This window comes from Camelus bactrianus, chromosome 15, assembly GCF_048773025.1.
Source record: "Camelus bactrianus isolate YW-2024 breed Bactrian camel chromosome 15, ASM4877302v1, whole genome shotgun sequence".
NCBI lineage: Eukaryota > Metazoa > Chordata > Mammalia > Artiodactyla > Camelidae > Camelus > Camelus bactrianus.
The window spans coordinates 60,385,840-60,457,928 of NC_133553.1; the positions used below are offsets into that span (position 1 = coordinate 60,385,840).

At 38.5% G+C, this 72,089-nt stretch overlaps 1 protein-coding gene across 1 annotated transcript; it reads left to right on the top strand.

Moving 5' to 3' along the window:
• The first annotated feature begins 26,070 nt into the window (after positions 1 to 26,070).
• ACTR2 (actin related protein 2) lies at positions 26,071 to 59,209 on the top strand. The gene is made up of 9 exons (XM_074341239.1): positions 26,071 to 26,244; positions 32,907 to 33,017; positions 38,370 to 38,585; positions 41,829 to 41,901; positions 45,320 to 45,456; positions 46,877 to 47,026; positions 49,505 to 49,650; positions 53,075 to 53,207; positions 56,524 to 59,209. Exons 1-9 carry the CDS (start codon positions 26,197 to 26,199, stop codon positions 56,692 to 56,694), a joined length of 1,185 nt encoding a protein of 394 aa, XP_074197340.1. The 5' UTR covers positions 26,071 to 26,196; the 3' UTR covers positions 56,695 to 59,209.
• The last annotated feature ends 12,880 nt before the right edge of the window (positions 59,210 to 72,089 follow it).

A 72,089-nucleotide genomic window follows, 5' to 3' on the forward strand; every position in this document is an offset into this window, starting at 1 on the left:
AGCAATGGACACTGTAGGGGGAGGGCATAGCTCAGAGGTAGTGTGTGCCTAGCATGAACGAGGTTGTGGGTTCAATCCCCGGTACCTCCAACCAAAGTAATAAATAAATAGATAACCCTACTTACCTCCCCTTCCCCCAAAAAAGAGCAATGGTCTTTTTAACATTGAAAGGAAGTGAGGCCGCCGACCAAAACTGTCACTGCGATATATACTGTAGTCAGACTTTCTCAGTAAGGACCAAATGCACCATCCCCTTTCACCGAAACAATCACCTTGAACTACCTTGGAACAATACCGAGTTTGCGCTTACTTTGTTCAGCGTTGGAGAGCTGCTCAAAGTTTCTGAGGCAGTTTCATCGTAGCTCACATCACGTAGTTTAGTCTGGCAGCCACAATGGGGAATAAACACGAGCTCTCTGATTTCGTTGAAATCCTCGGAAACGTTCCTTCGCGCCCCCTGCTGGCTGAGTAAGCGCACGTCCCCGCATGATCCGTACTATTGATTGCACCTGCCACCAACGCAAACCTTGCAGAAATTGCTGCCGCCAAGGGAGGGGGAATTTCGTTTTGGAAAAAGGTAAGACATTTAAACTTTCTTTAGATCACTTTTCAGCCTTTGTTGGTAGATAATCGACAACCCATTCAACTCCCCCAGAAAGTTTCCCTTGATTTAATTGAGGGGACAAGGATATTTTGGTTGGGCTTTTCTTTACAGCCATTTAAAAACCTTTCTTGAAGGTGTTTTTTTCCCTCACGGATTAGAGAGAAGCATGTTTAGTAAGAGAGCTAACAGCTGGACTGGGACACGAGGTGCCTGGAACTCCTCACCAAACTATTTTTCTTTCCTGATTCCTTCAGAGAGGAAGGTGACCACTGTCTCTTTACTTTTGCACCCTGACTTGGTTTACAAGGCTGGTCAAATACCCTGTACCGCAGAGCGCCTGGGTTAATGATTTATCTGAGGTAGAAACCATATGCCACTGCAACGCTGCATTTTATTCTGTTTTCCTAAATTAGTCAGCGATTGTACACTTACGGCATAGTCTAATGCTGTGTCACTGGACTGTTCTAGAACACATGTATTACATTCATAGTCTACAAGGAACGACAGAGAACTTCCCTTTTTGATAGCACTGCGATGTCTCTGATAATACTTAAAGGAAAAAAGAAAAAAATGACCCCAAAAGACAAGACAAGATAATATGGGTAAGTTTAGATGAAATTGAATCTCAGATCTGAGGGTCTTTTTAAAGTAAATTTTTACTGGAGTGTAATATGCATACAGAAAAGTACACCGCACAGACCATTAATGGTCAACCTGAATTTCCACAAACTTCACAGTCCTGTGTAATGTTCATGGATCATAAATCAGAATGTTATCACAACCCCAAGAGCTTTATACCTCTGGTACCAGTCACAGGGCCCCCTAAGTTAATCATACCATCCCTCTGACATTACAGTTTTCCCTGTCATATGTTTTGATATCTGGCTTCTCAGCTTTAAGTTTGTGAAGTTCCCCTGTGCTGTTGCATGCGGCCGGAGTTTGTTCTCATTGATATGAAGCATTCAGTGGTGTGTGCACACCACAGTTTATTTACCCCTTCTATCATTGATGAGTATTGGGGCGGTTTCTAGCTTTGGATTACTATGGAAACTGCTGCTGTGAACAATTCTTAAGCCATATATATACACATTTCTATTGGGCATGTATACCTAGGAATGGAATTACTGGGCAATATACATGCAATTCCACATACACATACGTATACATATTTTTAGCATTGGTGGAGACTGCCAAACAGTTTTCCAAAGGGAAATTGAAAACTGGGACCTGGGTTCTTGGTCTCTTTAATCAATAGAGATTAAAAGGCCAGACAAGGAATTCAGGGAAGGCTTTATTGGGACTTGTACTACAGCACGAGGGAGAGAAAACAAGTAACAGGTTCTCTTGCTCACTCCCCGAGGCAGAATCAAGCTGATTCTTTTGTTTTGTAATTGGAAGCACAGTCAATTATAATGTGTCAATTTCTGGTGTACAGCACAACGTTCCAGTCATGCATACACATACATATATTCATTTTCATAAAAGATTATTACAAGATATTGAAATTCCCTGTGCTCTACAAAAGAAACTTTTAAAAATCTATTTTTTTTGTATATAGTGGCCAACATTTGTAAATCTCAAACTCCCAAATTTATCCCTTCTCACCCCCTTTACCTGGTAACCATAAGATTGTTTACTATGTCTGCAAGTCTGTTTCTGTTTTGTAGACGAGTTCATGGTGTCCTTTTTTTTTTTTTTTTTTTTGATTCCACATATGAGTGATATCATATAGTATTTTTCTTTCTCTTTCTGGCTTACTTCACTTAGAGTGATGATCTCTAGTTTAAATGAGGTGAGGGTGGGGGCGGATCAGTGGGTCAGGCCAGAGGGGTGGCCCTTGGTGGTGCTGTGTGCTGTAATTAAGAATCCCATTTAAGCTCATTCAGCTCTGACCTTTCAATGCATATTTGCCCATGAAACCATGAAATCATGTGGTAGTGCATGTGGTGGTGTTTCCCACAGCCCTGGACCCCACTCCCCCCACCTTCAGCCCCATGGAGCACTGGGAAAATCCCAAGGATCCTACTGCGGAAGAGCACACCCTGTAGTCCACCTTCTGAATTGCTAGTAGGGATTTAGAACAAAGAAGCAGAAAAAAAAGGCAACTGCTCTACTAGCCCCAGGAGCTAAAATAGCATCATCAAGCTTTCCTGCTTTGTTTTGAACCTGTATCTCTTAAACACTTCTTTCTAGATATAACCACAATATCTTTATCATATCTTAATACCATCTCCAAAACCAGGCACCCCTTGGTGACACCCATCACAGTCCCACTCTGGCTGTACATGTGCTCAATCCAAGAGCAGGTAAAGTCCGCCGCTGCTCAGGAGGCTCATTGGCAAGTCACAGCTTGTGGCCAGAAGTACTTGTCCCTGCTTCTTCTTTCCAAAAAAAAGTATGTTCGTTTTCAGATAACTTTCAGCTAAGCACCCTTGTTCAGTCTCAGCTTTGGTCTGTCATCACATCATCAGCAGGGAAGACTGATGCGCAGGAAGAGAGAGAACATTCATCCAAATCTTGCATAACACAGGATCCAGATAGTGTGGTCCACCCCTCGGCTCAGACAAATGTCTGCCTTTTGCCAAATGTCTCAGCCTACCCCATCTCTCACCCCCTTGCTTTTAGCTGTATGTTTTAAAGTGATTCAACAAACTGTGATTCGAGCACCTTTATTTGGTATGTGAGCCTTTCTGCATGAAGATGTAGCCTAGAATAGCTCGCCTGGTAGGATGCTTGGAAACCACCATTGCATCAAGTTAATTTCCCACATTATGGATTAAAATCCAAGCAATTTGACTCCAGTACCTGCCCCCTTAAGAATTATGACATATAGCCTCTTTGAAGAAATTATATGTGCTCAAAATATTACAGCATTACATATATTAAAAAGGACCAACCAAATTAAATGTCATGACCGTTACTTCTCTCTTGTAGGTTTATTTTAAATGATCCCTTTATCGTGCATTAAGCAGTTTTTCAAATGGCATGTGACTTTTCTGTTCTAATAAACTTGTTTAGAAAACCATCATGAAGAGAAGTGCCCTACCTACTTTGCATCCTACTCCCTGATTTTCTGTCCTATCCTATGGGAGTGGAGATTAGCCCATTAGCTCAATGCATTATTGGGTCAATTCACAGTAACTGCCATGGCTATGGTATATAACCCATTCCAGAATAAAGGGGGTTTGAAGATGCAAGTTATATCAATTACACTCTTTCAAAGGACGGGAAAATGCACTTTAAAATGAGTGAGCTAAGATAGAACAGGCGTCTAGAAGTCTGCTCCTAATTATCAGATCTTAAAGGGTATACACATGGGAATGGTCAAAACCAGGGCACATGCAACACTTTTTTTTTTTTTCATTCCTTTTGAGGCAACAGTATTCACAGATAAATTCAAGAAAACAGAAATCCCAATGTTGCCAGGAGGTCATGTCAAACATTTGTATTAAACATCACTTTGAAAGGCAATGTGCTACTTCTTAGAGTTACTGAGGAGTGTGAAATGCAATCATTATTCTCCAAAGACTTTCAGGAATAATAACTAACTTTGACTGAATGCTTCCCATGTACCAAGGTCAGCGTTGTGTGTGTGTGTGTGTGTGTGTGTGTGTGTGTGTGTGTGTGTGTGTCTTATACATATATCAAAACCTCACCGCAACCTCCTCAGATGGGTCTTGCTGTTTCCATTTTAGAGCTGGAGAAACTGAAACTCAGGGAAGTTAGGTAAATTGCCCACAGTCATACAGCAAATTCAGTGTTGGGTCTGGGTTTGGAACCTTAACAGTCTATCCTTAGAGCCTGGGCATGTAACTGTCAGGCAATCTTCTCCACTGCACGTTTGATCAAGAATCAGAACATTCATATATACTAGTGAAGATGCACAGATGGGTAGGTTAGAGATTTTGGTTTTAGAACTTACTCTGACATGTTAGTCGATTCTCTTTGTGCCTCATTTTCTTCGTCTATCAAATGAGAATTATAATACATCTATCTTATGTAACCTATCTTATGCAATTGCTATGATAATTGATGTGACTGCTTTAAAGGACACATATACAAATAATAGCGTGCTATTTTTTTTTTTCTAAAGCAACAGAGGGCCCCTATCGTTCCCTGTCTTTGTGGAGTCAAGGTCTGGATTGATATTCTAATTCAGCAGATACTTACTGAGTATCTACTATGGACCCAACAAGTGCTCACTACTACTTGTGTAAAAAGATGTGTAAACCGGATTCGGTTGTTGCACGCACAGTCTCAAGTCAAAGATCAATATTAAGCAAGCAAGTACACAAATATGGGTGTAATTTTAAATTGTGTCTTAAAGGAATAAACACCTTGTCAGGAAAGGAAAATAAGAGAATGGACTTGAAGGAAATGGCTTTCATACTGGCGGAGGGAAGAAATGAAAGTGTGGTGGAGGGGGTGTGGTGTATGAGGCAAGGGGAGAGGGGAAAGCATGGAGAGTGAGGGGTATCGCGTATGGGTCAAGTGGGAAGACGCACCAGCCCAGGGCTGGGACATGCGAGCCTTGTAGTGAGTTTGTATTTTAACCCAAGTGCAATGGGAAATCATTAATGGGTTACAAGCTGGTGTCTGGCATGGTCAAAGAGTTGACGTTGTCTGCAAAAGTGATTACACTGATAACCTGTGATATCAGGGCTGGATTAGGAGCCAAAGAGAGGATTAGACTGCAGGATGGAAGGGAAAGGGCAGGTCTCTGGCCTGAAGGGCTTGATAAGTTGAAAGGAGTGTTGCTGGAGTTACTTGAGGAAGAGGAAGGATAGGACGTGAGTGTCTGCATGAGCACAGGACACAGTGACGTTTCTGGTCCATGTTATGATCATGAGAGTGGGTGGTGGGGACAGAGTAGAGGAAGATGTGTCTGAAGATGTCAAGTGAGAGAACTGAAACGCCAGGACCAATTGTCTGAATCAGGAGGAAAAGTTTCAATGCACAGAAGGCAGGAGCTGGAGGGGTTTTGTACCGGGCTGACCCCTGCTGGTCAGTTCTGGTAGAAGCCCTGGATGTTCTCAAATGATGAAAACGCAATGCATGGATAGTTGGGAGAACACAAGTTTCTCTATTTTTTTTACTTATTGAAGAAAAACATACATGTTATAAAATGCACAAATCTTAACTGTAAAGCTAGATGAAATTTTAGAAATGTATAAACCCATCACATTACAAACATAATTAAATTATAGACCATTCCAGCAACCGAGAAACCTCCCTCTTGCCCACCGCGAGTCACTACATACTCTACTATCCTGACTTCTAACCACTATCCTGACTTTTAACAGCATAGACCAGCTCTATCTATTCTTGACCATCATATAAATGGAATCAAACAGTATGTACTGTCTTGTATTTTGCTGCTTTGACTGAACGTATGTCTGTGAAATTTACCCACATTGCATGTAGCAGAAATTCATTCTTTTTTTAAAAAATTCTGATGAAAAAATATACCACCATTATTAATCCATTCTCTTGCTGATGATGGGCATTTAGGCTGTTTCCAGTTTATGGCTTTTGTACAGCTATGACTATGCCTCTATATGTCTTCTGTGGTTTGTATGTATGTATGTATGTATGTATGTATGTATGTATGTATGTATGTATGTATGTATGTATGTATGTATATGGTAGGTATGTAAGTGGATATGGAATTGCCAGGTCATTTTGAGTGGATATTATCAAAGGTTTTTCCGAAGGGGCACTCCTACCAGCAGGATATGATAATTCCAGTTGTTTCACTTTTTTGCTGACACTTGGTGTTGTTAGGTGTTTTGTTTTGTTTTGTTTTGTGAATTCAAATATTTTGCTGCTCTGGTCACATCTACAAATGACTGCTGAAGTGCTGTGAGTATTGATGGGGGGATTACAAATAAACTTTAGTGAACAGAAAAATTCACAAACATGTAATCCATGATTAATGAGAATAAACTGTACTAGGAATTAATTTAACAACAGAAGTACAAAATTATACTCTGAAAATTATGAAACATTGTTGAAAGAACATTTAATAAATGGAAAGACATCTTATAGCCATGGATCAGAAGACTTAATTTTTTTTAACTGAATGAAAGATTCTTTAAATTCTATAATGCTTTACACTTTTCAAAAGTTTCATACACATGATTTCATATAGTCCCATAATAACCCTTTCCTCCTACCCCTATATTGCCCCTCTCCCCATTGGTAACCACTAGTTTGTTCTCTATATCTGTGCAGAAGTGTTAGTATTGCTAAGAGATCAATCCTTCTCAAAATGATCTACAGATTTATTACAATCCGTATCAAAATCCCAGCTTGATCTTCGCAGAAATTAGCAAACTGATCCTAAACTTCATATGGAAATTCAGGGGACCCAGAATAACCAAAACAACCTTGAAGAAGAATAACAAAGTTGGAGGACCCACAGTTTCCAACTGCAAAACCTACTGCGAAGCCACGATAATCAAGATAGTGTGGTACTGGCATAAAGACAGATTTGTAGATCAATGGAATATAATTGAGAATCCAGAAAGAAACCTTCACACTGATGGTCAATTGATTTTCAGCATGGGTACTAAGACAATTAAATGGGGAAAGAACAGTCTTTTTGGCAAATGGTGCTGGGACAACTGGATATGCACACACACAAGAATGAAATTCATTCTCTACTACAGACCACGTACAAACATTAATACAAAACTGGTCAAAGATCTAAGCTACAACTATAAAAGTTCTTAGAAGAAAACATAGGCTTAACTTTTTCTGACCTTGTATTAGGCAATGGTTTCTTAGATATGACCTCTAAAGCACAAGAAACAAGAGAGAAAATATATAAAGAGGCTTGTATCTAGAATACATTGAAAAGTATTACAACATAATGATAAAAGACAAGTAACCCAATTAAAAATGAGCAAAGGATCTGAATGGACAGCTCTCCAAAGAAAATACACAAATGGCCAATAAACACCTGAAAAGATGCTCAACATCATTAGCTATCAGGTAAATGAAAATGAAAACCACAAATAGGTACCACTTCACCCTCATTAGATTGCTGTAATCAAGAAGACAGTAACAGACATTGGCAAGGATGCAGAGAAATGGGAACTTTCATGAGTTGCTGGTGGGAATGTGAAATGGTGCAGTCACTTTAAAAAATAGTCTGGCAATTTCTCAAAGGTTATACATAGAATTACTATGTGATCCAGCAGTTCCACTCCTAGGTATTTACCTAAGAGAAATGAGAAATAAAAATAAATGTTTGCACAACTTGTACTTATATACAAAAACTTACACCCGAATGTTTACAGCAACATTATTCACAATAGTAAAAAAGTTGAGATGACTCAAATGCCAATCCACTGATGAATGGATAAACTAAATAAGGTATGCCCATACCATAGAATTATTCAGCAATAAAAAGAAAGTTATGGTACATTCTACAATGTGAATGAACCTTGAAAGCATGCAAAATGAAAGAAGTCAGTCACAAAGGACCATATAATGTGCGATTCTCTTTACATAAAATGTCCCGAAGAAGCGCATCTGTAGAGATAGAAAGTGTATCAGTGATCGCCTCGGTCGGGGGGGAAGGCAGGGATGGAGGAATTGAGGGTGACAGCTAAGGGGTTAGGATTTCTTTGGGGGGGCTAATAAAATATTCTAAAATTAATTGTGGTGATGGTTGTACAACTCTGTGAATATACTAAAAGCCATTGAATTGTACGTTTTGAATGGATGGATTGTACAGTATGCAAATTATATCTCAAAAAGCTGTTCACAGAAAAAGCAAATGAGTTACAAATTTCTAAAAGCATGTTGATTAAAGGATAATTCAAAACAACAGGAAAAATAATGCTTTCAGGTAACCTGACCTAAAAGGCTGTGAGAAGATTGGAAAAATTATTATTTAATCCCCTAAGATGTTTGAACAATGAGGATATTTAAAATATTGACGATTTTATTTTTCTACTCGATCATTTTTTTCACTTCTCTTTTTCTTTCTCTCCCCAAATCACATTTTTATGTCTTTGTACGTCTCATACTATGTTGATTTCAAAGTCATTTGCACTTCAAATAGAACTCTGTGAACAAAGGGCACAGAAACAAATGAAAAGAGAATTATCTTATTATATATACATACATAAATTTAAATTATTATAAATTAATATAATATGAAAATGATTCTAGTTAAAAGAAATGTAATAGGTCTCCATCATTTACATCTACAGCATATCATATACAAAAGTCTAATTTTTCTCACTTCTTTTATCTCTAAGTTGGTTTCTTGATGGGATTAAGAACCCCAGACAGTCAAATGAAGTTAAGGAAATTATTTTTAAAAACCCCTTTGTGCTGTCTGAGAATTATGTATTTGTCTCCTTTGGTTAGACCTAAATTCTCTAACCAAATTATATCTTTCAAAAATTTTTCTAAACTCTCTCTTTATCATTAGCAATTGTCACAATTTCAGAGTTGTTAACAATTTGGCTATTCTTTATGTAAACCTTTTCATTTTAAGTGTATTTATATCCACTCCCCCTGGGTCTAACAACACTGGAGCATTTATGTATACTTTCTTTTATAACGTACTCTGGAAGCCAAAACTGAGACTGAGAAAAACTTATGAAGCAAATAATGTTTTCTCCCTTCAAACCTTTTGAAGTTATTATATGTCATTTCTCAGTCCCTCCCACCACTGAGGTTTAGTTCCCTGTGAGTTTGGCTGGGACATTCAAGCATCAGAAACAGCTGTGGAGTGTACAAGGAAGGAATGGAATGGAAGGAAGGCAGTGATGAAAAGAGCCTGGAAGGATGGAAAAGCATGTTCTGCTTGCTGGGCTCTGAGAGACGATTACTGAAAATGACAGAAAGGCATGCTCCCAGCACTGTAGAGTCCTGTCTCCTCACACAGGATATAAGAGGCATCCACCTGAGAGACAGGAGACATAATAAAAGAAGAAAAGCAGACCAAAAAAGAGGGGAGCCACAGAAACAGAGAAGATTAAAAACAGCAAGCAAAATGTCGAACTCGGAGGGCTACAGATGGAGGACAGAGGAGCAATGAATTGGGTGGAGATGAATGTGAACAGGATAGGGCAGCTTGGAGGAGGAGGCTGAGCCCAGACACAGACGGTGGAGGACCCCCCAGGTAGCAGGTGGAAGAGGTGGGGAGGGTGCAGAGATGAACAGGAGGGAAGGCAGGATCCATGCATCCATTTTGATATTTTCAGCAGTGAAGGCAGGTTAACTCAGCAGTTTGGGTGAAGTGGGGAAAAGCAGGTGGGAGAAAGGTTTATAGAAGGTTGTGACAAACTGAATTACTCTTTCCTAATTCTGACATTTCCTTTATTATACGATTCCCACCTCCTTTATTGCAGGAACTGGGCACAGCATAAACAAATGTGCAAGGCATCATGGGGGATAGGGCAGATGACTTTAGTTATAATGGGAGATTCATACAAGGGAATAGCTGCAGAAAAGTCTAGAAATCTGGGGCAGAGTCAGACTGTGAAAGTCCTCAGGTGTCAGGGTAAAGAACTGGGCCCCAGCCAGGGGAAAGGAAGGGTTTTCGGCAGGGAAGTAAAATAATGAGCACCGTATTTTAGAAAGATACATTTTCCAATGAAAGGCAGAATGAAGGCAGAAATCAGAGGCAAGAAAATGAACTAGAAAGCTAAGGTCCTTGTAGATCAGAGCAAGGCCCTTAAAGGTATGTGTAGAAAGCAATTCTGCTTCTGGGCATTTCCATCCTAAGGAAAGAATTATGTATACAAAGATTTAACTACTAAAGATGCTTATTGCAACATTCTTATGAAACATTTATAAAATGTTTCTAAAAACACTTTAAGGAGTGTCTTTTTGCAGCCAAACATGTGCGCACATTCTTCATTATTTTGTAAATTTCTATCTATAGATTAAAAATCTCCAACTCTGCTAATGGAAATAAATCATTATGATCTTTCTTAGATCCACAATCCCAAAATGAGTAACAAAAATATAGTTGTATAGACACACACACACACATACACACACACAGAGCTGTATGAGCTCCTAAAGACAGAAGTATCAGTGCATTGCTCAAATATACTGGTATTGGAATTAAGGAGGAGCTACAGTGTTCTATAGATACTGGAAGCTTCCTCCATTACCACCACCTAAATTGACATGAGAGCGGTGTGGGCAGCTCAATATCTTAAAAATGAAACTGAAGCCTAGGATAGCAGAATTCAAATGTCAGGAGAAATTGCATTGTATTGCACTAAAAGACTTTGCAGACATGACCACAGAACTGCCAACAGCAATTTGAAAAATCTTAAAGAACAAAAGAAATACCAAAAGACTAGACATATGTAGACAGTATTATAAGATGGTGGGGAATGGTGAGGGGTAGGTGGGGGAATCAACTCTTGTCAACTCATGTATCAACTTAAACTATAGACAGTGGTTCTCAACTCCTGAGTGTCAATGAGACATTTTAATTTTTTTTATTTTTAGTTTTTATATGTCCTTATTGATTTTTTAACCCTTTAAAAATTGAATTATAGTCAATTTATAATGTGTCAATTTCTGGTGTACAGGATCATATTTCAGTCATACATATATATATATATATATATATATACATACACACATATATTTGTTTTCATACTCTTTTTCATTATAGGTTACTACAAGATATTGAATATAGTTCCCTGTGCTATACAGTATAAACTTGTTTATTTTTTATATATAATAGTTAATATTTGCAAATCTCAAACTCCCAATTTATCCCTTCCCACCCCCATTGCCCCTGGTAATCATGTTTGTTTACTACATTTGTGAGTCTGTTTCTGTTTTGTAGATAAGTTCATTAATGTCTTTTTTCTTTTTTTAGATTCCACATATAAGTGATATAGTATTTTTCTTTCTCTTTCTGACTTACTTCACTTAGTATGATGATCTCCAGGTCCATCCATGTTGCTGCAAATGGCAAAATTTCATTCTTTTTTATGGCTGAGTAGTATTCCATTGTATAAATACACCACAGCTTCTTTATCCAGTGATCTATTGATGGACATTTAGGTTGTTTCCATGTCTTGGGTATTGTATATAGTGCTTCTATGAACATTGAGGTGCACGTATCTTTTCAAATTAGAGTTCCCCCCAGATATATGCCCAGGAGTGAGATTACTGGATCATATGGTAAGTCTATTTTTTTGTTTTTTGAGGAATCTCCATACTGTTTTCCATAATGGCTGCACCAAACTACAAAATGATCCATTTTAAAACACCACAATCCTTGATGGCATAGGTGGCTGGATTGAAAGACTCAAGAGTTCCACTAACCAAGTCAGCAGTAATTACAAGGTACTAGCTTCCCAGGAGAAACATGCCTGACGTGACTTGTGCAGTGGGCAGCTGTTGCTTTGGTTTCCCAGCATCCATTCCCCATTCTTCTGAGAAAGCAGCACACAAGATCACCCCTGGAGAGCCACCTCTCCTCTGTTCTCCATGTGGTTGGAGAACTGGGGGTGCTCCCTAAGTCAATAAGCAATTCCCACCCACTTGACTGCAGTGATTGATCCAAATCTGGCCAGTAAGAATGAGGACCAGGATTTTCTTTTGGCTCTTGGAGGAAAGAAGCTCTTTGTTTTCTTCCGGACTTGAAGCAGAAATAATGTAGAAAAGAGCTGCTGCTGTTTTTAGGCATCACAGAGATGGTGAGGGGTGAGGGTGGTGGGTAGGAAGCAGTGGAGTCTGGAATTGCTTGGAGCCACCAGGTGGAGCCCAAGCACGTTGCAGAGGTAACATTGTCTGAATCATATCTAGCTATGCCGGAAAATTTATTTCTCTGGGCTTTTCAGTGATGGGAGCTCTGTTGACAATACCTTCTTATTTTCTGTATTCTTGATGCTCTCGCCTTTGGGGCCTTGATCCTGGAGAGACCGCCTCTCCCACGGCTAGCTAATTCTCAGAGATAGCAAATGACAGCACCCCCACCTCCACCCCCAGAATGTACCTTTGACATACAAACTAACAAGTCCACAGCCAACCTCTGCAATTATCTCCTTCATCAAACTCTTACACACCAAGCCAATATTTCCCCTGCCCTAAATCAACCCAGGACCAGATACCAGACAACTAGAGACCACCCCATAGCCCAGAGCCTCCTGGAAATGATCAAACTATCCAATCCTAAACTTAGTCAGTTACCTACCCTGCTTCACCCAGTCCTTCCCACGAAGACCCTTATAATGGCTCTGGGCCACGTCCAGCCCTCTCACTCCTTCCCCTCTCCCTGACCAACCCTGGTCCTTCCCCATATGGCCCTGTGTGGCATGCTGGACCTCCTGTTTCTAGGGATCTGTGAATATAAACTTCTTCCTTCATGACAATCATTTCCACGTGGGCATGTCTTACCTGATGAAAGCAAATCCTGAATACATTTTTTAACAGAAGCCTATAAATTTCTTTCTTAATTTTTACCAGGGAATTCAAGTTAGACTTTTTGTTGTTGTTACTAGTATTGACAGAAAATCAAAAAACAATCAAGCTAAGAAGAAAGAAAGGACAATTTTATTCTAGCCACATTGAGGATTATAACTCTGGAAACAGATTCTCAGAAGCTCTGAGAACCATTCCACTGGTTAGCAGTTAGATATCTAGTTTTACACATTTCTGGAGGCAAAGAGTTTATGTATCATTGACAGGTTAGCATTGTACACAAAGTTCATCAAAGATGTTTTTGGTCACTTAAGCAAATATAAAGCAAGCCTTTGGTCAATGTGACCCCTTGTATGGGAAGAAAAAGAAATATTAACCTTAAAATTACAATGCTGGTGTCTGAGGAAAGAGACCATTTTTCTCAAAGGTTGATTACATCCTCCTGCTTCGAGGTGGTCTGGTTAATGCACAATGCGGATGCACATTTCACATTGGGAAAGGCCAGACACAAAGAGAGCATGTTATTTATTTTTTCTTTCTGTCTTAGTTTGATTGTTCTGCCATAGAAAAATGTATGATTTTTCTTCATCACTGTGTCAGAAGAAATCCTAATGAATGCATGTAATTATTGCAGCGTGGTGGCCTCCTGAGGCTTTTTGGTTGTCAAGCACGCAGCCATTTCCCCTTCTTTTGGTCACCTTACTCTGGTTTCCTGTTAGGGATTCTTCTGGTTCTTAGTCCATGTGCAGCAAGTGGGTACCTTCCCTCCATCAAGAGTTGAGCATATAACCCGGATCAGCCAAGTGTTGGAATTCCTTTCCCCTGGTTTTAGTGGACTGGTTAAGGGGAGGTCATTTGACCCAATTTGCCTAATCACAGTGAGTCATAGGAAGACTCTTTTCAACTGACTCTTTTCAACTTTTTAAGCCCAGAATGATTAGGATGGAGAACTGCTGATATCATCCCACCACCTCAAGATAAAAGCCTGCCTGAGATAAAGCCAGCACAGTGGAAATGTAACCAAGAGCTGGGGAAAGAGAAATTGAGTCCTGATGTGACTGAGTTCCTGATCACACCATACCTGAAGTCCACCCCTACACTTTTCAGTGACGTGAGTCAACTAATTCTGTATTATGATTAAGCCAGCTTAATTTAATTTAATTAAGCCAATCATTTGTTAGAGAAAATCCTCTTTTGAAATTTTAACTTGGTCATTCTTCAGTACTATGCCCTATTTGAGTAGAACTGTTTATTCTTCTGGCTTGTAAACCCTGGAGAAGTTTTGATGTGCAGACCTGGGCTGAGATGAACAAAATGTGCTAACAAAGGACACAGGTAGACATCACACTGATGGTGTTACTGAGTTCAAACTCGTACTGCTGGCACCATAGGCCAATTAATCAAGAGATGAGTTGTTGGGGCAAAGAATAGCAACTTTATTCAGAAAGCCAGCAGACTGAGAAGATGGTGGACTAGTATCCCAAAGAACAATCTTACCTGAGTTAGAATTCAGGCTTCTTTTATACTAAAAGGGGAAGGGATGTGGCTGGTTGTTGCAGATTTCTTGGTGCTGGAATCCTTTGTTCTTGCAGCTATCCATGTAGATCTGGTGATGATGTCCCTGCAGACCTCCAGCAAGACAAATGTTATTCTCTCTTCTGCAACATACTATCTCTATATGAATGGGAAAGTGTTAAACATTTTAAGGTCAGAGCCCTGAGAATGGGCTCTCCTGCATATTTCAGGCTACAGGCAACATTCTTTTATAAAAGGTACAGAGCCAGCATGACTAAGCACAGGAAACAGAGCACAAAGGTTAGAGCTAAAGGAACAGATCTAATATGGAGTCAGATTTGTTCTTCTCTGTAACAGTCCATCATGAATATTACATAGCTAACCTCTGAAGCTTTTCTAGAGAATCCATAAACAACTCAAATTCTTGGTAGCTGCCTCTAATTGGCACTTAGCTAAGAAAGGGAAAACAAATCTCACTATTCCCAAACTGTGTTTTATTTTCCCCCTCTTTCTCATTTTCCTAATATGAATCCTGTCCTTGTTTTCTTAGATATGATCAATTTGTCAGTTTATGTTTCTTGTATACAAATTGAAAAGCATGCTAATAATTAATTCTCTGAATTGTTCTTTGTTTTTCTGATAACCATATTCTTCCCAAAGCTAATTTATTAATATTCTAGGATACAAGCAAACTTTCTTTGGTGCTTTTCATCACATTATAAGGGAATTACTTCAAAACAAATGAGATACTGATTTGTGCTGTATCGCATCACCTTCTCAGCTCCACGTCATGGCAGACAGGTATCACCGTGACCATGTGTATACTCAGCTATGGAAAATAATAATTTTTCACATTGGTTAAAATTTTGTGTCACTCCTGTGAAGGATTCATGGAAGACCAGTTTGCTGCCAGACAGACAGGTTTGGTGTTGATCCCCAGCACAATTGTAGAATAGACTGCTATGTGGATACTTGGTAAGTTCTCCTAAGGTCAGGTGGTAGGTAATAAGAACCAGTAAAAGTTTATAAGAAAAGTTATTTTAATTTTTGATTGGCGTAATATTCTGAAATGCAGTAAAATGCCAATTCAAGTAAAGAATCCAACATGGTCTTTCATAATATTTTGATTGGTGAAATAAAGTAACAGGAGCCGTTATGTGCAGCTAATTGAATAAACCCCCCAAAGTATCTGTTTTCTCATTTAATTTACATAAACATTTATTAAGTATCTAATATGTGTCAAGCATTGAGTTAGGTTTGATATACAGAAGAAGACTGCTCCTCCCTCTACAAAAAAAATGATACAGGACAAGTGCCTAATCTGATTAGAAATTTTAAGTTCAGAAGGATTTGTGAGCCCAGAGGTGAGGTAGCAAATGCAGCCCAGGGATAACCACTTAATGGACTATTTTGTCATCATTAAATATGATGCTTAAGAAAATCCATGAAAATATGAAAAATGTTTATATATATAAAGGAAAAGTGGGACACAGATTTGAATACAGATTTTCACCCTTATTTTGAAAACCTAATCAAAATTCACCCAGAAAATTATGGAAGAAAATGCACCTACATGTTAACAGTGGTTGTCTCTGATTAGTAGGTTATAAACTCTATTTTTTTCTCTTACTTTTCTAAGCTTTATCCTCCTCCTGCGATGTTTTCTATTACTTCTATAATAAAAACACTCTAAAATTTATTACAAAATTTGTTAAAATAGTAAAATGTAGATAGAAGAGTATAATGAACTGTGTATTTCCAGATTCAGTGATTACCAAGATTTTGCCCATTTGCTGAATCTGTCCTTTATTTTTCCCCCAGAGTGTTTTATAGCAAATCCCAAACATCATATCATTTCACCTTCAGATACGTTGGTAAGAGTCTCTTTTTTAAGAGGGACATTTTTTTTACATAACCACAATGCCTTCATAGCACTGATCAAAATTAACAATAATCCCTTAGTATCCTATTATACCATCTAGTAACAGAAAATCCCATTTCCTCAATTGTCTCAAAAATGTCTTTTTAAAAAGTTGGTTTATTTAAATTTGAATACAGATAAGAACTACACATTACAATTGGTTGTTGTGTCTGTTAAGTTTCTTTTAACTTAGAGAAGTCTCCATACTTAGGCACACATGTTGATTTTCTGAAGTATAGCTGATTTACAATGTTTTAGGTGTACAGCAAAGTGATTCGGTTATACATGTATGTATATAAATCTATTCTTTTTCAGATTCTTTTCCATTATAGATTATTACAAGATGTTGAATATAGTTCCTTGCGCTATACAGTAGGCCCTTGTTGGTTATCTATTTCATATATGTTAATCCCAAACTCCTAATTTATCCCTCCCCCCTTTCCTCTTTGGTAACCATAAGTTTGTTTTCTGTGTCTGTGAGACTATTTCTGTTTTGTAAATAAGTTCCTTTGTATCATTTTCTTTAGATTCCACATATAAGTGATACCATGAGATATTTGTCTATCTTTGTCTGACTTACTTCACTTAGTGTGGTACTCTCTGGGTCCATCCACATTGCTACAAATGGCATTATTTCATTCTGTTTGTGGCTGAGTAGTATTCCATTGTGTATAGGTACCACATCTTCATTATCCATTAATCTGTAGATGAGCATATAGGTTGTTTCCATGTCTTGACTACTGTAAATAGTGCTGTTACGAACACTGGGGTGAATGTATCTTTTCAAATTAGAGTTCCGTCAGAATATATGCCAGGAGTGGAATTGCTGGATCACAGGGTAAGTCTATTTTTAGTTTTTTAAGGAACCTCCATACTGTTCTCCATAGAGGCTGCACCAATTTACATTCCCATCAACAGTGTATGAGGGTTCCCTTTTCTCCACACCCTCTCCAGCATTGATTATTTGTAAACTTTTTGATGATAGCTATTCTGACTGGTGCACACACATTGATTTGTTGCAAAAACTGTGTTAATCATCCTGCAGAATATTCTACATTATAGATGTGTCAGTTCGCTTCCCTGTATCATCTAACTATTCCTCCACTCCTATTATTTCCTCTAAATGGAAGTTAAGTCTAGAAGCCCGATTAGATTCAAGTTCAAGATTTTGGGGCAGGAATACTTCATAGGTAATGCTCTAAAAACCCTTGTGTTTGAAATAGAAATTTATCTCAACATGATGGAATTATAGTCTCAAATCAAGATAATGTAATTAACCAATCTGGATGAGAGAATTTGACACATTTTAAAAGATAATGTAATCAACCGGAATCAATTAAAAGACTCCATTTTAGGTTGAAAGATTAAATTACAAGTTATAGGTTGAGGACACCAGATAAACATTCAGGGAAGATGACCAAAATGTTTATACTGAGCACCACTGGAGGCAGAAGCACACTGCAGTGGTTAAGAACTTGGGTGTCAGAGTTGGACAGGAAGGTCTGTATTCCAGCTCTGACACTTACTGGCTGTATGATTTTTGGTAAGTTAGTTAACTTCTCAGTTTCCTCACCAATTGTAATAATATTATGGCCAGTGTTCAATATTGATAGGTAGTATATTTATTACGTATGAGTATGGTAAATACTATACTAGAAAAACTCTCACACATGTGCACAAGTCACATACAGGAATATGCATCACATCAAGCTTTGCAGTATGAAAAAACTGGAAAAAATCTAAACATTCATAAATTGGGGAACAATAAGTAAAATGTGACATATTCATATAACAGAATCCTACACAGGAGTTACAAGATCTAGATCTCTATAAATTAATCTGAGTGGATCTCAAAAATAGAATATTGAGTGAGCAATCAAGTTTGCAGAATGACACCTTCAGGATAATAGTATTTATGGAGTAAAAAATGCATACACACTAAAATCAACACTAGAAATTTTAGACAGGAATATATATGTAATGAATATGTTTTGTACTTGACTTTTTAAATTGTAAATAGCTATGGATTAACAGGAAGTTGTAAAAAATAGTATAGCCAGGCCCTTTGATCCAGTTTCCACCAATGATAACATATTACATAAGCATAGTTCCATATCAAAACCAGGAAAGTAACATTGATAACAATCCATAACCTTAATTGGGTATCACCAGTTTTATATGCACTCATTTGTGTGTATGTGTGTACTTCTATGCAATTTTATCACATATAAAGATTTGTGTTACCACCACCACAATCCAGATACAGAACTGCTCCATCATTACAAAGATCTCTCGGGCCATGCCTTTAGAATCATGCCCATCCTGCTCCACCCACCCCATCCCCCAAACCCGGCAACTACTGATCTATTCTCTACCACTAAGATTTTGTCATTTCTAGGATGTTATTATATAAATGGAGTGAGGCAGTATATAACTCTTTTAAGATTGCTTTTTTTTTCAACATGGCATAATTCCCTTGAGATCCATTTAAGTTGTTGTGTGTACGAATAGTTTCTTTTTATTGCAGTGTAATATTCCATAACATGGACGTATTACACTTTGTTTAATCATTCACTCATTAAAGGATACTTGGGTTCTTTCCAGTTTTTGGCTATTACAAATAAAACTGCTATGACCATTCCTGTGTAGGTTTCTTTGTAGGTGAATGTTTTCATTTCTCTGGGGTAAATACTTAAGTGAGCCATTGCTGGGTTGTATGGTAAGTGATAGTTTTATAAAAAATTGACAGACTGATTGTATCATTTTACATTCTGACCAGCAATGTATGAGAGATCCAGTTTCTGCATCCTTACTAGCATTTAATGTTACCCCTACCTTTTATTTTAGTCATTTGATATTCTAATAGGTATCTAGCAATATCTAATTGTGGTTTTAATTTGCATTTCTGTAATGGCTAATGATTTTGAATATCTTTTCCTGTGAATCTAATGGATATATTAAAAATAATCTCTAAGGGTCCACTAAAACTTAAAGCAGTATTACCCCTGGGAAGGTGAGAGGGAACTGGGATTAATGATGGGTGTTAAAAGAAATTTACAGTGTATCTATAACGCAATATATTTTAAAAGAAGAATGAATTAATGTATTATTTGTGTAATTAACTATTAACTAAAACCAAAAAGTACAGAATAAAAAGCAGCAGTATTTTACCATGGAAAGAAATCAAACTTCAAATCAGAAGACTTGGGTTTGAATTCTTACATTCCTAGCAGATGTAAAACTTTAGGTAGTTAATTTTTGAACAATAAATAGCAGTAAGCTGCTGTTCCTACTAAGAATGTTACTGTTTGATTTATTTCAGCCTTCAATTCCTCTTAACCTCTAGTAAGTGGACTGGTGTTCATTTTCAGGCATAGTATCATGCTGTAACATGCTTAGTGATCTCATTCCATACTTACCAAATGAGCAATAGGTTATGCTTTAAAGTTGTACAAACTTAACACTGGCAAATCCCTGACAAACTCTTTTCCTTGAGGTCTTTGAGATTTACAAAAATATCTATAATGCTTAACAAAGCTTTTTTCCACATCAATGTAATTGTCAGACCAAATCAACAATGCAAAGTATCCCTGTCCCATAACCTCAACCAAAGAGTAAAGAGCGATCATTTATCCTTAAGAATGCCCCAACAGGTTTGAACGGTCTGTTTCCCTGGGGCAACCTTATGTTCCAAGATGAAATCTCATCCAGATATTCAAAAGGAAACTCAAGCTCTCTGCACTGTGTGATAAATGGAGGTGCACCAAAGTTAAGTGACAAGTTCCAATAGGAGCTAGTCCACTTTAGCACACTTAAGTTTCTCTGCCATTGGAGATGACTGGTCTCTCATCGATGACAATGTTCTTCTAGGCGCCAATATACTGCTTTTCTCATTTACAGTGGGAATTCGAGTCAAGTGTAATGTGTCAATTACCTAGATTTACCCGGACACGCATAAAGAAGTGATCACATTTCTAGAAATGGTAATACAGGTCATGGGGGGGGGGGGGACGTGGTGAATGAATAAGGAACAAATGTGTGAGGTGAGTCTCTCTGACCATCTTAATGCTCACCTAATGGAAAAATAAAAGGGAACATGAATTTCAATGTTGTAACTGTGATTTGTAACATAATAATACCTAATAATAATACCTTTTATAAATTAAAAGAGTAATGCATCTATTTGGTTGAAAAACCAAACTGAATTGTGTAAAGTGAGAAAAGTTTAAAAAGTCTGGTTAGGATCAGAAAGCTAAATCTTTCTTAAAGTGAAGACTAGAACCCAGGTCTTCTGATTCACAGTCCCAGATACCTTCTACTAGATTCGTTGTTCCGTGGTATAACTACATTCATTATTCTATCATGTAACTTCTCTGTGCCTCAGTCTACTCATTTCTGAAAGAAGGGGGTGGTAACAAATCTGAAGGTCATCACGGGCATCTGAGGGCTATTTTCAATATTCTGCAAGAAAACAGCAATACTGCTATTTCATAGTAGTGATACTGATTATTTCAGGGTGTGCCCTAACAATTATGGGAGCACATGTCTGACAGTCACCTGCGCATGCCCAGCATATAAAGGATGGGGTCTCCCTGGCAACGGCTCAGAGCAACAGCCAAAATGAAGCAGCAAAGTGTACTCCATGGGCTCCTTGTGCTGGAAAGGTTGGGAACCGCTGGGCTAGAATGCTAGGTGGCTTTAGCAGTGGCAGAAAGAGAGTAACTCCCTGCTCCCTCCTCCCACTGTCTACACCTTCTCGGAAAGCCAGCACCAGGAGATGAGTCAGAATTTGAAGAGCATTCACAACTTCCTCTGGCATCTGTAGGTGAAGATCTCAGCTGGACTCAGAGAGACCATAACACAGATAAAAACTGATCCCAAGAAGGTAGACGAAGCCGACCTTAGGCCTCCAGGCCAATAGAAGAGACAGAGCCTGTGCTTCATCTTATTAAGTTCTATTTTTATTTCCATAAACTCACATGTTTTTATTTTAGACCTGTTTGTTAAGCTTCAAGGCCCAAACAGCTTGTGACAAAAGCTCATGCTGTTCCACACGCTGCCATTGGGAGTTTTGGCCGTGGAACATATTCCTTTCTAATCTTTTGTTAGAAATTTAAATTGAGGACTGCCCCCACAAGCCTTGCGTTTCTTCTCTTTTCAATAGCAAGTTACTGACATCGGATTTTAATCACAATATTGAGGTAACGGAATGTCTTATTTAGGTTAAAGATATATAAATTCTGAATTTAATCAAATGTTAAACATCTTAAATAATTCAAATGATTCTTAAATGGAAACTGCTGTGCTGAGAGTTTTCTTTTGGTGATGACAGGTCAGTTGGAGGCTCGGAGCTTATAGTTTGATCTTGGACACTGTTGTCAGGCACATTTCCCCCTCTAAATCACGTGAAAAGAGAAACTCAAACCTACTTGGTTATTTAAAAAACTATTTAGGGGTGTTGGATCCTTATTAAGAAGTCATCTATTAATAGTTAAATTCTGAGAGCAATGGCAGCCTCAGGCAACAACGTGAATGAATGAATCTCACAAACATGATATTGAGTGAAAGAAATGAAAGAATATATAGTGTAATGATTCCATTTATATTAAGTCAAAAATCGGCAAAATTAATCTATGTTGCTAGAAGTTGGTTAATGTTTTCCTTTGGGGTGGAGAAGTGGGGCAGTGATGGAGAGGAGGTGTGGCGGCATCTTCTGGGGTGCTTGTAATGTTACAAGTTTTGACCTGGATGTGGTTACATAGCTGTGTTCACTTAGTGATAATGTCTTGAGCCATGAAAGAATAATTTGTGCACTTTTCTATTTGAGGTGTAATACACATTTAAATTCTATCCATTTATTTAAATATTAATTAATTATGACACAGATTAACTTTGAAAACATTACACTAAGTAAAGCCAGTCACAGAAAGTCACATATTGTGTGATTCCACTTAAATGAAATGTCCAAAATAGGCAAATCTTTAGAGACAGAAGGTAGATTAGTGACTGTTTATGACTGGGTTCAGAGGTTGTGGGTGAGGAGCAGAGAAATGGGGAGTCACTGTTAATGGGTATGGCATTTCTTTTGGGGATAATGAAATGTTCTAATATTCCTTGTGGTGATGGTTGCAGAACTTTACAATTATAGTGGGTTTTTTTCTAGTTTTATTGAAATTGACATACGATGTTGTATATACTTTAAATAAGTGAATTATATGGCATGTGTTTATCTCAGTAAAGGGTTTTTTTTGTTGTGTTTTTGTTTGTTTGTTTGTTTTTTACTTTCAGGATAAAAATGAAAGCAGTTTACTCAGGGGCAAACTGCTTCACTGTTAATAGTGGACTAGAACATGATTTCTCTGATTCTATCTTACTCCTTCTAACCCAAAAGCTATTCTTCCTAACAAATATTCTTAATTCTGTGACTGCACAAAGCCCAGGTCCTAACTGCTGAGTCTTGCTTCACCAAATAAAGCTGAGATGTCTGGTACAAATAAATAAATTGAATGGATGGATGAATGAAAGGATGTTAATATTCTTTCTAAATTAGTCAAGGGGATGTTCTAACATATTAGGACTATAAGACTGAGAAGGATACACCTGGTGGCCTTTTTAGTGGTGGTATATCATAGAAGTTAAGGGCTAAGAATCCAGCATCCTAAAGACTTAGATTTAAAACCTGGTCCCCCTGCTCCTAGGCTCTCTCCTTGAGCAAACTGCTCAATCTCTTGAATGAATTTTTCTGGTCCTCACATCAGGCTGGAAATGCAGGTGTTGGTAGTTTCATTTTTTACAAATGAGGAAACTAAAGCTCAGTAAATTAACTAGTCAGGTTCACATTTCTGTAAATGGTAAAACTGCTGTTCAGACATTTGTCTGCCTACCTAGAAAGCTATTTAATCTTTTAAAGTTTCCATTTTTTCATGTGTAAAAAGGGGCTATCTCTCTAGCAAGATTTTTGTGTGGAATAATACACATAGAATTTCAGCAGAGGACTAGAAATGAACCCCTCTCCCACATACAAAAAAAATCAATCACCTAAAATGTGAGATCACATTATTTGAAGGCAAATGAAATGACCATGATGAGTCTGGTGTAGAAGGCAAGAGCCAGTCACCATTAGCATTATATCTGAATTTGCATAATCAAGGCCCATAATCAAGGAGTGTTGCTACATTTTCATTAGTGTACTGAATAGATGTTTGCTGATATTCTGTATCATCTGCTTGTACTGATTTTATCATCAGAAGAAAACAACAAATGCTACCACTTGAAAAGTAAAAATTAGTAATCCATTTAACTTCTTTTGCGGGGAGGGGACGGTAATTAGGTTTTATTTATTTATTTATTTATTTATTTATTTATTTATTTATTTATTTATTTATTTATTTATTTATTTACTTTTAATGGAGGTACCGGGGATTGAATCTGGGACCTCGTGCATGCTAAGCACACATTCTACTACTGGGCTATACCCTCCCCTGCATTTAATTTCGTAAAGAGGAAAAGTAAAAGGACACAGAAATGTTTGAGTTCAATTTGCTGAGACCATTTAAATAAACTTACAGAAAAATTGCAGAATGCTAGGCACTGGGGCCACAAATGTAAGACATGTAATTTATGAACTAATGTACTGTTCAGCAGGTTGAGGTCCCTCAATGACTACTGAAGCTGATTCAGGAAAGACATATTCCCCTGAGGCCTCCTACCCATCCTAACTTCTCAAACTTCCAACAACTATGGCAGCTTTATTTTGAGCTATTTTATATGTTGGGTTTCCATATAAGATTAAATTTGAATAAAGCATTCTATATCTTTATAAAGGTTTGTAAACCACTGTCTAATAAAAGAACAAAGTGAAAACTGAGAGGCAGCCTCGTATTATAATGCTGTTACTGGGGGGGTCATGATCCAAGTTTATTCTTGTCATTATATATATACAGCCATGTGAAAGGCACAATTCTAGTTCTCACCACTCAAAAATGACGGCATTTTTTTCGGGATGAATTTTAATATCATTCCTCTAATAAATATTTGTTGAGTGTAATACGCACAACAATTCATATATCCACAGTAAACTAATAGCAAAGAAAGAGAGTGAAGAGCACCTTGAAGGTTATCAGCAGTCTTCATAGATGTAACAGCTGGGTCTTGGAGCATGAGAAGTTTCCCAATTGATTAAAAAGAAAAAAGGTAGAGGCATTATAGAGAGAACTGCATGTTTAAGAGTATGGAATTAATAAGTAGCTACCACTACTGAATGGACGCTTACTCTGTGCACAGAATTTTATCCTCACAACAACACATAGAAGTAAAAATTATCATCCCCATGCATATATAGACAAGGGTATGCCCAGGTCACAGAATTCCTGAGTAGTAGGGCCATATTTGGAACTAGGGTTGTCTGATTTGAAAGCAGAGACTTTGGGTTCAAATAGGTACTTATACTTTATGTCGTGGGCACGCAACATGATGATGGTGACACAGGTTGGTAGAAGAGTTACCAGAGACCAAGAACAGTTTAGGAAAGTTTGATAGTTACACTTCTATAGGCAACAGCAGGCCACACAGGCAAGGGGAGCCTGCGTGAGAACCGGGGGTGGCTGTTCAGGGTCTTTTATTGGGGGTAGGGACTACAATGATCAAATCGTGCACAGGCACCCGATTGTAAGATCTGTCGGGGACTTCTCTGAACACTAGATTTTACAATTTTGGTAAAGGCAGGATGTGAGGCCTGTCCGCCCAGGGTATTGTGAGCAGGGCTATCTCTTCGGGCGGGCCCTGAGTTTTTTCAGGGTAAACACACATCAAGAGATGGGTTTTTTAATCCTACAGAAATGCAGTGGCCCTGCAATGGGGAGTGGGGGTTAAGGTATCAATGTCTCCAGGCACAGAGACCCCAGAAGTGAGGGGCTTATGACTCAGAGAGTGCCAGCCAGCTTCACAGTTCAGAGGTGTGATGCAACATGGTGCTGCTAGAAGGGAAGTGGTGAGAAATGTCGCTCACTTGACTAAGGGAAAACTGGGCAAAGATGGGTTGGGCTGGATTTGGAGGTACCACTATAAATTCATGAGTTCATGTCTGTGTACCCATCCCATCTCTGTCCACTGAACAGGCCTATTAGCAATAACACACCAAGCCATGTTCAATGGTGGGGTTAGCACGGGTGTCTCGGTTTGCTCCCGCCCTCCCAGCAGGCTTCTCTGAACACTAGTCACATTCTACAGTCACATTCTACTGTCATCTCGTGACAGACCCGGTTCCTTCACCTGCCTGCGCCTTCTGCAGCCAAGAAAACAGCTCCCTCAACTCCTGCCACGCCTTAGGGAAGGAGAAAGCCGCGCCCACCAGCTAGGCTACCATCAACGCCCGGGAAAGAGCCGGTAACCAGAAGCCGACAGGAAGAACTTGGGTGGGCGGCGACCGCGAAGGCGGAACTGGAGAGTGAGCCTGCGCCGGCTCCGCCGGCGGGGCCTCGAGCTCCTTTGTTTCTTATTGGAGCTCACCGCTGCCAGTCTCCGCCTGCTCCCTCATGTCTCCACCTCTTCCGCTCAGCACTCAATTAGATGGTGGGCGGGGCCGGGCGGCCACTTCCGGTTGGGGGAAGAAAGTTGGGCCGAGGGAGGGGCCGGGAAGAGGGAGGAGGAGGAAGAGGAACGGGCCGGACGGCGGCAGCTCTAGGTTGTTCTGCGGCGGCGGCGGCTCCGGCGTCTCCGGCTCTCTTCCTGGCGGACGATGGACAGCCAGGGCAGGAAGGTGGTGGTGTGCGACAACGGGACCGGGGTAAGCGCTCGGCGGGGAGGCTGCGGCGGCTACAGTTCCGGGCTGGGATGTGTGGGGGGCACGCGGGCCCTAGGCGCCCAGGGCTGCACCCGTGGGCCCTCGGTCGCGGGGGCCAAGGGGCGCGGGTCAGCGCTTCCCGCCTCCGCGGGTGTAGGGAACGAGCAGGCCGGGCCTGGCCTTGGTTTCCCCGAACCCGCCACCCTACAGCTCGGGGTCAGGCCGGCGGGCAAGGCCGGAGCTGGATGGGGTTCCCACCTGCTGCGGGCCGGGGCTGGCTCCCCGCTGGAGCCGCGGCAATTCGACTTAAGGACCAGAGGGCTAAAAGATTGGGTTTGTGTGTTCCAGAAGGGATCCTTTCCCCAGGGTCGCCGGTATGTAAAAAGGAGAAAGACCCAGAGGCCTTCCTCTTCCTGTATAGTGAAGATTCGGAACGGCAGGCAGGAAACGGGTTTAAAGAAAAAAGGGAAGTGCTGTCATGCAATGAACCTCAGTCCTTTCGCAGTGTCTAAGGTTTTTTTTCCCCCTTGGTTTTCTTTTTTTTTTTTTTTGAGGGAAGGGGAGGCCACATCGGCAACGCATCATTTACTTTTAGTTCTGGATGCTGGAAGTTTGGCCCAGGCGCAACCCTGCAGAGACCAGCATGTTCCAGTGGATGATCTTGGGAGATACAGCACCCCTCAAGGCCCAAGTGTTTATTCCATTAGCCTTAGGGGAAGTTAATCAGTTGGGTACCCCTCCTTTTTCCCCTTACTTGCATAGTACAGACAATGTGAGTATTTAAGATTCTAAAATGCAAATTGTAAAAATCTGAGTAAAACACTGATTTAGAAGTTATTTGCAAGTTGTTTCTTTCAATCGCCCTCTCCCCATTTAAAAAAAGAGTATTTTTCACCAGCAAAGTCAGCAGGTTAGGAGACAGAAATGTTATTTATTTTGGATGAGTTCTGTGGTGATGACTCCCCGCTACGTTACAACAATGTAATCATTTTGGAGTTGCAATATTTTGTGAATTTTATCCTCTTCCTTCCATAAATGTAACATATGAATTAGAACAGATTTAATTTGAACTTTAAAGCACTTTGGAAACTGGATTGTTGAGGGGGAAAGAGCTGATATTCACTGTCTTGGTTGAATTTGTTACAGACTTTTACAAGCAATAGTTACACTAGCTTTATCTGAACTAAGTTAAAAAACGGATGAGAGTAAGAAGGGGTTTATCATATAATGGGACATCCATGCAAAATGGAATAGTCCTTAGAGAAAAGGAGGCAGATCTACCACTCTGGAAACATGTTTAAGATTTACTAAGTTTTAAAAAGGTTTTACAGACATTCCATTTACGTGACAGTTCTTTATTCAAGATATTTTAAAATATCTTTATTAAAGGTAAATTTGTGTGTCCACAAGTTTGTGTATGTATGTGAAGGTTTTGGAGGGATTCATAAGAAATGTATGTTCATCATGGTTGCTATGAGACTAGGGATAAGTGACCTAAGGTGGGAAGGACTTCATGACTCTTCTGACTTATTGGGAGAATGTTCTTAGTTTAACAATACATGTTTTGTTAAAAAACAATCTTGAAGTTAGCTATAAACGTGTATTACTTTTACAGTTAAAACTCAGTTAAATGTGCTTTTTGAAATTATTAGCCTGTTTCCACTGTACTCTCAGAATGACCTCTAGATGGATGTAAAGCTTTAAAATTTGAATTGAAAATAGTTTGTTCTGTGAATGTCAGCTTTTCTCTGTAGAAATTGGAGTCAGTTATATTTTAATGGGTTCCTCCACTCTGAAGGATAGTGAACCCTGTTTTTGTAGTGTATTTGAGTTTTTTCATAGTGTTCAGTTAGAACAGGAATATTAACCCGAAGCTTATTTTTATGTTACTGTTTTATTAGTTTATTAGAAAACTGATTGTGTATTATTGCTTAGTCTTCCATCTAATCCATAATTTAAGGATCTTGTTCCTTAAGACAAGAGATCAGTTATTATGACAAATGGGAAAAGCATAGTTAATTCAAATAAAAGCATATTTGGTGTTTGTTTCTAGTTAGTTTAAAATCTTATCCAGGTTTTCTATAGACATAGTTGACTTCAAGGAAATAGCTCTTGTATAGTATGTAGTCAGGAATGCTATGATAGTTCTGAAAATTTAGAGGATTAGTAATCACTTAGATTTTGTATTTTTTGCCACGTATACTTCATAGTCATCTTGATTTTATTTAGGTACCCAAAGGACTTATAATTCCTCTGTGATTAAATAAAAGAAGATATTAAAATTTGATTTCTAAAAACTTGTTGGAATAGTTACTGCTCTAAAGCAACTTGCTTCTTACATATTTCAGGTTTTAAAATTATAGGCTACTTGAGAACTTGGTAATTTTTTTAAACCCCTCTGGCAGGCCCTAAATTGAATGCTCTGAGTAGGAGAGTTCTTGTGATCACATGCTGGTCCTGCTCCTCTTCCTCACCAGCTCCCAACCAGACCAGTGTCTCATTAGGGCCTCCTAGAGGACAAAAATTCAATGGATTCCAATGCCCTATGTGCTTCATCCTCACAACCTTTCAAACCCAAAATGTAGCCGCTGAAAGTAGCCGGATAGGTGAGAATGTGGAGATCTGCTTAGGTTCAGGTGCCTTTCAGGAGTTGGGCCCAGGCCCCTGGTGGTGTGTATTCTTTTACCAAACTTGGGTGGTTTCATCAGCATTGAGTTAGTTCACCAACAATAAAGACATCTGGAGTGCTGAATGCAACTGGTATAATTTTTAGGGTCTAGTGATACAGAGTAGCTTATAATGTTAGGATAATTATTCTTGTACAATTCACATTTGTAGTTGATTATGGGGTGCTTTATCAGGCTTATACAAACTTAAATGTAGAATTTAGGAGTGTTTGAAGTAGAAACAAGTCAGAATCAAATTTGGTTTCACTTTGCAAAATGCTTTGGAATATATAGAATAAATACTTTGGTAGTCTAAGATCAGAATAATCACTGTGCAGTTAAATTAATATCTTACATTAATAAAGGAGAAATACAAATTGAATTAGCCCAAATGAGGCTTTATTAATCCCAGTTTAGTTTTTGAGGGAAGAAAGTTACTTTTAAAGCAAATGTAGATTGACTTTGTCTTCATTTTTTGCTTAAAAGAATATTATACTGTTCATGTTCTTACCATTTGATGACTCAGTGGGAAGTAAGGCAGCCTGCTTAAACCACAGTGCTGTGAAGAGGAAACTATATATGGTAAAATCTGTTTCTTAAACACAGCCGTATCACACACAACGAGAGAACTAAGTGACCAAGTCTTAAAATGATTCGAGTGGGGGAGGGATTTCAAGAATTAAAATGATGCCAAAAGAGTAGTTTAGAATATTTTCTTTGTATTTTATTACATCATGGTTTAGATCTTTTAAAAAATTAGTGACTTTTTGCAAGAAAGGAAATGCCAGATTGTCTGTTAGTTGTGTATTATTGAGAAATAGATACTTGTAATTAAATTCTTGTCATTGTAGCTATTAATGCTTTTACATTTAAAATAATGTGAAATAGTGTAGCTACTGCCATTTGACCAAACATCTAGTACCCTGTAGGAATGCCAGCACTGAATTACTGTGGCAGCATCTACTTCCAATGAACTACTGCATAAGCAGAATAAATAATTTCATTAATAAGTGATTGATATATTTAATTTGAACTAAAGGCCAAATTTCCATTTTTTGTAAAGCACAGGAATAGTAATTTCCAATTATTTTTATAGTTTCAGGAGTTATCAATTTTTGTCTTCTTACCTTAGGCCCTTGGCAAGTATCTTGTCCCTTAAAATATACTCAAACAAGAATTTTAAGATACAAACTACCCATCTGAACAGTTATAGTCAGTAAATATTGAGTGTTGTGATAATGGCTTTGCCGTGTTGCTTGTCTCCCAATATGTGGCTCAGAATGAGGGAGGAGGAATGTCAGCCTTCCCTGCCTCCTCCCTGCACCAGGACTTGACTTGTGCCCCATGCCATGTTCCTCCTCCCACCTACAACTTCTGTTATGACTTCTCACTTAAATCATTTGTTTTTGTTTAGTATGCTGAAAATGCCCTTACAAAATGATAGATTCTTTTTTCATTCATTCATTGTATCATTTTCTTTAAGAACATTTATACCCACATGAGCATTTTCAGCCTGGTAAATGGACACTTTTGACCCACCCAGTGTCCTTATCTGTTTGTTACTTTAAAATAAACTTGAGAATTTAATGTCTATATAGTATTTGCTTTCTATTTTTGGAATATATGTGTATATTGTGACTAATGTGATATGAGGCTGGTGATCGTGACAAATTTTAAGTTTTATAGAAATTTGGGTATGGTTGGGATAATGAGGTTCTTTGCCCTTGTATATGATTTCAGTTCCTATCAAGTGAGCTAGCTTTTGACTTAAGGACAAAAGAGTTTGATTTTTGAAAAGAAGGATAGGAGAGGTTTGTTTTTTTGTTTTGTTTTGTTTTGTTTAATTTGAATGGACTAGAAAATAGTAGGTATTCTTTTCCTCCATGGCAGTTGTCTCTCCAGCTCTGTCTGGGTTACACTGGTAAATTATTTGGAAAGACTTTGTGGAAAAATGGACTAGCACTTCTGATTTCTGTTAAACACTTTTTTAGGATGGAAAGTATGTGATACTTCTTTACTGTCAACCACTGTTCAAGTGGAGAGCTAGCTAGGTAAGAGCAAGCAGGTTGTCTGTTGCACGTGCCATCATATCACACTAACTTCTGTCTTGAAAGATAATACAGTAAGAATTGCATCATAGTTTCAGAAACAGGTAGGTATACCTGAAAAACACCCTGGCCTTGGTGGCTCAGTGGTAAACTGACCAGGACTAGGTTTTGTGGATTTGGAAGGCAACATCTGAAGAGTATGTTCATTATAGGTTCATTATACAGGTTCTAAGATGTAAACATGAGCTGAGAGGATAGGTGGTATTGGAAATATGAAATTTTAAAATTTTAGACAGATGTTTTTCACACTGGTAGCTTTATTCTGCTGAAGACATGACTTCAACATTTTTAAAAGCTCTATTTATAAAAGACTTGAAATTATGCATGGCAAAATGTTCTAGGCTATTTATAATTTAAATGTGGTTGGTTCTTCAACATTTCCAACAAGGTTGTCTTTGAAATATAAAAATTTTGCATATTGAAGGGTTAGTCAGAAGTCAGTTTAAGGTTGTTGCTAACTTTTACCGCTATCAAAATAGTTCCTTGTACATAATAGCTTTCTGTCAAGGGGTGGGTTTCTGTCCATTTTTGTGTTATTACTGTCATCCATCACATTCAGATACTGTTTTTTCTCCTCAGTTCTTCTAGGAGATCAGTATGATGGGTATCTCTTCCAGGTCAGCATGAGTAAGTGAGGAAATCTCTAAAGTAGGCAGAGTAAGAGATGACAAAGTTAATGGAGAAGATAAAAATAATCAGATTTTACAATCCCAGAATGAGGTAAAAGGTCACTTTATTTCCTCCTCTCTCAACATGTGATATTTAAAATGATTTGGTTTTCAAATTTTTAAAAGATTATTCAGTGAAATCTCAGGCAGTCTATGGTGCCTGAAGCCATGGAACAATAGACTTTGTCAATATTACACATAGTCTCTATATTCAAATAATCATTGTATCGTACTCTCAGATCAACAGCAAAACTTTTTATATTTATTGATCAGTTATTTAATATGCACTTACTATGCATCAGACGCTATTCTAGGTGCTTGAGATTCATCAATAGATACAAAAATCCTTGCAAGACGTAGCTTACGTTTAAAAAAGGCCTGTTAAGGGAGAGGGTAGAGACTCCAGATTGCATTTCCTTATATAGCTTCTTCCTCCCACCCTGAAGTTTTTAATTGCCTTATCCTTGTAATGGTTGCTCTTAAAAATAAGACTAAACAGACTGTATTATTGGTATAAGAATGAAAAACCCTTGGTTCTATTTTTATTTTTACTGTTATATCTCCTAGAATATCAGTTTCGTACCCATAAAATGGAAGTAGTATCAGAATCACTGGTTTGTCCTTATTGGAGAAGTACACTACTGAATATGAAATTATGTTACCTGGTATTACTAAATACATGCGTCTAAATGTAAAAATGTAAATAGCCCAAAAAGCCTAATAAATGTTTATTTTAACATGATGCTAGTCCCAATGCCATTTGATCTTCCCATTTTGGAAAATGAGGTTGTTTAAGTGAATTGCTAGAAATGAATGAAAGCCTGCTTTGGAGTTAAACTTTAGTTCTGTTCATTTTCTAACATTTCTCTTTTAAAAACAGTAGAATTTGTTGAGTGAATTTGTTCCTTCCCCACCGTGTGTCAAGGCAGCAGGCTCGGCATGAACTCAGCTTGGCTCGCTACTCTCTTGAGGCTTTCCCTGTGTTGGGGAGACCTAAGATACTAAAGAAGCAGCTAACCGATAGAGTGACAGGAGCTCTGGTCATAGTGCTATAAAGGAAGTAAATGAAGGATATGATAGATGGGGTGACTACTTTGGGTAATTTGAAAGCACCAAAAGTTTAAAATATTGTATAAATGCACAGCGGTGTTCTTTGGATACAGTTTTTAAATGAATATAGTACACACCTTGACACTAACCCACTTTTACTTTTCTTTTTCCAGTTTGTGAAGTGTGGCTATGCAGGCTCTAACTTTCCAGAACACATCTTCCCAGCTTTGGTTGGAAGACCTATTATCAGATCAACCACCAAAGTGGGAAACATTGAAATCAAGGTAATAATTTATTTATTGATAAATGAGGATCAAAACCTGTGAGATGTTCTTTGAATTAAGTAGTTTTAAAATGTGATGCCTTGAAAAGCAGAGGAGGAGGGCAGAACTTCTTATGCTTTTAATTTTTATCAACACTGAAGAAAGGCACAAAAACTGAAGTTAATTTCATCTGACTTTAAGTATGGCTTGATGCCATTTCTCTCTGAATGGAGTAAAATATGTAGTAAGATTTTTATGTTGATGTGAATACTATGTTAGTGACTTAAAGTCCTATTATGTAGTATAATTTTTAAAAGAAATCAGCCTGGTATTTTTATGTCTTTCAGTTCCACTATTTGTCATTCTATGTTAGTGTCTCTTTGGGACCTAAGACTTTCCCTTTCCACATTCTCATGGCCAGATCCCCCTACATTTTTATAAAGCTAGTCAGGAAAACACAGGATGTAAATCTTACTGGTTCCTTTTTTCACCAATATAACTGATTTCCATAGTGTGCAGAGGAAGCTGTGCAAGTCTTTATTTGGCCTTGTATTACTTCTCTTCCCACAAGGAGTTGGGGGAACGTTGTTATTGCCTATGCACTGTACTCAGTGTGAGAGATCGGACAGTAAGGATAATAGATTTTTCTCTTCTATTAGATCAATTGGAAATCAAGTGGGAGTTACAATATTTTTTACAAAAAAAAAAAAAAAGCCAATCGAAAGAGCAGTCGTCACCAGTTGACTTAAATTCCTCAGGTGGCCTAGGGATCAGGTATACAAAAGGCAGTGGAATTTAGGGGCCCTTTAACAGAATTATTTGTGAACAAGTTAGCATTGTCGGTCCTATCTGGACAGTCTTTGGCAAGACTTGATTGAATTGTTAGATTATGAGTTAGGGTGTACCTCTTTGGGACATTTGTTTCAGGTGTCTAGAAAGGTAATAGGGGGTAGAGATTTGCTACTTGGTAGCTCTCTGCTCTTAGGACTAGAGACTTGGGTTACACAATGAATAAAAACACAAACTGAAAGGTTCTGTGTTAATTTTTTAAAGACCTAAAAGAGTGAATGATTCTGGGCTCTGTTGTATTATAATCAGAAAGGACTTTCAGTATGAGAGTTTTTGTGTTTTGTTTTTATTTATTTATTTTTTAGGGTTTTTTATTCAGGATCAGGCTTTTAAAGAAGAATGGCTTTTTAATACATTTTATGGATAATAACATTTTGAGGTATTAAGATGCATCACATATAGCCATTTTTATTGTCCAGCATAGTCGCAAATAATTACATATCTTTTTCACTCCAACTTTCTTACTTTTTAAGACCAAGTGATAGAAATGAAACCAGGTGATACTCTCAAAGACATTTTTGCTAAGGAATTCCCCAGTAACATTTGCTTGTACAGTTTGTCATTCTGTGTTCAGTTGGCTTACTTCTGTTCAACCTGCTTAATCTTTTAAGTCTTTCAAGTTAATTTGTTCTTTGAGTAGAAAATGGTGAAAGAAAAGAGACCTGTGTCAAATTTAACTTGATTGCTAGAGCTTGGAAGATCAACTCTAAATACCCTTTACCTATTCAGCTAGTCCTTTTCTGCTATTTATTTTCCTTAATTAAGGTTTTTAAATTCAGTAATGAATTAAATTTGATTTTTGGAATTACTATGCCTAGTGGATTGACTTATACTTTTTGTGTTTTGTTAGCTAAAATGTGGTAGACTAAAACCTGGAAATTTAAATTGTTTAATAAGTTAATTTTCATTCAGGCATAATAACTGTCCATGTTAAGCTGGCCCTAATTATTAACTCCGTAAACTGTAGTAGTACTGCATCTGACCTCGACCTAATTTGTCTCTATTGCTTGTATGTTTAAAAATTTCAGTGAGGATTTTATTAGGCCTTTTCTGACTCTTACTTCTACCTTCTCTCTCTTCACCTTTCTTGACCTGTTGAAGTAGAATAACAAAAAGATGGTAAGTGAGGTTACACACATGCTCTCTGTTTGTTTTCCACTTTTGCTTGGTGGGACAGTAGTTGTTGTTTTGTGTCCCTGTAGTATTGGGGAGGGGGGTAATTCCATATTTTAATTTTAATTATTTTGATTTTTTAACCTTTTTCACCGCTTCAATTTGGTAGCAACTAATTAAGTCTTATACTTTCCTGATTGCATACAATGGACCAAACCAGAACTAATTACTAACATAGTTTTGAATTGTTTTTCTTGTGTTTTTTGTAGATGAATGTTGCAATTAAAATGGAATGTGGTGTGAATTATATTAGAAAACAAGTGGCTTTATTTAGGATTTGTGTGATCCAAAAAATTGGGGCGAAGGTGTTATATTTGGATAAATCGTATTGACCAACATGAAATTAGAACATTGCCTGTCATAGCCTGTATATATACTTGCATTCAGTACAGTATCATATGTGTACTTAATAAGCTGAGTAAAATTTTAATGTGCAAATGAACTGTAGATAGTAAAGGGTTAGAAAAAGAGATTGACTCATTTCCTGTATAATCCTTATCAATGAGCAGATTTTACATTATCTGAGGATAAGTAAGAAAAAGGTGAAAGTCTTCTAAGACTTTTCCATAAACAACAAATTTTCCCTCTAAATAAATACCATTTTGTGGCGCCTTTTTCTTTCGAACTAGAAGCTTACTTCATCCCAGTTGACTCTTACTGTATTTTTCTGACAGTCTAAGTACTTCTATAGTAGATATTTCCAAGTTTCTTTTTAATATTATTTGTAAAGATGAATATCAGGCATTTCTAGTGATATGTATTTTAACTAGTAACAGTAACTTTGTGAAATTTTCTTTTGGATAAACAAAACACTTAAAAGTGGAAATTCCTATATTTATTCTAAATAAAAGATCCTGCATTTGGCTTAAAGTCCTAAGGAGATTAAGAAAAAAGTGTACTTGTAGAGAACAGTGTGGGCTTAATTTGATTTTTTTTATGAAATTTTGTTTCAGGAATTTAATTGTGGTTTTAAAGTATGTTTGCTCTATTTTCCAATTTGAGTTGACATTATTCAGAATGATTCTTGGCAAATCTCATCTACACTGCCTGCTTTTCATAAAGTGTAAATACCTTTAAAACAGCATCTCAGACAGTTACTGTAATTTTTCACTCTTCCAGGTAATAGGTGATGGTTTAGGCTTGAGGTCTGGTGATAAGGTGGGTGGTAAAAAACTAAGGCCTGATCTGGGCACTTATAATTTTCTTAGAGACGGTTACAAGTTACATAAAGCTCTTAGCATTTTGGGGTTTTGGAAGTTGAAATGTTCTAGGGAAAATTGTATGTTTTAGGAGTTTTTAAATTAAAATTTTAGATAGGGATAAATTTTTGAATTAGGTAGCTTGAGCTACTCAAGAATATTTGCACTAATCTGATAAGTGAATACTTGTTTTCTTCCACTTTAAATATCCTCTTTGTTCAGAAGGATGGTAAGAACTCAATGCCAGATGTTTCTTTAAGTTAATTCTTTATAGTATGTATGTCTTACAAGTAGAGGCTTTTATTTTGAATTGGCATTGGATCAGACATATGTAAGCCCCTATTGCCTGGAATAAAAACTAAATATTCTGATGAAATCAGACCAGTGTAAATCAACAAATTATACTGAATTTGTTGAAATATAGTTGTGAATGTATATCGATGATATAAACCATCTAATTGTCCAATCTGTTATTATCTTGTACAGCACAAAGATATAATTCTGGAAGAAATGAACAAAATTGTGTATTTAATTATATTAATGGCTAAAAGGAATATATGTACTTGGAGGTATAGTATCCTCCCCCTAACATTTTATTAGGAAGTATTTAGAATGTACAGCAAAGCTGAAGGAATTTTACAGTGAAGCCTATACATCCATCACCTAGATTCTGACATTAATATTTGCTGTACTGATATGTCACTTATCTATTCATCTATCCATCAGTCCATCAGTGTATCTTGTTTTTTGATGTATTTGAAATTATCAGTATACTTCTCCCTAAGTAATTCAACATATGCATGTCATTGACTAGAGTTCGCAAATACAAATTTTTAGTTTTGCATTTTCCTATCAGATGATTCTAAATAGTTGATAATTAAGAAATTTGAGTATTAAGTTATGGTGAATTATAAAACTTTGTAAGAAATTAGTTCCAACAGAAAAATTTTAGTGAACATTTCTAGCATCTGCTTTAACTTTGTTTTTCCTTTTTGTTGTTGCTTTCAGTGGATTTTCCAGAAATCTGTGTTTTTTTTTTGTTTTTTTTTTTTAAAGTAGGGTCTTCACCCTGGTTTACTTCTTAGGTTTTTTTTTTTTAATTGTTATTTTTAAAAGTTTTAAACTCATATATATATATTTAAACCTCTGTTTTAAAACATCTTAAGGTGTTGTAGCAAATTGTAGCTATTTCTGATACTAGGGGGTTTTTTTAATTGAATTTATCAGTATATGTAGAAGTCAGGATTATTTAATATTTTGACTAGTTGATTTCTAAAATAAGTTTAAATTCTGGGACATCATTAGCCTTATGTATATAAATTTGACTTTTCAAATATGGGCCATCTTAAGTATGCTCTCATTGAAGACAAGACTTGTGAGTATTCTGCTTCATGTGTGACAGCATAGTTTTCCAGTATTATATTTTAAGATTGAAAATGTTGCTCATGAGATAATTTTAAAGAAGAATGACTTCTCTATGTCTTAATTTTTTATATCTCTACAACTTCTCATTCATCTTGGTGAGGCATATATAGAAACTTCATTTCAGTTCTGATTAAGGCATATGTAGATAGAAGTTTGTGAAATTTACAATTTATGTGGTGCAAATATCCATTATTATAGTGTAATAAAAATCATTTTATTTTTTGCTTCTCATTATGCTTTATAGTACTTACATTTATCATTTTGATAAATAATAGTACAAAGAAATGTGCTGCATGCATTGAGCATCTTTCTACAAGTTTTTTTTTCCCTGATGTGCTATTTCACATATCACAGGCCTTATTTTTTGAACATTTGAGCAAAAGAAACAGATGAAACCTCATACAAAACCCTTCAAAATATGAAAATATGGGGTTTATTTGTGCTAATGCCCCTTCTTTTGGAAACATATGTATTAAAGGTAAGGTCAATTTATTGATTTAAACCACATTGTACATAAAAATTTATTATTCACGATTAAGCTTTACAAGGCATTGTTCATGAAAAAAATTATCTTTTTAACTTGTGGAATGAAGAGCTTTTATCTGAAAGTGCCAGAAAGATTAAAATTAATTATTCCCAAGTTTTCCGAAGTATCATGGGAGGATAATTTTCTGAAGGTATTTTATGCAAAATTTTGGTCTAAAGCTTTAATATTATAATTTTCTAGGATCTTATGGTTGGTGATGAAGCAAGTGAATTACGCTCAATGTTAGAAGTTAACTACCCTATGGAAAATGGCATAGTACGAAATTGGGATGACATGAAACACCTGTGGGACTATACATTTGGACCAGAGAAGCTTAACATAGATACCAGGAATTGTAAAATCTTACTCACAGAACCTCCTATGAACCCAACCAAAAACAGAGAGAAGATAGTAGAGGTAAGTGTTTAGATGGGATGTGCATATGTGTGTCTCTGTGATGTGATGTTAAAGCTGATGTTCTTTCTTTTATCTTACCATTGTTAAGAATAAAGGGAATAAATGTTGTTTTCTTCTCCCAGATCCTATTTATTGAACACCTAGCTATGTGCTAGTCATTATTTATAAATAGAATATGTCAGTAAACAAAACAAAATCCTGCTGCCATGGAGCTTACCCTCTAGCAGGGGAAAACTGACCCCCCCACTCCAAGAAGTGAGTTAATTGGTTTGTTAGAAGATAACAGATGCTAAAGGGGGGAAAAGAACGTAGGTTAAGGGGGACAGAATTGCAGTTTTCATACGGTGTGGTAGTACGTGTCCATGAGAAGGTGATGTTTAAACAAAGACAGAGTGGGGGAGTTAGCCAGAATATATGGGGACAGAACATTCCAGGCAAAGGGAGTAGCCAGTGCGAAGGTCTTAAAATGGGAAAAAGCCTGGCGTATTAGAGTCAGCACTGAAGCCAGTATGGGAGAGCAACAGGAGATGAGGTGGGAAAAGTAATGGGACCAGATCATCTAGGTCCTTGTACGCCCTCGTAAGGAATTAGACTTAAACTCCAAGTGACACAGGAAAGGGATGCTGATACAGGTTTCTGTGACTGCTGTGTTGAGTGTAGAACATACGGAGGCAAGGGTGGAAGGGAGACCAGTTTGGAAACTTTTTTAGTTATCTAGGCAGATAATGTTGGATTAGGGGTAATAACAGAGAAGGCAGTGAGAAGTGGCTGCGTTGTGGCTCTGTTTTGAAAGTAAGGCCAGAAAATATTGATTCCTTAGATGTGGATAATAGAGAGATAGCTACAAAGGTTTTATCTTGAGCAACTGGAGATGATGGAACGGGATTTGGGAGGAAAATGGATCAGGAGTTCAGTTTTGGACATGGTAGACCTTTTTTGACATCCAAGCAAAGATGCCAGGTAGAAGTGTGTGTGTGTGTGTGTGTGTGTGTGTGTGTATAAGATCAAGTGCAGGAGAAAATTCTGAGGCTGGAGATATAAACTTGGGACTCATGAGGATGTGGATAATACAGGTTGAGAAGGCTAACCCAGGGATAGGACGGCTAGGGAAAGAGGTAATGAGGTAGGCAGTTACAGAGAGGAAGAAGTCTATGTTCTTAATAGTTGAGATAGATAACTTTTCAAGGTTGTCTTTGATTTTGTGATATATGAGGTGGAAACTTTCAATTGCTTTGTATTGTAGTAGCTTTCCAGGTACTACTTAATGTAAATGTTTTCTATTACTCTGTGACTGTGTTTAGATGTTGATGGAAATTTTGGAAGAGATTTTGAAGAGATTATTGTTAGAGAATATTTTGAAAGTCTAGATTGAAGCTCAGTTTTTGTATTAAGTTTTAAAAATTTGAGATCATGGTTTTAGTTACAGAATCCATATCATTTCTTATGATCCATATTCTATTACTTCTTTCCTCCTAACCACCCCTTAAACTAGGAAAGATGGGCTTTATTGTATTAGTTCATATTGTAATTACATTTTACATTTTCTAAGTGATTTATAATCACTAATACTTTGTGATGGATAAGTAGTCATTTGTAATCACTGTTTATTTTTAGCAGTACATTACAAAATCAGAGTGCAGAGATATTTTTGCATTAAACCAAAAGGTTGCTACACAAGGAAACCACTTTAGGAGAGTAATGCAATACCAGAGTGAAAATCAAGTTTTTTTTCCAAATGAAAAGTTAGGGAGATGATATACCTGGGTGCCTCTTCCACTAACTAGCTATTTGGCTAGGACACATTCTTTTTAATCTGCCAAAATGACAAGAATTGGTCTTACTACATGCTAAGGTCTCATCGTTGTTTAATACTCTGTTTTAGAACTCCAGGTACTTTTTAACATTCTAATAAATAAAAACAAATTTTAGCAGACTTTCAAGTTGATAAATGCAAATACAGTTGACCTTCAGACAGTGGAGGGGTTAGGGGCACCAGTGCTCCACCCTCAGGTGAAAATTTGCCCAGCTGAAAACTACAACTTTATAGTCAGCCCTCCATCTTCGAGGTTCTGCATCCCTGGATTCAGCCAACCTTGGATGGCACAGTGGTGTAGTATGTATTTGTTGAAAAAAATCTGATTAAGAGGACCTGCTCAGTTCAAACCTCTGTTATTCAGGGGTCAGCTGTATAGCATCACTCTTCCATTTTCATCCCTGTGGGGGAGAATAAAGGATGATGGACTAGAATACTAAGTAGAATATCTAGTTGCTTAATTGATGAGTATGTGTTTCATTTAAAATTTAAATTATATATAGGGGGGAGGGTACAGCTCAGCAGTAGAGCATGTGCTTAGCATGCACAAGGTCCTGGGTTCAATTCCCAGAATCTCCATTTTAAAATAAATGTATAAATAAGATGAATTCTATATAACTCTCATTGTGATCAGTTGTAAAATTTCTAAATATCTAGATATTCATAGTGGTAGTCAGCACTGCCAGTTAAGGAGTACTCAGTGTAGATGACAGAATCTGTATTCTGCAGGATCTAAATCCTACAGGATGTTCCCAGTCAGCCTGCACTACAGAGAACGAGCATGATTGAGCATGATTGACCGGTGAGGGCGTGAGGGAACCCCTCCCTCCAGTGTACTTCAGCTGAGGGTGGAGCCGCAGCCTTGGCTTCAGTAGGGGGGGCAGGCCCAGCAGCTGAGCAGTTTCTATGTGTGCCAGCATTCAGGAATTACTGCCTTGTTTTCTGTTTGTTTTTCTGCAGTACCCTTTTACTACTTTTTTTTTTTTTCAACTGCTGGAAGTAGAGCCACAATCTTGGCCCAGGTTGAGGGAGAGGGATGGGAGGGTCAGCAGTTAAACAATTTCTGTAGTTTGTCTTTGAATTAAAAGGTATTTGCCTTAAGGGACATCAGTTGAGAAAGGCTTGTTCAAAAGCAGGAACTTTCTTTTACTCTAATCAGCTATTAACTAAAATACTCAGAAATCTTTGCTTTTGTAGCACTTTTGAAATGCCTGGGGACTCAGTGTGTGTTCAGAAATCTGTCCCCAAAATTGGAGCTCTGTGGCAGCAAGACTTTAATAAAAGCACGAAGAACTGAAGAGAGTGGAGGACTCTTTGGGGTCCTTTTATTTTGGCAGCTAATCCACTCTGACCATCAAGAAAGCATATAAATATTTATTATGTAACTTCTAAATGCCAATTTTTTTTTCCCTTTCCTTTTGCATTTTCAGGTAATGTTTGAAACTTACCAGTTTTCTGGCGTGTATGTAGCCATCCAGGCAGTTCTGACTTTGTATGCTCAAGGTAGGTAAAGCTTAACTTTTAGAATCATCCATTCAACATTTATTAAATGTGTTTTATGTGAGAGGAATTTGATTTTTCAATAAGTTGTAAATCCCAGAAGAACATAGTATTTATATATTTTATTCAAATATTTCTATAATTTCTAAAATGTGTCAAATGAAAGATACACGTTTTTATTTTCTTTACTAAACAGTGAAGGACTTAAAAGGTAAAAATTCTCAATTTTTTTTTTAAAAGTAGGAGATTCTCTCTTTTAGGCTATTTAAAGTGAAAAGTTTTATAAAGTGGAGAATAAACATGGAATCTGCCCTCAGAATTGGCAGAGTTAAAAAAAAAATAGCCAGTAAGCTTACTGTAAAATCATGCTTGCCAAATACATAGATTAAATACAAAAGAAAAGGCAGACATTTGGGTGTGCCTTCCTAACTTTTGAGGTGGACTTAATGGAGGAGACCTACCATGTTTTCTTGGTACTGCTTGCCATTAGTGACTGCCTCCCTGTCTACTTGGAATAAAATATTAGCCACTTGGGGAGAACTCTCTATATCCTGATAGTCTTCTTGAGAACTTAAGGGACCGTCAAATATGTGCCACAGACTCTGTTAGGCACTTAAAATGTAAAGATGCCCTCAAGGGTTGAGGGAGGGTATAGCTCAGTGGTAGAGCACATGCTAAGCATGCATGGGATGCTGGGCTCAATCCCCAGTGTCTCCATTAAAAAAGAAAAAAATGCCCTCAAGAACTTAGAGTCTGGTTGGAAAAAGATACAGATATTGATGCAGCACATCAGAAAGTTTCTGAAGGAGGTGACAGCTGAGTTAAGTCTCAGGCCCGAGTACTTAAGCAGTGCATATGACTGTGTGCCATTGACCCCTGAACAGGTTTGAACTGCATGGGTCCACTTATACACGGATATTTTTCATCAGTGAATAATACTACGGTACTACATGGTCCGTGGTTGGTTGAATCTGGGGAGGGGGAGGGCCAACTATAAGTTAAATGCAGATTAATCCCTGAGTTGTTCAAGGGTCAGCTGTCCTTAGAAAGCAAACTTTAATATTATGGTGATCCATCTGATTCTACAAATGGATGAGTAAAAATCATCTTGTCAGAATACATACTGGGTTTTTAAACTGTCTTTAGTACTACAGATAGATACTAGGAAAGTACTTGGAGGAATTAAATTTTTAAAGACGCTTCTATTCATCCACTAAGTGTGGCATGTACCTCGCGTTCTGTTCAGTGAAAGGGTGCGGCAGTGATTAGTCGGTAAGCTGCATGTAGTCTCCTTGCCCTTAAGGCAATTATAGTCCACCTGTGAGTAATTAGTGCGTGTCTGCATCTAGAGGATTTTGTTTCATCTTTTTAAAATAAAATTTAGAAGTTATTTGAGAAAATACTTTGGAAAAATAGCTATTAAAATTTTTGAATCTAAGCTTTGAAATGGGTGATAATAGTTCCATTTAGGGGGTGAGGATGGGACCCTTCTGCTGAAATGAATTTTTGTTTTAATTATGTCTGAGTAAAATTGACCTTAAAAGATTTTTTAAGCAATATTCATAAATTCATTTCTGTCCAAGGAGAAGATATCTTCTCTTAATTGCTGATATTTAGCTATTTTTGTTTAACCGTTGAATTCTTAATTTTAAGAAATGATAGTCCAGTAGCATTAATCAAAAGAACTCTAAGCTGTGGAAAAATTCTCCTTCTGAACAAGGTGGCTAGTGCTACCAGTTGAATCAGAAAAAGTAAGAAGCAACATTTGGAGCCAGGGGAGTTTGTGAATAAGAGAAGTGACAGTGAGTCAGGAAGGTATGTTTGGCTACATTTTGCAAACAGAATTGAGGGGAATAACTGAAGTTACGGCATTTGGACTGGAGGTGAGAGTAGTCAGGAAGGGTATAAATGGAAAGGTAAGAACTAGATGAGCTTTAAAGAATCCTTAGGAATTGAAGTGGAAAAAATAGATAATCCAGTGACAAAAGAGGGTGGCACTGGAAATGATCAGATGTGTACAGGGAAGGGCCAGGATGTAACCTGGTGGGAATGGAAGGAAATGAGGTGAGATTGGATGGGAAGGTCTGTTTGAAAAATAAAATACGTAAATCTCTGCTTTAGTTAATATTGCTGGGAGTACTTTTGAATTAATATTGTGGATTCCTCCTTTTTGCAATGCAAAGTCTCTTGTTTAAAAGAATGCAACCTCAAAAGGCAGCGTTTGATTTTTATGAAACTTACAGCATCAGTCAAGGAAAGACGAATTATATTAGCTTCAACTTCAAGTGGTTTGAATAAATGTATTCAAAGTAAATCAGTTAGATATTTAGTATATTCAAGTTTGTATTAGAAAGAGGGAGACAGCCTATTCAGGAATGGGACAATGGTAAAATAATGCTTAAGCAAGTTATAGATAATGCATGTTCTGACTAAAAAATTTTTTGTTGAAAATATTATTAGACTATTAAAACCTATTAATGAGACTTGCAGATACTATTATATATAAAATAGATAAACAAGTTTACACTGTATAGCCCAGAGAACTATATCAAGCTGTATTCAGTATCTTGTAGTAACCTATAATGAAAAACAATATGAAAAGGAATATATGTATGTATATGTATGACTGAAACATTATGCTGTACATCAGAAATTGATACAACAATGTAAACTGACTATACTTCAATTAAAAAAAAATTTCGTTTTGCTTTCCCTGAATTAACCCTGGCACAAAAGGTAAAACATTAATTTGTAACCATTTATACTTTTAAGTAGTACATATGGGAAACAAGACAGCTTCTTTGCTGTTCTTTTATTACAAAATTTAACTGTTGTCTTTTTGGTTTCTGGTGAATAATTGATCCTTTGGCTAGTCAAGATGAGTTATTCACAGATTTCTTGCTATCTAGTATCAACAGGAATTTTCAAAACAACAGTTTTGACTATACTCATGTATGATAAAAAGAATAATGAAAAACTAGATTATTTCTTTCACTATCAGGTTCACTATCAACTTATATAATATTTACCTTTTACAATGGTTTTCATAAATTTATGTTATCCACGATGCTTTAGAAAATTTTACTTTGAGGGAATTCAGGTATCAAGATTAAGTTGGAAAGAAAAATAAAGAACATGTTGTGTTTTATAGTCCTAGGTCTGAGGGTCTGTTTCTTGCCATGTCCTAGGGTAGCGCATGATTAGATCAAAAGTCTCACAAGGGACATATGAGAGAACACTGGCTTTAGTGTCTGGGTATTAGAAATAAGCTGCAAAATAAGCAAATAATAAAGAAATGCTGGCTTTTAGGCCACTCTGGTTGGTGAAGTTTCTAGTTCGCTTCTGTACAAATATTTGAAATTTGTTAGCTTTGATTTTTCTGAGTAGGCTTTTTATTTACAACCTCATGGTTCATATACAGGTTTATTAACTGGAGTAGTGGTGGACTCTGGAGATGGCGTGACTCACATTTGCCCAGTGTATGAAGGCTTTTCTCTCCCTCACCTTACCAGGAGACTGGATATCGCTGGGAGAGATATTACCAGATACCTTATCAAGGTAAGCAAAAGCAAATATCATAGAATTAGATTTTGTAGTTTGTGTTTACTGACTTAACACAAAATTGAATGTATCATCTCAGGATTCTAGTGAATCTATCACTAGAGAAATGGCCCAGTTCCCTCAATATTCATATAAAAATCCATGTAAGAGTTACACACACCATCTCTGGTTTACTAATGAGAATACATCATTATATAATTGTATTTGCTGTTCCCAGGGAATGGATAGAGAGGTATTTCAAAGATGGAAGGAGACTCTAAAACTTCCTTGAACAACTTAAGCGGCCCTTCTGCCGTAAACCGTCCTTTGAACAGGTGTATGTTAAAGTTTACTTCTGAATATACTTAGTTACAATTTTCTTTAAAACATGCTGGAAAATGTATAAAAGTCCACTATTTGGAGGCATGTGCATTTTTTTAAGATATAAAAAAATAATAATAATTTAGATTACTCTGTACCAGAATTCTGTAGTGTATTCTCTCCAGGTCAGTGACTCTCAAACAGGAATGATGCTGCCCCCAGGGACATTTTGCAGTGTCTGGAGACACTTTTTGGTTGTTGCAGCTTTGCAGGAAGGCTGCTAAACTTCCTACAATGAACAGGGCAGCCTCCACAGCAAAGAATTGTAAGATCCAAAATGTCATTGGTGCTGCGGTGGAGAGACTGTTCTAGGGTGAAGTCTGTGCAATAAATTGGACTGCATTAGGTCTTCACCTTCCTTTAGTCTCATTTAGAGTAATAAGATTAAGTTAATGAGAATTATAATACTCTCATTCTGAACCAAAATTCTCTCTGAGAGTGACCACTCAAGGAATACTGAAAGGGCTTCTTTTGAACATAAATACAAAGATTAGGGGATTTATTTTTAAGTTTTTATATGAAAAGTCCTGTTTCTTTGTGATGCATATTATGGTTTTTTTTCTGTCAGCAGGTTGAATTCTCTTGTCATTTATTTAACAAATGCAATTGCCTATCTTATATGTGTCAGACGTAACACTAGAAACTAGAAATCCAACATCCTAAGACCTAAGGGTATCTCATGAATGTGGCATTGATTGAGCAAATTAAGATTATGGGAATTCAGTGCTAAAATAATATTTATTAATAGACTTAATGATTATCAAAAGTATCTAAATATTAGTACTCAGTACTCATTTTTAAAACTAGGTTGGTTTTCTTGCTCGTTTTACCTATTTATTATTCATGAAATGTTAATTCTGTTACTCTGTGAAACTTTTCTGTGAAACTGAAATATAAATCCTTTATGGCAAGTACTATTCCCATTTTTGAAATGTTCAGTAAGAGCTAAGGCTCTGTTGTCCATCGCGTTTGTTACTGACGTGACATATTTAGAGAGCGTTAATAGCTTTTGCGGAGTGGAACTCGTTCAGATTAATCATGCTATTTTTTGTACCAGCTGCTGCTGTTGCGAGGATATGCCTTCAACCATTCTGCTGATTTTGAAACAGTTCGCATGATTAAAGAAAAATTGTGTTATGTGGGGTATAATATTGAGCAGGAGCAGAAACTGGCCTTAGAAACCACAGTATTAGTTGAATCTTACACAGTAAGTATTTGTCGTGTGTAATATATTTGTGATTTTAAAATGGACAACCATAATTATTGGTGTGTGCTTAAGGATATTTTCTTGAATCCAGTATTTTTGTTTTGGGTTGTTAAAATATGTATGTGTATACCTTTAATATCTTTCTACATTATGGTTTATGATTTAATTATTTTAGGATACTGTGTAATGTAAAATAAGGCAGGAATCATATATTGCTTTTCTACCTTAGGGTACAATTTAGACATGAGAGGTTATTTTGCGATCTAGTATCTGGAATAGCATTTTTCAGCCTGGGTTTTACAGAGTATTATTTCTCTGAGATGTTAGTAGGTATTTCACAAAAATTAAAATGGGGGTTACATTGTCAGGTAAGTTTGGGAGAGTCGATTTTACTTCATTGAAGGACTTCTCAGAGCCTTCGATATGCTGTTATGTAAATGACTACAGGATTCTTATGGGACTGAAGTATCTTAGTGGGAAGTGGTCATCTTATAGTATTGCTTTAATAATTCAGTAGATGGCCATCTTCCTGACTTAGTATTTTCTTAATGAGATATTCAGAACAAATGTTAACTTGAAATTGTAACTAGTGAGACTTAGAACCTTGTTACAGTTTACACCAGGGGAGTTGATCTTACCTGAATTTTTAATGGATTGCTATCTTTAGTCTGTCATTTTCATCTGGGTATAAAAGTACTTAATATTATGTCTTTGAAATACTAGTTACTAAAATGAAATGGAGCAATAGGCAATAAAGGCAAGTATTTTTGAACCACTTGATTCATGTAAGCTCAACACATCACAGATATGTACAAAATAGTTATTTTGAAAATAATTATAAATTCTTAGAAGTTTTAGAAGATACTGATCCAAATAGTCAATAAGCCAATACACTGAAACTTAATGACCTGCCCTGGGGATTCTTTCCTGAAGCCTTCTTGACAGTTCCCCTAAATTTATAATTTGTCATCTACCTGACTTTGGAAGAAAGAGGCACAAGGCAAAAGATGAGGCAACTAGAAATGTGAGACATATTTATTTATTTCTTCCATCCTTTCTCAAAGAATTTGAGGTAGGTTACAAAAATATGATCAACAAATAAACAGTGAATGGATGAGTAAATGAAGAGGGATGAGAGTGGATAAATAAAGGGTAGGATAAGATTTGATGCAGAGAAATAGAAAGCATACTGTTTTAACAGTTCCCAGAGGTAAGTAGTTCTGAGGGTAGGTGGCCCCCGGCTGGCCCACAGCCAGAGCTTTGAGAGGATCCATACTATCAGAGGCTGGAAGGGTGAGGTACAGAGGATTTGCAAACAGTTGTCTGCCATGTGAAGTTTTTTCGTACATCTTAGGTGATTTCATTTGGTTTTTAAAGTCTGTGGACAGCTGTGGGCTTTTTTTTAAGGGTAAATTCTTTCTAAGAAATTTGATATAATTTATAAAAATATAATTCTAGAGTTTTTGAAAGATGTTATTGGCTTTGCACATAATTGTAAACAAAGCAAACATGGAGTAAACATCTTAACTTGATTTGTGATACTTTGTCATAATGGAAACTCAGTTTTTGAGTCTAAATATAATTATTGTAATTACATTATCTTAAATATACTGTTAGAAATGTTAATGTAAAATTTATTCTAGTATGTCATACAGAAATGCATCATATGCCAGCATACACAAGCATGCTTGTTACTTAGGTCAATCCAGAGAGCTATGAGGGAGCTCTTATTTAACATTTCTCATTTAATTAAAAATAAACATGATGTAACTTAAGAGTTTTCTATGAAAGGTCATGTTGTAATGGTATCTGACCTGTTGCTTAAATCTTTTCTTAAAATTGTATTTACCGTTATCATTTAAAATTTAATAGGACCTAGGATACAACAGAATTGCTAATAAAAAGTGGTCTAGGTCAATATTGGTTAAGCTTTTTTAATCATAAAAATTTTTTGGATTAAATGATTTGACATGAGTTTCACACTAATATAAAGTGTTTTGATGGCAAAATAATAAAGTTTCCCAGAGTAATTATTTGGTGAAAGAAATGTATTAAGATTTTTCATTGAATGTGTCTGTGCTACATGGTAAAAAATATCCAGAAACTCACAAATGGGCAGTGACCCCGGTAAGAATCCAGACGCAGTGGTGGGTCAGCACTGCCTGAGCACTTAGCTGCTCACACTAGTGGGACATCGTGCGCTCATGCATCGGCGGTTTCTCCAAGGAATTCCTGATACTTAAGAATATGATGTACCATTTTAAAAGCAGAACAGAGCATGATAATAATAATAACAGTTATTTTAATGTATTTTATTTTACCTTTTTTTGGTCTTTTCTTAGAAATGTATTTTAGGAGAAATATATTGTTGGCAATGATTGTGGTTATAGAGCAGGTGTGTTTATAAGTACTAGTGTCTAGAGAACATTGGGAACTTCTGAAATCTTTTGCTAATACCTTTTTCTTCTTGATTTCTAGCTCCCAGATGGCCGCATTATCAAAGTCGGGGGAGAGAGATTTGAAGCACCAGAAGCTTTATTTCAGCCCCACTTGATCAATGTGGAGGGAGTAGGTGTTGCTGAATTGCTTTTTAACACAATCCAGGCAGCTGACATCGATACCAGGTACCTTAGAAGTGGTTGTCTCAAAGTTGTTTAATAAAATTGGATGGAATATATAAATAGTTACAGTGACCAGGTTGTCTGTTGTCTCACTCATGTTTTTGATAGGATGGCACTGGACATTGGACAGCATGTATCACTGTGTCTCAGATGCCTCTTTGAAATAAACTCATTTTGAAATAATTTAAAATTTAAAAGTTTTAAGAGTAGAACAGGGAACACCTGAACACTCTTCATCTAATTTCCCATTTTACTGATATTAATGTTCTGTGTGTTTGCTCTGTCACTCTTTTCTCTTGAGCCATGTGAGAGTAGGTTGAATGCATAAGTCCTCCTTACTCCTCAGTGCTCACCTTGTATTTCTTAGGAATGAGGATGTTCTCTTACAGCCACAGTGCAGTTACCGAGTTCCAGGGATTGATTACTGCCATACTTTTACCTACCGTCCACATTTCAGTTTCATCCACTGTCCCAATAATGTCCTTTATACAACTTTTCTTTTCTCCAGTAAAGCATCAAATCTAAGATCACACCTTCTATTTAACTGTCATGTTTCTTAGTCACCTTTTATCTGTTACGGTTCCTTAGTTTTCATGACATCGACATCTTTGCAGAGTACAGTTTGGATGTGAGTGTTTCTCGTGATTAGATTCAGGTTACACATTTTGTCTAGGAGACTGCTTCAGTGATGTGTTCTCACGTTATCACATCCAGAGGGGATGTCTGGTGACTCCTAATTGGTGATACTAGTAGTAGGCTCTTCATGAGGTTTCCTGTTTGCTCCACTGTGTAGGTTTCCTTTCTTTTCCGCTTTCCTAATGTATAAGTAATTTGTGGGAAAATACTTTGAGGCTGTGTAAATCTTGTTCCTCGTCAAATTGTGCCCCTCACCCCTTTTAGCATCTATTGATGATTCTTGCCTAAGTCCATTTTCTGTTGTGCTAGTGGCGAAAAGGTGATTGTTCTAATTCCACCATAACTTCTGTATTTGTTAGTTGGCATTCTAGTGTAACAGTCCTTTTCCTTCTCCCTTGTTAATGTTTGTTTATGATCGGTATGGACTCATAATTTTATTCAGTGGATTATAATTTATTACTGCCTTGTTGGTACTAAGTTGTTCCTGATGAGGTCTATGAGAGCCCCTTCAAGCAGCTCCTGTGTCTTTTGATGTGCCCTCATCTTTTTTTTTTTTTTGAGCACATTCTGTTTCATTTTGTGGCACAGGATATTCCTGGCTCACCTTTAATTTTGGTTTTTGGTTTTTGAATAGGTAGAACATTAACAGTGTAGTCAAAACTATACAAAAAGTGTACTCTGAAGTACTTCTCTCCCTGCCCCGTGTCTTCCACCCTAGTCCTCCTCCCTGTGTTCCTTATTTTCTTACACAAAACGTAGCATACCTTAAACACTCCTTTGTACTTTGGTTTTTTGACTTAATGTATCCTAAACAATCTTATACCACTTCCTGGGGGTTGTGCTTATTCTTTTTCTACAGCTGCATTCTTTTTTCCATTGTTCACATATCATGGATTATTCAGTGGATCTTGTTTACTTAGGTAGATTCCAGTATTTGTGCTGACAAATCATGCCATGGCTAATTATGTTGTGCGTGCTGTGTCTGTGTAATGTTGGGCATGTATATTCTGAAACAATATCTGGGGTGGGGGGAGTAGTTGGGTGGAAGGGTGAATGCGTGTAGTTTTGTTATTGCTCAGTTCCTGCCCCTTCTTCTTTCCCACCAGTAGTGCATGAGGTCACCTGTGTCCCCGTAGCTCGTTCAGAGTTTGTCAGCTTTGCTACTGTCGTGCCGGTCTAATGAGTGAGAAATGATATCTCAGTGTAGCTTTAATTTGCATTTCTCTTAAGAGTGAAGTTGAATGTATTTTTCTATTTCTAGGGCCATTTTTCTATCTTTTCCTGATGAATTATCTGTTCATGGCTTTTGCCTATTCTTCTATAGGATTTTTTAATTTTTTTCCCCCTCAATTTTGAAAAAAGTTCTTTTTATATGAGCTCTGTGATATCTATTGTAGATATTTTATAATTTTTCATTTATCTCTTGCTTGTGGTGTTTTTGGCCATACAAAATTTTGTTTTTATTTAGTCATATTAAAAGATTTATAAACTTTATTGCATCTAGAGTTTGAGTCATAGTTTAAGAACTCTTCTCTACACCCAAGTTACTGAGAAATTCACTCAGAAGCATTTTGTTAAGCAAGTGTTTGCTTACTTGTTTGTTTAACCCCGAATTAAATAACAGTCTAATTTTTGTGGGATGGCTGGGGAACAGGACAATAATGGAAATTAATAAAAATAGCAATTGACTTACAACAAGCTATAAATCTAATGGAAGATGGTCAAAAGTCTAATAATTACAATAAAATCTCATAGTAGAAGTTAGGTAGATGCTTTTGTCGCTTGATTTAACGACCATTAATAGTAAAATTACATTTAAAAGTGCATGCCTGTTGGTGGTGATTAAAGTTTTGGCATTCCTGAAGTGCTGGGGTCTGGTTCAGTAACCTCTCCGCAGAGCTGGCATTGTAAAGTAGCCCAGCTCAAATGTGTTTGGTGTGTTCTGTGTGTTGAAAGCATTCTTGTAAATGCTCACGGGCACGTATCACATGTGGCTACACCTCAGTTGCTTAGCTTATGCCGCACTCATGTGCATACTTCTGCAATTAAATACAATACAAAACCTCTTCTGGAAGCTAGAATTACAATAGCCTCAGCCCTTGAGAAGCTGAAGGTAAGTAAAAGCCTGGAAGCAAGTTTGAATGAGGGCAAGATGGATGTGACTCAGCTCCTGACCTTTACTATGAGAAGGGTTCCTCAGACCCTCACTCAGATTATATTATTTTACCACACATGTGGTTATTTTAGATTTGATTATCCAGTGTCATGACTGGCAGCCTATTTAGGGAAGAAAAGAGGACTGCTCTAAGAAGCAAACCCATCAATCTGAAGAAAAATAACAGCTGACAGCCTCAAGGCAAAGGAACAAAAGGGAAAGCTACAAAAGGCAAATGGAAAAATTCAAAAGCCAGAACTAGAATCATGGTAGAATATGGTTAATTGTAGTAGACAGCCACGTCTTGGTGGCCCCCGGGAAGCACTGTGGTAGCGCAGTCCAAGTACTGCAAGTTTGTAATGGAAACTGGACGTTATTAAGAGGCTCAGTTACATTCTCAAGAACACATGTTACATTCTTTGAAAGTATTGTCATCAAAATTACAATAACTCTTCTATACGTAAAGAGGGTTTGTTATCTATTAACAGTGGTAATAGCAAACATTCAGCCCTGTGGTTTACATGTTGAATTTTATTTAATTCTCCCAGCAACCACCTGAGATTGGCATTAAAAAAGGAACTCAGATACTGTTTTCCTAATCTGAAACCCTAATGAATACCTATTATATCTTTCTAGATCTGAATTTTATAAGCACATTGTGCTTTCTGGAGGGTCTACTATGTACCCTGGGCTGCCATCACGGTTGGAACGAGAGCTTAAACAGCTTTACTTAGAACGAGTGTTGAAGGGAGATGTGGAAAAACTTTCTGTAAGTATCCATCCACCAACAATCCAACTGTTAACATAGATTTAAAAGCCTGTAAAAAGCTGTGAATCTCGACTACCACCAGAGGGAGCAAGAGGTCTTCCTAAACAAACTGCTCATGCAGTCTAGTGCAGCCTTGAAGAGGTGGGAAGTAAATGGTTCAAGATGAGCTCTGTCTCAGAATGGTCCTGGTGCCCGGTCAGCTCTACATTGAGTGGATGAAGTGACTAGGTCCAAGACCAAATGTTCTGGTTCTTCTGTAACTAACAGCCTGGAACCGAGGTGCCTGTAAGTGCGTGGGAAGAACCTGCTCTGCTGTGGAGAGAGATGTGCCACCCTCCTTGGGTTTTTGTTGTCCGACTTGTTTTTTGAATATGTGATGAGTCTTCAGTGCTCCTCTTGAACTGTCTCATGTTTCTTTCTTGTTTTTCTGAGGAGGGAAGTTGATTAGGTTTATTTATTTATTTACTTATAATGGAAGTACTGGGGATTGAACCCAGGACTGCATGCATGCTAACCACACACTCTACCACTTGAGCTGTACCCTCCCCCATCTCATATTTCTGATTCTAAGTTATTTTCTGGATGTTTCTTGCATATGTCTCATCTTCCCAGTCAGATTGTACAGCCCCATGTGTCCAGTTATTTTTGCATCCCTGTCAACTATCATAGCTCTTGAAACAGGGTTTAACTGGTGGTTGTTGATACACGGAGTAGGAAGAAATTTTTAAACTAGTATGTAATAGTTGATGGTTACTTGGCATTGATTTTTTTTTCCTACAAACTCTGGATTCTGTGAAGTACACTATACATACTATGCACTCAACTAAGAATCACTTAATTCTGCATTAATCTATAGGGTCATCTCACCAACTTTGATCAGTTGCTATAGATAATTACATCCTACAGAGGGCTGGACGTTTTGGAGACACTGTTACATCTTTCATTTGTGACTGAAATTGCGTATGGGCTCATACATTAAACAAATTAAAAGACCAAAAAGGAGCCATGTTGTCTGAGTACTTCACTCATTTGTCTTATTTTATTGAGTTATACATATAATTTAAAATCAGCCTCAGGTGATTATTCAGCAAATATTTCTTGAATTCCTGGATGCCAAACACTTGTCTCAGTGCGGGGACAGATAAAACAGAAGTCCCCGCTTTCAGTCTGTGAATAATGTATCAGCAGTGTTAAGCACTGTGAAGAAGAGTTGGACTGGGGGCTGGCAAGTGGTAGTGACTGGGGGAGGTGGTGTGCTCCTCCGTGTAGTGTGATCAGGGAAGGGCTCCCGTGAGGTAGCTTTGGAGCAAAGACCTGAAGGGAGTGACGGAGTGAGCAGCCTGACTCTCTTGGGGGGAGAATCTTCCAGACAGGAACAGCCCCGAGTTGGTGGGAGTGTGCAGATGTGGCTGGAGCAGAGTGAGCAGGGGAGAGGGCTGGGGGTCAGCTCAGAAAGGTAATCAGGATGTAGGTCTTATTCAGCCACGGTAACGAGTTCCACTTTCCTCCTAGTGAGCTAGGAAGTCTTGGGAGGAGGATCTTGAGCAGAGAAGTAGGATCTGACTTGTTCAAAGGCTCATTAAGTCTGGCATGGTGAATAGATTGTTGAAGGAGGAAGGAAGAAAGGTGGATGTAGAAAGCTGGGTTAGGAGGCTCTGAGGAGGGAAGAAGTATATAGAACAGAGGAGGAGGTGTGCAATGGTTGGAGAGTGGAAGAGAGGAGAGCGAGGTAACGGGATTGCTGAGCAGCACTGAGGGGCTCAGTCGAGGTTAAAGCTAGATGTTGAGTTTCTCTCACACCGTGTTTAGTTGCCTGAGGGCAGGGGCAGAGCAGAGAATTGATCACTTGAGTTAGTGTTCTGCTGAATGAGAGGGAGAGGACAGGGTCACTAAGGATGACGTCAGGACACGGTGGAGAGAGCTTGCACACATGCGCAGCAGAGCGGGAATGAGAAGGAATAACGTGGGGATCTGTAGATGCCCTGGGCAAAGAGGAGTGGTGGACGGAGTAGTCTGATCGAACAGGTTTCCGAGGGGCTGTGGAGTTGCAGGGAGGAGGGAGAGAGAAGCAGCAGTGAAGAACCAGAATCTCTGTTAGCCAGCCTCCGGGGTTAGGAAGGGTGTGAGAGACAAACTGCAGCCAGCTGAGAAAGCTTCAGGAGCAGCAGTGTCCTGGGGGCCGGCCAGGTTTCCCTGTGAGTGCGGGTGGCCAGACCACAGCCCTGGCCCACACCTGGCAGTTTTATGAATAAAGTTTTATTGGAACACAGTCAGGCCCATTCTTTTACACAGTGTTACCTATTGTCACATATGGCCTGTGGCTGCCTTTAGGTAGTGCCAGAGAGACCCTCAGAGCCTCGAGTGTTTACTTTCTGGTCCCTTGCAGAAGTTTGCTGACCCCTGCCTAAGAGTAAAAAAGTGACGAGAACAGTTAAAACCGTTAGGTTAGCCTCAGAATTGGTTAATAAATAAACTGATGTTTTTCTGTGTCATGTATTATGACAGATCCTATGGTTCTTTTATGTGATGTAAAGGCAATTTAGAGGACATAGTTATTTTGAGTCTTTTTTAAAGGATTTATGACTCTGTAAATAAAATTACTACTTGATTTTAAGGTTTCTCTCTTGGGTGTTGACTGACCATATAGATGGAGGCCTGTCCTTGTTAGACAGTTAACAGTGGCTACAGAGTATAAAACGTTTCCCACTTGTCTTTAGTTTTGGTTACTGTGTTCATTTTTTCCAACATCCCTTGGTTTATTTTGGCCATATTTGGCCTTGTTTATTTTGAGAACATTTTGTTTGAATTTGAGACAATAGAAAGTGAGCTTTGCTTATAAGAGAACTTCAGTCTTAGTCCGCTGCACAGGATTCCAGTCATAGGGCTGTTGGGCCTTGAAGAAACTGTGGAAGCCCCTTAATGAACTCTTCATCTGACAGCTGGCCAGGTGGTTTGCCCACTGGTGGGAACCCTGCCACAGTCAGGGCTCTGGTGCTTAGGCTCTCCGGAGGGTGACCATGGAATTCATTGTTCAAATCAGGACACTTCTGAGAGTGACAAGGGGTGCTGTTAATGATGGGGCCACAAGTGTAAACGGGGACCATTCTGAGCACCCTGGGATGGATGTGAGATCTGGCTGTGAGCTTTGGGCAAATGACAAGATGTCTCTGTGTACCACAGGTACCAAATCCTGCCGTCCTGCTTACATCACAGGACCTTTGTGAGAATTCAACAAGAGAATGTATGAAAAAGTTGTTTTCATAAAGCGGAGCACTACGCACGTATGATGTTTTATTATCTGCTCTTTCTCCCTTAGAAATTCAAGATCCGCATTGAGGACCCCCCCCGCAGAAAGCACATGGTATTCCTGGGGGGTGCGGTTCTAGCAGATATCATGAAAGACAAGGACAACTTCTGGATGACTCGACAGGAATACCAAGAAAAGGGTGTCCGCGTGCTGGAGAAACTCGGGGTGACTGTTCGATAAACTGCAGAGCTTGTTCCCGTCACACCCCTAATGCTTTCTTTTTTTCCTTTATTGCCAATCTTTGAACTCATTCAGCTCCAGGACACGGAAGAGGCCTCTCTCTGCCTTTTGACTGGAAAGGTCAGGTTTTATTCTGATGTCTTGGGGAAGCTTTGTTAAATTTTTGTTAATGTGGGCAAATCTGACTGTTTAATTCCACCACTTCCCTACAAACACGAGAGGGCAGGGGTCCTGACTGCTGCTCTGTTTCTTCTAAGTAGGTGTTTAGATCACTCCTGTAGGCTTCCTATTTTCACTTTACTGCTCTAATGCTGCTAGTTTTAGTCTTTAGCACACTAGGTGGTATGCCTTTATTAGCGTAAGAAAAAAAACCTTAACAGGAGCTTTTACATATTATTGGGGTGGGGGTGGTCGGGGCTGGGTGGGCGGCATCTGAACCCTTTATGGTGTTTCCTCTGTAGTGTGGAGCTTTCAGCGGTTACTGCTACAGCTTTAAGTACCTTAAAGCTTCTGGTTTTAGGAAAATGTGTTAGGCTCAGAACTAGAGTGTTTGGTGTGGGTTTTTGCGTGGAGGGAAGGGGTGGTCTTTTGATTTTAATTTTTTGATTTTTGAGCTTTTCTGCTCTGGGGTACGTAAGATGAATTTTATTTACGTAGTTTGATCTGGCAGGTTTTCTACTTTGGTCTGCCTGAAACTGTTTTCATCTGATGTAAAAAGCAAGTGTAGTGTCCCATTACCATGTGGCTTAAGGATTTATTTGTTTTTTTAAATCAACCATGTCATCTAGAGCTAGACTCCCAATCTATCAATGGAAAAGTAACATTGAAAAAATGCTTTTGGAAATTCAGATTACAGGCAAAAAGTGCTTAAGAGCTGGTATTTTCTAAGTGCTTCTGTTTATGCCAGAAGCATTAGGGTAACCCAGTGCCAAGTACCGTTCTTGCAAATTACTCTTTTATATAACTGACCAGTGCTTATTTGATTAAAAAAAAAAACCAATAGACACATAGCAGGAATTACTGGCAGTGGTTGTAACCGTTGGGGTGAAAGTGACATGGGAGTGTGGGGCTTGTTGCCAGTAGTTCTCACTAGTTTTTTTGTTGGTATGTTTGATTTGAAACTTCGAAGTGAGTAAAATTGGACTATTTAAAATGTTGGCCAAAAAAAAATCAAGACTTAAATGTGTATTTGTGCTGAAAAACGAATCATAACTTCTAAATCTCAGCCATCTTATGCTGGAAAGAAGAATTGTTGGTATTTTGTAAAAGTTAGCAGACTAACCTGTCAGAAGATCATATTTATGAATCCGTTGGTATTGATTGCTATCTGAAAAATATCGAATAGTACTCAGACTTGAATTCCTTCTAAATTTGAAAAATAAAGTAATAAATTGTATCACGTGAAGTACAAAATGCAGGTTCTGGGAAAAAATGTTTTCCTTTATTTCAAAACATTCTTTACTAATAATGATTTTGAAAGAAGAAGCTACTTTTTGGTGACTGAAATTGGAGAAATTACTGGCTTGTAGCATCTCTTTTGTGAGAAAACTTAAAAATCAGTTTACATGAAATAAGCAGCAAAAGAAGGCTGGTTTTAATTATGCAGTTTCTGTTAATATTACATATTTTTTGTCTGTTTTACCTCAATTTGAGCAAATAAAAGAAGTTTGCCTGCATGCTGGACATGCTTCAGTACACATGATAGCCTGTGAATAACGTCTATTAGATTTTAGGGACGTGTCGGAGTCACTTTGGAATTCTAAAGTGTTCCTAAATCATGTTCTTATAAATCCCCCCAGGTTTTTGAGTACAGTTGTTAAAGGACACAGATGTAGGATTGGTACCTACTAGTTGTTGATTTCAGGTAAATGGATTGACTCTCGCTTGACCTTTGGTCATTTTAAAATATGGGGGTAGAAGACAACAAAGCCTGGGATAGACTCTTAAATAAAACAGTGAAAGCATTTGTCATTTGTCCCTTGAATGTAGAATTTGGTTTTAATTTTATAATTCTGCTAGCAAACATGACAGTTAAAATGATGTATTAATATATAGCAAGAGTATAATTTTTAAATTACATTTTATAATTTTCGTATTCCAAGGTGAAGTAATGCATTGCGTAATTTTTTGGGGGGTGGGGGAAGTATTATGTTTAATTGGAGTTGTCAAGCGTGAGTCCCTCAGAAATAAAAATTTTTTCTGTTTTAAAAGAGATCTGATTTATAGCTCTTGAAAACCATTACTAATACTTAAATTTCCAATAATGATTAAAATTCTTTTCTTTTAAAATTAGAATTGCCCATGCCTTGATCTTTGAGGAGGGTTTCTTAGAAATAGATCCTACATTTAAAGTTTTTTCTTTAAAATGTGGTGTTGATGTTAACTTTCACAGTTCTGAGCACTGTCAACAATATCTGGAAAGTATTTTGAGAGATCAATGGAAAGCTAAACATTCTAAATTTAACATGAATACACTTTTTGATTCAGAAAATAAAATCAGATTTTTCAAAGTAAATCTGAATTTTGTCTTTGTTTTTCCTCTCAGTAGCTTTTTTCTTTGGTTTTATTTTCTTATTTTTATTCATATTTTCAGTTTTGTTAATGCAAGATAGATTGACAACTTTATGCTAGTTGATAGACCAAATTCAGTTCAGTGTCATTCAGTTTAACTAAAAAATAATTGATTTTTGGTGTGATCTTTATTTTTTGATGTGATTTTAAATACATAAGAAAAAAATCCTAGAAATAAGAGCAAATTACAGCTGCAGCTCTATTACGGATGTTTTTCCTCAACTAGGCTGTTTTGTTTCCAGGAAGGTTTAAGGTGGCTTTCGCAGTGCTTGGAATGCTCAAGAGACCTGTGTGGAACATGCCTCTTTCAAGAACATTTTAGCTCCTCTGCAGACTTTTAGGCATATTATTTTTTAACAAAACAACTAAAGGCAGATGAAAATTTATTAAACTGACCCTTTCTTGCTTTCCTACTAGCCTTTGAGGATGAGGGGCTGGGGAGTACATGCAAGTGTTTTTGTTTTTCCTTCTCCGTGAACTTGTGCGCTTGAACCTCATTGCTCCCTTCATGGCCAAAGTCCCCCAGGACTTTCTGAGGTTTGCCTCTCGTGTCTTTCATTTAGCCTCTGAGTCACCAGAAGAATAATGTGACTGCTGTCTTTATGTGTTACAGAGGGAGAAAATCCTGGGCCCCGCACTAGGTGCTGTTATGGAGTGAATGTCTCAGTGCTCTTGGTATTTTTTCACCCACAAACCTTGACTGCTGTACAACTGAGTGTGGTTATTAACTGTACTAATTTTATTTATTTTTTATTTTTTTATTTACTTATTTATTTTACAGTTTACTCTTACTCAATCTGTGCAGGATACTACTTTTTTTTTTTAAACTGTATTAATTTTAGAACCATCAAAGAGGGTATCCAATTAAAGTGAACCAGAAACTCGAGGGTTGATTTTACTTCAATACTTAACATGCTGTCTAACTTTGGACTAATTGGCCAACTACCCACAGTACCTGGGGTATTTGTAGGTCACTTTTTTCCTCCCACTCAAATTTCTTGAGCTATTAGAAGATTGAAAATGCTACATCAGAGGTAAGTGGAGGAGGTGGGGGAAGAACCTGGGAAAGCATATTTGCACTTTGTAACGGTCAAATCACTGACTTTAGTAATTCCACTGTGTATCAGTAACCTTAGCCATAGAATAAATGTAAAGTTAGGAATATAAATAAGGCAGCTATTTTAATTGGTATCAACGGGGAATTGGTTTCAGGACACTACCCTGCCCCTTGCATCCATGCACCAGGGTAGCAAAATCCAGGGATGCTCAGGTCCTCATATAAAATGTGGCATAGTATTTACATATAACCTACACCCATCCTCCTCTATACTTCAAATCACCCCTAGATTACTTACAATATTTAATACAATGTAAATGCTATGCAAATAGTTGCTGGGGCATGCAGCAAATTCAAGTTTTGCTTTTTGGAGCTTTCTGAAATTTTTTTCCTGACTATTTTCAATCTGCTGTTGGTTGAATTCGCAGGTGTGGGACCTGCCATAAGGAGAGCCAACTGTATGTAAATTCCAGTGATTTTTCACATTAAGCTTAACATTTTAAAAGCATCCTAAAGCATCTTTCTCTACATTGGTTAGATAACATCTAAAGTTAGAAAGAAGCTATTAAACTATAGTTGCTTTTGTTTAAGTCATCTACACTATGGCAGTGACAAAAAAAGTGTTGTACCTATTATAAATATCTTATTTTGTGTTAAGTGCAGTTGTGAAATATCTAACTGGGCAGGGGGAATCCAAATCATCTCTCTCCTTTGGCAGAAGAGAGTTCCTGTCCTTTCTCAGCTCTCCCACCCTCTAGAGGAAAAAGGAAAGCCTGGAAAGGAGCCTGCAAATTTCCTTGAAATAGAAGAATTAGTATTTTACCTGCATTTGCATGGACCAGTTAAAGGTCTGGGGTTCAGAAGCGTGGAAGCCAATCACAAGGATAAGGTATGGTTTTGAAGTCGAAGGTAGACTCCTGAGTCAGAACAGTGCCTTTTGCCATTAACATCAGGTTGAGCTTTTGCCTGTTGAATACTGTTTTTTTTCTTTTAAGATGAGTAAAAAGAAAACTAGTGAGCTGCTTTGTACTTCCTTGAAGCAGGGTTTGAAAAAGGGCCCCAACTCTTCAGAGTTAAGAATTCCATGCATAGAAGAGAGTGTTTATAAATATTTGAATGTAAAGGTATTACTATGAAATGAAGTTGACTTTTTAAGCAATTACTTCAGGAAATTCTGAAGTTAAGACCCGCCACAATATTAATTTGATCTTCTTGTTAAATGAGTACCTTGATATGCAGGGGCTTGGATTTTTATTTTTTAGACCTTTCATATGCACATGAAAATTGCAAGGCCTGTCTTATCTTAGGGAATCAAATCTAAGAATTTCCTGAGTGAGAATTACTTCTATGAACTTCTTATGTTTCCATATTTCATGCCAACTTAGTGTTTGAAGAGTAAGAAATCTGGACCTTAACTGAGGTTCAAATGTTGAAAATAAGTTGATAATAAACATTTGACCCCTTAATTTGAAATCTTCAGTGTACCCCCAAGTGTGCATGTGTATTTGTACATTGTCCTTTCTTAGATCTACTTACCTGTGAAAGCATCTGACATTAGTTGAGTTTAAGAACTCTTGACAAGGAATGCAGGTTTGGAACCTAGAACTATTGACTAGGTACAATTCAAAGGACTTACATCAATGAGGGAAACCATTTCGCCTGTTTTCACTGTGCGGTTTAGGTGGAGTTTAACATGTTAAGTATCCTATAGAAATTGATGTAGCTGGAGTGTAATTACCTAAAATTTAAAAACAATCAGATTAGGGAGAGGGTGCTAGCTCAGTGGTAGAGCGCAAACATAGCATGCACTGGGTTGGATCCCCAGTACCTCCATTAAAAAGTAAATAAATATATATAAATAAAGCTATTAGCATTTCAAAAAAACCCAGTCAAATTGTTTGCCACTCAATGGCTTTCTCAACATGAAGACAGAATCAGATGGAGTGCTTGAGAAGTGCGGGTTCCCTGGCCCCACTCGTGGACCTACTTGACTCAGGCCCGAGGATTTGCCAGTTTTCCAGCTGCACTGACGGTTCTGTTCCCCGCCAAAGCTCTCACATCCCTGTTGGAGGATATTAACAGGGTGAGCAGGCCCCAAAGTACAAACTCCCCTGGGCCCACACCTGCGTGCCCTTGCCTCACTCTTCTGCAGCTTCCAGCAAATAGGCTCAGAAGTGAAGAAGTCCTGGAAACGGACTCTGAGCGGGGCTGGGCGGCCAGTGTGCTGATCTCCACCCCTCCTCCCCAAACTCAGGTGGTGATAATGTCCTTCACTCAAAATGCAAATTCTTCTGGGAAGGCTAAAGCACCATCAGTCATTTACACATTTGTGTGAATTAAAAGGAAGTCCGGTTTACTCAAACTGACACCTAGTGAAGATTAGCAGCTCTTTGTGATTTAAGTGGAGGGAAGGTCTGTAAGCTTGGCCCGAGTCCACTGGAGAGAACAGGCAGACTCCGGAGGAGATGTAAAGAAGTCACGAGGGCAAGGTCACTTTTTAGGAGTGGGTGCTGGAAGTGGTGGAAAAAACCAGAGCAAAATGCTAATTTCGAAGTTGGTTTTAGAGATGTTTTCCCTTCACTTCTGACTTGCATGGTTCCCAGCTCCCTGAACTCAAGCTACTACAGCTGGTGCTACGATTCAGCAAATTGATGGATGAAAATAATTTGTCCTCTGGCCAAGCAACCCACCTACCAGATGTAGCTTTATTCCTGGAGAGGAAATGTCTGTTTCAAGTTGCATGCAACTGACATACAAGTGAACTTTTGGAAGCGATGTGGAGACCACCTATATCTAGTTGTTTCAAGTTTTGATTTATTTTAAAATATAAGCCCAGCTGGTTCCAAAGTTTGGAATTTTGTGGGATTTAATGATTTTAGTTAATAGCCACGAGAGAGAGAGAGAGAGAGAGAGAGACAAAAGCTTACCCTTGCATTTGCTCTTTTAGGCAAGAATAATTTAAGCCAGAGATTTGAACGGAGAGGAGGAGGGAGGGGGCTGTGCTGCTCCTATAGATTTAAATTGTCAACAGCTGCAGGTAAGTATATGAACGAGAAAGATTAAGTAACTAGCTGCAGGTAAGGAGGTGGTTAGTTTTCAGTGCAGGAACCCTCTCTGAGAACGAGTTTGTTGGATCCTCTGGGTGAGTAGGAAGTGACTTTTGTCTTCTGAACCTAATTCTTCTCAAGCCCATGTAAGTAAGCTTTAGCATTTTCTCTAGATGGAGAGCGTGTTTGATGCTGGTTGTATTTTCTTGATATTTGTTTGCGTACATATCTCATTCCTACTGTTTTCACCATGATCGTGTCTCTTAAAATGTTCATTTTACCCTAGAGCACACAGCAAATATCCTGCAGCTTTTTAAAAAGCACCACTTCTGATGGTAGCTAAAAATGCACATTAGATGTTTAGAAGCCTTGTTTGTTCTCAGTGTTGACCGAAATTTGTCCAAAAGTGGAAGTGTTTGTTCATTATGACCGATAGTCATTTTAATGACTGCTATAAATTTCTTATGATGTAAAAGTTACCTTTAAACCACAAGGTCCCCTAAAGCTGAATGCTCTTCATAATGTGGATTTTGGGGGTATCTGTGTTTGCTCTTCGCCTTTTCTCAAACACACAGGTGGAGGTGTTCTAGGAAAACTATCTTTTGACTTTAAACTACTATTTTAAAATAGTGTGAGAATTTCATGGTTTATTCTTTGTTTTAGCTTTGGTTAATTCTACCAATCTCAGGAAAGAGTTGGCTGATAATTATCTTTTTTCTATTTTATGTATGCAGCACCCTTTTATGCCATAAACTTTTTTTTTCTGTTTATACTGTCCAAAAGAAGCTAAGATTTTTGGTGGGAGCCAACAAAAATCTTCTCCTAGGTGCTTTAAAAACAATAAGAAAGGCTTCCTTGAGCGTTCTAAATGAAAGTTTTCTTAGTGTTGTTGCATTTGTGGGTCTTCTGAACAGCTATGTGAGGGGCAAGATTTATGTAATGAAATTCCCACATTTTAAGAGTCTAAAGAGGCTTAGATTTATGGCGTGCCCCCCCCGCCCACCTCTGCCCTTGAATCACTGAGACGAGAAAACTTCTGAATATGACCCAGAGCACACACACAGACACAAAAACAGCCTTTGCTGTTCCCACATTCTCTGAAATGACAGGATCAAATGAAATATAAAGAGCACCGTAAACTCTTAGAACTCAAGCTTTGCTAACTGGCAAACTAGCTAAGTGGTAGTTTGCCTCACTGGCTGATTTTATACCAAAGCTGTGACTGTTCCCCACTAAATTTCAGAACAGTTTTTACTTTCAAGAATATATCCTGTTTTCTTCAGGTTCAGAACTTGTCTGCTAAAATAATTAGCTGTGAGGCAGACAAGGAAAGAATTACATCTGCAAAAGGCAGGACAAGGTTTGAAGAGGCGGAGATAAAACCCTGGCTTGATTCACAGCTGCCCACCCTGCAAGGAGAGAGCGGGCCAAGAACAGCCAGGCTGATTTATGGAGGAGAGATGAGGAAACCATTTATACCCCAGATCTCTTGGATTTTTGACAATGTCGGTGTAAACTATTTCCATTCAGACCGAGAGAACGGGGAGTCTCTGGGGTAGTCCCTCTCCACACCTTCACCTCTTCCTCTCCTAGCCTTTCCGGCCACATTGAGGCCGGTGGTTCTCAGACTTTGAGGTGCCTCTTGGGGAGCTGGTTATGGCGCAGATGACGGCCGCACTTCTAGAACGTGAGGCGGCACTCTCAGAAGGGCTCCTTTGCACTCAGAAAAGCATGGATCAGAAACCAGGGGAGTTTTGTACAGAATTAAGCTACAGCCTAAATGATAAAAATCTGAGTATATTTTTACCAAAAAAATAGGGAACTTTCTAATAGAATGAAGACAGAATCTCTCCCGCCTAGAACTTACTACCAGCGACTCTTGGATTCCTGGTTTCTCTTTCTCTCCCTGTCTCCGTCTCTCCCTCCCTCTCCCCATCTCTCCCCCGATCCCCCATCTATGCCTTGAAAAAACCAGCTTCCTTTATTACCGCACCTTAATTTTACTCACAAAGGAAAGTGTTGCCAGTCTTATCTGTTTCAAAGGGCCTTTGTTTGAAGTCCCTTTTGGAAAAGGAGCACGTTTTCCTGCCTTGGTTGACTGCCTTTTAGAGAACAAGACTGCATCTTAAACAAGTGTTCATTGAACTTTTAAATTTCCTTGACTTTTCGTGAGCTGAGCCAACAGGGGACTTCAGGCCCTAGGTTCACTAAAGGAGTCACACAGGAAGTATTAGTGGCAGGAATGATGACGAGACCGAAAGCTGTAATGGTCACCATTCGAGTGCCCGCCAAGAGCCAGGTGCTGCCCCTTGAGCACTTCTACACGCTTTCTCTGGGAGTTCAGGTCAGATTTATTACCTTCACTTTAGAAGAGGAAACAGACTGCAGAGGTGAAGTAACTGGAGCAAGGGCTGGGAGCTAGGAAGCTGTAGAGGCAGAGTTGAACCTAAGCGTCACTCTGGCTGCACAACCTTCGCTTCAGCACCCTGCGATGATTCTGAGTGATGAGCATCTGAGTCTGTCTCTCTCTAAGCTTTGAGCAGCTTGGGACCCCGCCTTGACCCCACTGTCACTCAGAGGCCTTGGGAAAAGCACTCATCTCTTGTGTGCCTTAATTTAATTCAGACTGAGGAGTAGAGTGCCCCCAGCCTGGAGTGGCTGACATCCCAAGGGCCATTAGAAAGGTGCTTTGATATGAAGTGCCCCGTAAGAGCTCGCTCTCCTGTTTATTGCAAACTGTTCCTGTGAAGAAAATTAAGTGGAGGCTCTGGGAGTGAACAAGCGACTATCTGCTGGGCACACGCATGTAAATCCAGAGGGCTTGGCACACTTTTAGGATTTATCAAATTCAAACTTTTGGTAAGGGACGGGGAGGGGGGTCAGTAGGCTTAGTTTTTGCCTAGCAGGTGTTCGTTCTAGTCCAAGGCCCTGAATTTCTGTCAGAACTTGGCAAATTAGTCAGTGGAGTTTTCAAACTCTCCACTCACAACAGGAAGGCAAGAGATGGGAAGAGTGTCAGTTACGAAGGTTAGCAGTGGCCCCTGGAATCCAAATGGCCCTTGAAAAGAACACTTGGGGAGGGGAAACATTTGAGTCACTTAAATCGGCTAAGAACTTGCCCCGGGGTGGAATGTTCTAGTGCAGTGGGTGCATGAGAAAGCTCTCAGAGTGACTGTCGGTGGGGACAACCTAATGGGAGGCCGTCTGCAGAGGCTAAACCGTGTAAGGGGCGATGCCTTCTGGGAGACATTAACTCTGCTCCCATGCAGAGCAGCTGTGTGCCACTTAAGCAGCAGCTGAATTCACTTGCTATCTGAAGTCAAGGGTGTTCCCCAGATCTCTGTGCCGCACCCTGCACAGCAGTGTTGTTTAAGATGGCCAGGAGCAGAGGGAGGAGCCTGGATCCGAGTCCCCATCACTGCTGCAGGAGGACGTGATTAGTGGTTAGCCTATCTCTCAAAGCCCTGGGGAGCCAAGGGTAGGAAGGAAGGAAGGAAGTTATGTAGGATAAACAAAACAAAGCAAAACCAAAAAAGCTGCGAGAAAGTACTTCAGATGTGCAAGAATCTGTAATTCACAAACTCATGGGACAGTTGAGGGTTAGGACCTGGATTAAATGTTTTCATATGAGATGGGAAGACCAAGAGGGTGGAGCGCCTGGCTTGGTTTGAAGAGGTCCTGGAAACAGATTCCTCTTCTGTTTCTGGATGTTTACACACATCAAGTCCTATACAAAAATTGTTTTAAAATCTATTTAGCAGGTTTTATCATAAAGCCATTTATATTACCAGTCTGCCTTCAAGTTTTTGTGATGGATAAAATACACTTTACAACTTGGTTGAAAAGCATCACTTTTTTAAAAACTGTGGTTTAAAAGAAGTGAATATCTGATGAAACGTATGAAGTGATTTCTTGAGTGTTCATCAAAACCCATTCCAAATGAAGGAGTCTCAAGCAGAAACTATTTCAGAGTTTCTGTTGCCTGGTGACCTTCACAATTCAGTGCTTTTATCATCAAAGAAGAGATTCCTTGGGACTGATGCTGTGGGACACCCCTCAGAGGTGGGGGGTTTTTCAATATCTTAATAGCCCTTTGAATAGAACCAAACGAACACCTTTAAAAAGTAGGAGTGGTGGTTGGTTGCTGGTTAACAGGTTGCTAAATTATCTCAATATAAAGTGCGCCAAGGATTACTAAGCCAAGCGGTATGTTGCAGTTGGAAGTGTCAGCCTAATGCAGCTGTCCCGGTGAGGGGCTGGAGGGTCAGCTCGCGTGGGAGCCAGAGTTTTTGCAAGTTTTGTTCATGTTTATGTGTTAAATTAATTTAAAGGTGATCTGTCAAGCTGAACTTGACAGTGAACCAGAAACCAAAACAAACAAAAAGAACCCCCAAATCAACTCATGACATTGTTCGTTTCAGTTTGTTGCAAAATCAGCACGTGTGAGAGTTCCTGTGTACTGAATTGACTTCATAGGAAACTTTTTTTCCTCCCTGGGTAACGTTTTATCCTATGTGAGTTACAGTCATTTAACGGTAAAGCTTGCGTGTAAGATTAGGGGCCCCATTGTTGAATGATCTCAAACTGCGTTTCCTAAATCAAATGGTGGGGGAGGGGAACCAACTTCCCACAACATTCAAGAGAACTTGAAAGGGACTAAATGTCTGCAGGTGCTGATCCCTCCTTCCCTTTTTAAAGTAGCCCACAGAATTGGTCTGAAGCCAGTGACATTTAAACTCGAATTTGCATGAAAGTCTCTGGGTTTTGAATTTGAAGAAGTTAAGTGTTCAGCGGGGCTCTAACTCAGGTGAGAGGCAGCATGGGGTAATTTCCCCAAGAGTGTTCGGTGCAATCCAAGCCCCAGCAAGACACCTTACATCCTAAGTGTTCTCTGTGGCCCTACTAGATTTAGGGAAACTGCATCAACCTCCCTTGCAGCATAGTGAAGTCTCAGGGAAGTCTTGCAGGAAGAAAATTGAGAGGACTTTATTTATTCCCTGCAAAGTCTCCCTCGTAATCACTGCCTACTTTCCTTCTTTTCCTCTCTTTGGCCACCCATCTATCAATACACTGCGGAGCACATTCTGGAAAATCCTGGTCCTGGCCAGTAGCATAGACAGTAGCTGTGGCCAAATCCCACATTTCTGGGTCCCCTTTTCCTCATCTGCAAACAACAGGTTTCAAGGTGCTTGGAATAGTTATTACTTCCAGTCTCCTCCTCACCGGGTTCACTTTAGAACAGAGACTTGAGGATTTTACAGATTTGGGTTTGCATATTCAAAATAAGCCTTGGAATGCCAGGACAACAGAGGAAGACTGAAAAAGCAAGTACAGGGGACGAGTGACTGCGAAGGAAACCTAGAAGCTGGGAGTCTCTCAGGGTTGACTGTTCCCACGTTAATGCTGTATTCCTGGATGTTGGTCACGATCCTGGTGGATCTTTGGCAGCCTCTTTCCATATTAAGGGGCTTTTCTACATTGTCAGTGCTGCTTCCTTGAGACGGAAGTCACTAACTCAGCCTCCCAGCCTTTCTTGCAGAGAGGGTCTGCCCATCAGTCTCTCCCACTTGGGAAGCAGACACCCAGAAGAATGCTTTCTTGCCCAGGGGGCAGCACAGGCCTGGGGCTTTGGGGTGTTTTCTGGGGCAGTCGCACAGGGCACCTGGTATCCAGTGCCCAGGGTCAGAGGTGTGGGCAGCAGAGGCTGCACCCAGAAGGGGAGATGGGGGGGTCCCTGCTGAAGGTCTTACTCCTGCCTGGATAAACTTCAGTTGGATCTGACCCTCATAGGGATTCTGTGAGCTCCCAAGTATCCCTTAGTAACTTTTCTTTTCTGCTTACACCATCCAGGGCATGCTATGTTGATTGCAGCTAAGCCCCTAATATAAGTACTTCCTGCCGAAGATGGTCAGGATGCAATTCTGTCTTAATGAAACTGGTACTTTGCAGTCAAGGACACTGGAGGTATTTCTGTAACATTTCGTTCAGTTAAATATAATGTGTTTATTCTCTCACATGTCTGGGACAAGAGCCCTGTAAACCACGCAGAGTAGAGGCTGGCTCAGAATTTGTCAAATTAAAGACAACTTTCTTTTTCAAGCCAGAGTCCCTACTCAGTTCCCCTGCATCTGGTGGAGTGAGCATCTGACTTAAGATTTCATAGGAATAGGAGGTCAGAAGAGCAGAGAATGTGCTCAGCTGTGTCCTGCTGAGTTTGTTTTCTTCACCCCACGAATATGTAAGAGTAGTAACATCCCAAATAAATTTCCAGGAAACGTGGTGGAATTTATAAATGATAATAAAGTGAGACAAATTCACAGTAGGGTTTCCCCCTTCCTTTGAGGAGCTGGGAGTGGAGTGGGGAGGGGGTTGGTGAAGGATCAGGATTTTATTTGTGCCTCCTCTGAAATCAAGCAGACGTGTTAGAAACCAAGAAAGCCACGTTGGAAAGTATTTTCCTTGGTGCCAGGAAACTTCGGAATTATTTAATCAAATAAAAACAAAGATTCGAAATTCACTATCTGCTATGGGCTTATCTCTCTGTTGGCTGCTATAAGGAATCCTGCAGCCACATTTATTTTTTCCGAACCATTTGAGACATCACGGCCCTTTGTCACTTAATACCTTGATGTGTAATTCCTAAGAACGGGAAATTCTCTTACAGAGCCACTGTGCAGTTACCAAATTCAAGAAATTTCATACTGTTACAATAACTTTTTCTGTTCTACACTCCATATTCCGAGTTTGTCAGTTGGCCCAATAGGGCTGCAAAGCGTGTCCCCCACTCCAGTGTGGAATCAAATCCACCACCTGCGACATTGTTTTCTTTACTCTGGAACAGTTCCTCAGCTTTTGTCTTTTATGATGCTGGAATGTTTGAAGAACGGGGGCCAGCTATTTTATAGAAAGTTCCTCCACTTGGGTTGCTCGCAGGCTTCCTCACAATGAGGTTCAGGTTATGTAGCCTTGGCCAGAAGATGACGTAAGTGTTGGGTGATGTCCATCTGCTAACGCTCCTTCTGTTCACCTGGTCAATGCGCGGTCAAGCTTCTCCACTGCCTAGTTACCACTTTTCCTTGTCACGAATAAACAATCTCTGGGCGACAGACCTTGTCTTCCAAAGGGTGGGGACCTACCGCTGCATTAATGGCGGAGGCAGCAGAGGGCGATGATGAGAACTGGCTTAAATCCTAACTCTGCCATTCACTAGCTGTGTGACCTTGGGCAAGGCACCTCACCTCTCAGATTTACCTTTCCTCATCTGTAGAACAAATAATACTTCCCTTCCAGTGTTGCTGAGAGGATAAATATGAGAGGTGTTTGGCACACAGGAGATGTAGCACACTGGTACTCTTCTCATTCCCTTCCTCCACATTTTTTTAAAAATCATTTTTTACTGAAGTGTATTTGATTTACAATGTTGTGTTAGTTTCTGGTGTACAGCGTAGTGATTCAGTTATACATACATTCTTTTTCATATTCTTAATTATAGGTTATTACAGATATTGAATATAATTTCCTGTGCTCTACAGTAGGACCTTGTTGTTTATCTATTTTATATATAGTAATTAGTATCTGCTAATCCCAAACTCCCAATTTATCCCTCCACCTCACCCCCTTTTCCCTCTGGTAAACATAAGTTTGTTTTCTATGACTGTGAGTCTGTTTCTGTTTTGTAAATAAGGTCATTTGTGTCATTTTTTAAGATTTCACTTATGTGATACCATGTGACATTTGTCTCTCTCTGTCTGGCTTACTTCACTTAGAATGACGTTCTCCAGGTCCATCTATGTTGCTGCAAATGGCATTATTTCATTCTTTTTATGGCTGAGTAGTATTCCATTGTGTGTGTGTGTGTGTGCACCACAACTTTCCAGTCATCTGTCGATGGACATTGAGGTTGCTTCCACGTCTTGGCTGTTGTAAATAGTTTGCTGTGAATATCAGGGTGCATGTACCTTTTCAAATTAGAGTTTACTTCAGATGTATGCCCACCTTCTTCCACCTCTTTAAAGTTACTTTGAAGGTGGTCATTTGTTGATATTACTCTTGTCTCCAGTGCTATAAAGAGACATCAGGAACAAGCAAGTCATACAATGTAACGCCTTTGGCAAGAGCCATGAAATACCAAATATGCAATAGAGGCCCAGTGGGAGATGTCTGGAGTTCTCTTTGGAAATGGCCAGGAGCTGCGGGTGGAGGTAGCAACAGAACAGCTGCCTTGAGATGTGTGGCCCTGCTCGGCTGGAGAGTCAGCTGTGAGGGAAGTGGGACTCAGATTAGGAGGCTGACTTGGGCCCCAGGACCCCAGCTCTGCAACCGCAAGCCCCAGGTCTTCGCCCCACACCCACACCGGGGTCAGTTCTGTGCCCCCGGGAAGGTCGCCAGTCTTCTCTCAGCCCCCATTTCCCTATCTGTAAAAGGAGGGGCCTTGACCAAACCTGCAGTTCTCAATCCAGGCTGGGCATTAGAACCAGTAGGGGAATTTTAAGAAAATGCCATTCCGGCCCATCCCCAGACCAATGAAATCAGAACCCAGACATCAGAAATTTTCAAAAATTCCCCAGGTGATTCCACTGTAAGCCAAATTTGAGAACCACAGGCCTAAATAATCTCAAATGTCCTTCCTAGCCTTCAGGGTCTGTGAGTCCTTGAATGGAATATTCTGAGGAACTGAGTTTTCTGGTGAGATCGGCATTCACCACCAAAAATTCCTCCTT

Coding starts and splice junctions, on each gene's coding strand:
- ACTR2 (XM_074341239.1), top strand. CDS start 26,197: ATGGACAGCCAGGGCAGGAAGGTGGTGGTGTGCGACAACGGGACCGGG. Junction 26,245..32,906: donor TGTGCGACAACGGGACCGGG/GTAAGCGCTCGG, acceptor TTCTTTTTCCAG/TTTGTGAAGTGTGGCTATGC. Junction 41,902..45,319: donor TCTGACTTTGTATGCTCAAG/GTAGGTAAAGCT, acceptor GTTCATATACAG/GTTTATTAACTGGAGTAGTG.